Source organism: Grampus griseus (genome assembly GCF_964374135.1).
Source record: "Grampus griseus genome assembly, chromosome: 9".
Classification (NCBI taxonomy): Eukaryota; Metazoa; Chordata; class Mammalia; order Artiodactyla; family Delphinidae; genus Grampus; species Grampus griseus.
The window spans coordinates 4,819,810-4,891,898 of NC_139003.1; the positions used below are offsets into that span (position 1 = coordinate 4,819,810).

At 40.4% G+C, this 72,089-nt stretch overlaps 1 protein-coding gene and 1 pseudogene across 2 annotated transcripts; both read left to right on the plus strand.

The window, feature by feature from the left end:
- Positions 1-8,250: 8,250 nt before the first annotated feature.
- XRCC2 (X-ray repair cross complementing 2) lies at positions 8,251-29,929 on the plus strand. The gene is made up of 3 exons (XM_082662306.1): positions 8,251-8,304; positions 20,451-20,532; positions 28,927-29,929. Exons 1-3 carry the CDS (start codon positions 8,266-8,268, stop codon positions 29,646-29,648), a joined length of 843 nt encoding a protein of 280 aa, XP_082518432.1. The 5' UTR covers positions 8,251-8,265; the 3' UTR covers positions 29,649-29,929.
- A 33,743-nt stretch (positions 29,930-63,672) lies between these two features.
- Positions 63,673-64,437, plus strand: LOC309827061 (large ribosomal subunit protein uL30-like; annotated as a pseudogene). The gene has a single exon. The product of its transcript is annotated as a large ribosomal subunit protein uL30-like (transcript).
- Positions 64,438-72,089: the final 7,652 nt, after the last annotated feature.

Sequence of the window (72,089 nt, forward strand, 5' to 3'; positions counted from 1 at the left end):
GTATAATTAGATGGCTTTTAGCATATTTAAGAATTATGCATCCGTCACACAATCAATTTCTGAACATTTCCATTACCCCAGAAGGAAATCCTGTACCCATCAGCCATCGCCCCTCAACTCTCCCACACCCTCCAGCCCTTGGCAACCGCTAACCTACTTCCTGTCTCTACATTCACCTATTCTGGACATTTCTTATAAATGGAATCATGCAGTATGTCATCCTTTGTGACTGGCTTCTTTCACTTAACATCATGTTTTCAAGGTTCATACAGATGTAACATGAGTCAGTATTTTATTTCTTTTTATTGCCAACTAATATTCTATTGTATGACTATACCACATGTTAGGTATTCATTCATCAGCTGGTGGGTATTTGGGTGGTTTCCACTTTATGGCTCTTATGAAAAATGCTGCTATGAACAGGAGTGGACAAGTGTTTGTGTGAGTATGGGTTTTCATTTCTCTTGGGTATAAACCTAGGAGTGGAAGTGCTGGGCCAGATGGTAACTCTATGTTTGAGATTTTGACAAACGGCCAGACTTTTCCACAGGGGCTGAGCCATTTTACATTCTAACTAACAACATACAAAGGTTCTAACTTCTCCAGACCCTCACCAACGCTTGTTATTTTCCTTTTTAAAAATTCTAGCCATTCTGGTGGGTGTGAAGAGGCATCTCATTGTGGCTTTGGTTTCTCGTGGTCTTTTCATTGGGAAATGAAGATTGGCAATTGGCAAATTCTAGTATCTCAGGTTTTAGATGCCCAAATTCCTAAAACTCTTATTCTAATGGGGATGCTAACCTCAACCGTTTCACCTCCTAAGTAATTAAATTAAGTTTAGTGCAATTTTATTTCTGTAGGTCATTTTGATAACCTATTATCTGTCAGCATGATCCAGAGAATTCGGAAGCCCCATGCGTAGTCACAAGCTCGCTGAGTTGGTTCTCTGTTCTCCCGGACGTAGAATCTATTAGGCAGCGCTGTGTGAAGTCAAGAGCACTGGCTTTGGGTCAGACCCAAGGTCAAAATAATCTCTAACTCTTCTCAGCCATGTGAACTTCATTGTGTAATTTATTTCCTCTCTCCAGTCTCAGTTTCTTCATCTATAAAATGGGACATCACCACCTATCTAAGATCAATATGCTGTAACAGTCAGAGTCATGAGCTCTGGAACCGATCTGCCTGGATTTGTAATCCAGCTCCGCAACTTCTAAGCTCTGTGACCTTGGGCAAGTTGCTTAACCTCTCTGATCCTTTGTTCATTCACCTGACACCTACTCACAGAAGTGAGATAAAGACCAAATGATGAAACTATGTAAAGTGGATGGCATATAGTAAAGCACTCAACAAATGCTAGTTAGTGCTGTTATCTAATAGTAGTATTATTATGAAATTAAATAAGGCAAAAATGGGAAAGTTGGATGATGCCAAGTGTTGGGGATACGAGGAAAGAGTAACTTTTGTTGACCAACCTGGTAGAACTTAGTCAAGTTAAACATGTGTTTACTTTATGACCCAGCCATCCCATTCCAGTGTATATATTGCAGAATAATTCTCAGAAAAGATCCACGAAGGAACATATGTATGAGAATGTTCATCAAAGTGCCGTGGGGCGGGGGGGCAGGAGTTGGAGACACTTGTTACGGAGGACACGGATAAATAAAATGTGGTGGATACACGGTAGTTCACTATTCAGCAGTTAGAGAGCTACATATGCAACTAAGAACAGACACAGACCTTAAAATATGGTGTTGCACAAAAAAAGGGGAAAACCAAATATATTAGCTGGGGATTTAACCAGGAAAGCAGAAAACATTTTAAGCATTTTAAAACAGACAGGGAATTTAATATGGGGAATTGGTTACACAGGTGATGAAATATTTGAGAAACCACCAAGGGACAGGTGAGGCAGCCTAGGTGTTCACAACAGCAGGAAGTCATCACCACCATCCAAGGTTGGAGGGACAAGGGGATGAAATGATGTGACCTGAGTCCAGGGGCTGAGGTCATTGGGCAGAAGCTGGACCCGTGGCAGGGGGAGCTGGAGCTATGGGGAAACACAGCTGCTGCAGGAGATCCTAAAAAAGAGAGACAGAGGAGCATGCACCCTATTCTCCCTTCGCCCATCCTCAGAGCTCCTGCCGTGCCCCCCACTAGCTAACCTCGGCCAGAGGCTGACCAGGGAACCTGGCAATGCTGCTTGCAGATGTCAGTCCACCCCTACCTCCCCACGTCACACCACCCTGCACTGCCCTGTGATACCAAGCAGAGCACGGAAAGAACAAGAAATGGATTTGAGAGTCAAAGACACCAGCCAGGCACATGCCGCGGAGCGGCTGGGCCCGTGAGCCATGGCCGCTGAGCCTGTGCGTCCGGAGCCTGTGCTCCTCAATGGGAGAGGCCACAGCAGTGACAGGCCCGCGTACCGAAAAAAAAAAAAAAAAAAAGACACCAGCCAGCACATAGTTATTTATGTAAATTACAAATACATACACATTCAAAAAAAACTTCTTATTTCACAAAGAACCTACAAAATGAGAGACACATAGAAAACACACGAGAATAATTGTCCATGCAGGGATGAACCAGGGAGTACGAAATGGGGCTAAAAGGGAATAAACAAATAAATGAAACAAGAGCAGGGCTTTGCAGGAGCCGAAAGATACCTGCTCACAAACCGAAAAGTACCATTAACTAACACCAAGGAACATAAAAAAGAGGTTGAGCTGAAAATGACTATAGGGTAAGGGAATGTGATACCAGCTGTTGTTTAATTCCAATAGAAAAAGGGAATGAACATTTAGGTCATGAATTATTAGCACCTTAGCAGGTATGTCAATTCTCACCTTCTTGCTTCTTAACAAAGAATCACAGAATCTAGAGTTGTAAAAGGACTTAGACCCTTTGCATCTTCTGGAAGGAACTTAATGTGTTAGGAAGACCACAGGGTTTACAGTCAGGGAGACTTGGGTTCTTACTGGCTGGAGGACTGTGTGCTTGCTAAACCTCTTGGCACCTCAAAATCCTCACCTATAAAATCAGGGTGTAATAAATACCTTGCAGAGAAGGATTGGAAATGATACACATACCACAGTAAGCAGAGTGTCTGGGACACAGTTGACTTTCAATAAATGGGAGCTATCATCTAGTCCAGATCCCTCACTTCGCAGAGAAGGAATGGACACTACCATCTCATGGAAGTTGGAGGCATATCCAGGATCCTATAGGAAGAGCAGAGTTGATTACGGATTTTATTTTTTTTATTTATTTTTGGCTGTGCCGCTCAGCTTGTGGGACCTTAGTTCCCCCATCAGGGATGGAGCCCAGGCCACGGCAGTGAGAACATGGATTCCTAACCACTGGACCGCCGGGGAATTCCCTAAATAGATTTTAAATATGGATACTTAAAATCCATCATCCGGAATTCCCCGGTGGTCCAGTGGTTAGGACTTGGTGCTGTCACTGCCATGGTGCGGGTTCAATCCCTGGTCAGGGAGCTAGATCCCACAAGCTGAGTGGCACGGCCAAAAAAAAAATCTTTTAAAATGGATTTCATGGGTATATACCTAGGACTGGAATTGAAGGTATGATTTTAGGATAAATTCCTAGAAGTAAGATTGCTGTGTCAAAAAGTTAATAAATGTATAGTTTTGTTAGATACTGCCAAATTCCACCCCCCAAAAGACTGTACATGTTTGCATTTCTACCAGAAATTTATGAGAGTGCCTTGAACACTTTTTTCCATTTATTTATTTATTTCATTTATCATTTTTGGCTGTGTTGGGTCTTCGTTGCTGCGCGGGGGCTTTCTCTAGTTGCGGCGAGCAGGGGCTATTCTTCGATGCGGTGCGCGGGCTTCTCACTGTGGTGGCTTCTCTTGTTGCAGAGCACGGGCTCTAGGTGCGCGGGCTCAGTAGTTGCGGCACGCGGGCTCAGTAGTTGTGGCTCATGGGCTCTAGAGCGCAGGCTCAGTAGCTGTGGTGCACAGGCTTAGTTGCTCCGCGGCACGTGGGATCTCCCTGGCCCAGAGCTCGAACCCGTGTCCCCTGCATTGGCAGGCGGATTCTTAACCACTGCGCCACCAGGGAAGCCCCAAACACTTTTTTAAAAGAGAAAACATCCTGATTTATACAGTGAGCAACTTCAGTATTACCTATAAGAAATATTTCATACGTACATGATATTCCCTAGGTTTTTCAAAGAATAGATGGGTGAAAAATTTCTGTATCTTTTTTTAATTGAAGTATAGTTGATTTACAATGTTGTGTTGCTTTCTGCTGTAGAGCAAAGTGACTCAGTTATACATATATACATACTTTTTTATATTCTTTTCCATTATGGTTTATCGCAGGACATTGAATTTAGTTCCCTGTGCTATACAGTAGGCTCTTGTCCACCCAGAAAAATATATATCTTTGCATGAAGCTTTTTCATTCCACAAAACAGCTTGTCATCTTGATATTAACAGCCAATGATACTAGTTCCATATTCTTGCCTCTTAGAACTTGAAGGGGGGATTCATATTGCCAGGTCTAAATTGGTAGTTCTCAAATCCCAGAAGTTAGATTCAAAACTTTATCAAGAAAGTTTAACAAGGCATGAAACATCTTTAGGTCAGAATGAAAGACATATACATCGATATCGGCTGCACTTTCCCACCATTTTGAAACAGTCTTCCTGCCATTCTCAATGACGATTATATTCCCGCTTCTCGGAGCTTCTGCTCTGCTCACTCAAAACGGTTAATTTATCCTGTTACAGATTGTTTAGTGTGGGTTGTCAAGACCTATAAAGAGCTTGTGAGTTTACTCTTCCTGCAAGCTAACAAGTCAGCCTACCAGAGTTTCATGGATGCTGACAGACCACACAAAAGTCCAAGTCCGAGACGGAAGATTTTATGACTCACAGTAACAGCAGCAGGCAGAATACCAGCATTTTCTTGCACTGCTTCCCAGAGCCCTAGTAGCCACAGGGCAATGGGAGAAGGGTGAGGTCACACCCGCACATGGAATGGGCTGCATTACAGGAGAGGAAACTTCAGCTTAGGGAGCCCAAATCTTTTAGAACGGGCATAAACTTGACTCTGCTCTGGTCACTCTACAAATGACTTTGACATCCTGTAGAATTAAAAAAATAAACAGACTTCACTTGTCTAAGATAGGAAATCCAGGACCCCAGTACAAAAGGGGTAATAGCTCAAGTCATCACCATCATCAATACCATCCAAATTGGATTAAGATTTATGGACTTGGTTGGGGGAGCAAATAATATAATTTGGCATATTAAAAATATTTGTCTAGGGAAGTCCCTGGCGGTCCGGTGGTTAGGGCTCGGCACTTCCACGGCAGGGGTTCAATCCTTGATCAGGGAACTAAGATCTCCCAAGCCACGTGGTGCGACCAAAAAAAAAAAAAACTGTATTCAAAAAAATTCTCGGTCTATTTTTAGAGATTCATAATCCTGCGTGTATGGGTGGGAGTGGATGGGGAGAGGCAGAGGAAGCAAATTTTGGTTCAATCCCTGGTCAGGGAACAAAGATCCCACAAGCCTCACGGCACGGCCAAAAAACAAGAGTTTTTCCATATCATATTTCTGCGGCAATTTAGTGCCTAGAGAAGTTTTTGCACTCTTTATCATGTGCCACTCTGAACTACTGCCATACAGGTTCATCTCTTAATCTGGCCCTAATCACTACCATCACGGTGAACAGGAGCTATCTACTGAGTATTTATTATATCTTTGGTGCTCTGTTAAGCGCTGATCTAAGAAAGGTAGGGAGGTAGGAAGGGAATCGATATTTTGTGTCAGGTGCTGCGCTAGTACACAGTTTCCCTTAGTCATCACAGCTCTAACTAAGGCCCAGAAGGGCAAGTAACTTAAATGATGGTAATAAGTGACAGAACCGGGTTCAAAATTTTGACATCAAAATCCATGGTGAGTTCAGAAAATTCACCTTGGAATTCAAGAACATTGTAACTCAGGGAAGAGCTCTGTGCAATGAAAGAATAGTACTAATGTATGTTGAATATTAAATGTGATTATAGACAATTACAGGACAATTTCCCTAGTTAGAACGATTACTGCCATAGTCTAGGGTAGTAGTTAGGTCTCTCACCCACTGCTCCGTGTACGCAAGTGGACCAAGAATGGTTTTCTGAGGAAGGTTTAGCAGAGTGCATAGGTGGGTAACATTTGTTTAGGGATTTGACTCGGATGCTCACTTTAATTTTCACCAGAGGAATTTAAACTCAAATCTTACATTTCTACTACCTTGCTTTTTACTTCAGAGAAAAAGCATAAGTCCTCAGACTAGAACTTCCTCAACCTCTTTGAGCTCCCCATCCCAAACTGTATCTGGCATTTGCACCCCTTTTTTAAAAATTGAAGTATCGTTGATTTACAATGTTGTGTTAATTTCTGCCATATAGCAAAGCGATCAGTTATACACACATAGACATTCTTTTTTGTATTCTTTTCCCTTATGGTTTATCACAGGATATTGAATATAGCTCCCTGTGCTATACAGTAGGACCTTGTTGTCCATCCATTCTATATATAATAGTTTGCATCTGCTAACCCCAAACTCCCAACCCATCCCTCCCCCACCGCCCTCCCTCCTGGCAACCACAAGTCTGTCCTCTATATCTGTGAGTCTGTTTCTGTTTCATAAATAGGTTCATTTGTGTCATGTTTTAGATTCCACATATAAGTGATATCATGCGATATTTGTCTTTCTCTGTCTGACTTACTTCTCTTAGTGTGATAATCTCTAGGTCCATCCATGTTGCTGCAAATGGCGTTATTTCATTCTTTTTTATGGCTGAGTAGTATTCCATTGTGTGTGTGTGTGTGTGTACCACATCTTCTTGATCCACTCACCTGTTGATGGACATTTAGGTTGCTTCCGTGTCTTGGCTACTGTGAATAGTCTGCACTCATTCTTGACTCCTTGCCCCTGCTCACGTTGAAGAGATGCCCTCCCCCATCTAGAGCTGATATCTACACCCAGCACCCTCTTTCCTCTTCCAGTCCAGCTCCATCAAGTATCCTTTCTCAGATGGTGTCTTTAACCTTTAAGTCTCTACCAGCTCTTTCCTATCAGCATTTAAACTTGAACCAGGCTTTGCCTCCTTAAATGACTCTTCCTTTATCCTGTATATATTTTTCTGTGTAATATGTTATTTCCTTCCTTCACAGCCAAGCTTCTGTGAAGAACTGTCTGTATTCATGGTCTTTGCTTCCTATTTCCCATTAAAATGTCGACCCACCACAATCACTACAACAAAGTAAAATGGGCCAAAATTGGTGCCTCAGTTTTCTCATCTCTAAAATAAGGATAATAACAATACCCACCTCAGGACTGTGGAGATTAAATGGATTATTATATATAAAGACCTTAGGACAGTGCCTGGCACATAATACGCCCTGGAAGTGTTACCTATCATTACTAATATTATAATCGTTTCTTAATTACACAGCTGCAAGCGTAAGGATAAGAAAAAGAGAACCCTCACTGTTTTGCCCAACTAAACAACAGCTACAGCTATTGGAAAGCGAATTTTTTAAGGACACATTCCAGTAAATGGCTTAATAGGCTGTAAACTCCATTTATGCATGTCTCTTATTCTTTGTTCTGTTCCCAGAGCTCGGCACAAGGTCTGGCATAGAGCAAATACTCAACATCCATCTATCTTCTATCATCTGTCCATCTAATATTTATCTATCTTAATGGATAGGCACTGGATAACAAACAGTAATAGAATTATTCTACCTCCAAAAAGAACTGGATATATCTGCCGGCTCGCTTTATTCTAAAAATTCGTTTAAATTTAGTATACTTTTTTCGTTTATTCAGAATCAACCATAAACTACACCCACAGCCAGCCAGAGGCTTTTAACCCAAGAATGAACAAAAAGGCCCGTTTGCTCAGTAAGTGTTCTGTTAATACTTTAAAAAAAAATACATGCTGCTAGTTCTACCCAATAAAAACAAATGGAAATTTATGAGAGGGAAGAAAAGAAAATCCCCAGTTACCTCCCGGTCTCCTAGGAGACGTGGTCTGACGTCAGTGAGCGGGGCGGGGGGCGGTCGCACGCCCTGCTGCGCATGCCCGCCGGCTCCCCGGCCGAGGGCGGGCGCAATGCGCATGCTCGCGCCCGGGTCAGCGGGTTAGCGTCTCTGACTGGCTGCGGGGCCGAGGCCGCGCAGTAAATGGCGACGCTGGCGGGAAAGTTGAGTGGCTGTTGCGCCGAGCCTCCGGGGCGATGTGTAGTGACTTCCATAGGTCTGAGTCTGGGACGGAGGTGAGAGCTGCCGAGGTGGGAGCTAGGGAGACGAGAACAGGGCCATGGGCGGGCGAGGGAGCCCCGAGGGCGCGGGAGGCCGGGGCGCCCCGGGGAGGAGGAGGCGCGCGGGGCCCGGACGCCGGCGAGCCTAGAGCCCCGCCCCCCAAACCTGTGTCCCCGGAGCCGGCCCCCGAGACCGCTAGCATTACGGGCCAAACCTGTAATGCGTGAACCAGTCAGACATGGTACGGTGTGCAGGAGAGGCTAGGAAAAAGCAGGGGATCGCCAGGCGGAGTGCTCATAGACTTTTCTAGAACAGTGGTATCTGAGTAGGTGGCTCCACCTGTTGCCTCTGTTCTGTACATCTTTTGCTTAGGGCCTTCAGCCTCGCTATCGCAGCTTACATTTCCAGCCTGAGCATCCAGGGCCACACAAGCCATGTGGTGTCTGCAAAGATTTATTCAGGAATTCAGCCAGCAAGTATCAAGCACTTATTACGTGTTAACCGCTGATTAAAAAACGCAAGAAACAGCTTCTGCTTTTGCAGGACAAGTAAGGGAGGCTGCCTACAAATTACAGGACGGTTGGTAAATCGTGCCGTCCAGTCGAGGGGCGGGCAGCCTGGAAGACTAACTGGGAGGAGGAGGGGACAGCTGAGGTTTTTAGGGACCTTTGGATGGTCGGTGGCTTGGCAAGGAGGGGGTGGCATTCGGGGCAGGGAGTTGGAAGTATGTGGGTTCTGCCTTGAGCAAGGGCGTCACTGATTTAGGGGAACTGCAAGTGGTTCTCTGTAGACGGACAAAGCTAGTGGGGAAACTGTGTTGGGAAGTAAGCAGAGGCAGAGGCAGGTTATGGAGGATCTTTTATACAGAGGAGGGAGGGGAAGCGATACCTTCTTAAACGACCAACAGGCTCTTTCTGTGAAGGACTAGAGTAGATAGTCTATATTTAGGCTTTGTGGGCCATTCGGTCTCGGTCACAGCTCTTCAGCTCTGCTGTTCTAATGTGGAGGCAGCCAGAGGTGTGTAAACAAACGAGCATGGCTGTGTGCCAGTAAACCTTTTATTTTTTAAACTTCAGGATTTGGCCCACCGGCCATAGTTTGCCAACCCTTGGGCCTTCAGAGTAGAGGTGCTGCTCCCTGTAAGAACTGCTACAGTTACAACCTTACTGATTGAAATGATAATTTGAAACGCAGGTTAAACTCAGATGACTTTTGCAATCAGAACAAGCCTAACATCCAAAAAATGAGAGCCCAGTGCAGTCGACGCACTGAACAAAGAATTTAGCATCATATCGTTTGCCTGCCACGGCCGTCTGGAGATCCTAAGCAAGATTAGCTCACTCATATTACTGTGGAGTACAGTGGGGTGGAGGGGAGAAGATTAGGGAGCTGGGCAGTTGGTGCCGCTTCATTCTTTTTCCTCTTTGTCATCAAAACCAACTAAGCAGCCCTCTTTTCCCTTAAGTGCTGGGCTCTGTATGGCCATGGCTTAATTTCTTTGGATTCTATTGTCTTTCTTTGTACATCAGTCTACTAGATGGATCCTCCCTGGAGGCATTGTGTTGAGGAAGATATCTGAGGTCACAAATTATCCCAAGAAGCTGAAATAAACTACTTAATTTTTTTTTATTTTTAAAAAATATTTATTTATTTATCATTTTATATATTTATTTTGGCTGCGCCAGGTCTTAGTTGCGGCATGCGGGATCTTTAGTTGTGGCGTGTGGACTCAGTTGTGGCATGCATGCAGGATCTAGTTCCCTGACCAGGAATCGAACCCAGGCCCCCCTGCATTGGGAGCGTGGAGTCTTACCCACTGGACCACCAGGGTAGTCCTGAAATAAACTACTTTAAATTTTTAATTCACAAGAATAACCACCTTATAAAATAGCTAACCTTTCCCACATCTTGTGAGTAGTAGGGAAGAGACATTTCATACATGTCTTCCAAGAAAACAGTCGCAAAGAATTATTTTCCTTTAACAGATTCTAGGGATGCAATTTAGGGTAGGCCAGATAGCTGAGTGGAAAACTTATATAAGGAGCCCTTGGTTTAAAGACACACATTGGAATGCAATTTACAGTAGAATAATCTGTTCTTTACCTTACTTTTGCACAGTAACAATGGCATTTTTTACTTTTACATTCCTCTGACAGTATTAGAAAAGATTTTGGCAGTATTTTGGTATCATCCACCAAATGGCTTCGTTTGCGCATCCTTGTTAAGTAGTGGTGTCCTAAAGCGGTCCGCAGCCTTTTGGGCACCGAGGACCGGTTTCGTGGAAGACAGTTTGTCCATGGGTGGGGGTAGGGGTGTTGGTTCAGGTGGTAATGCAAGCGTTGGGAAGCAGCAGATGAAGCTTCGCTCCCCCGCCGCTCACCTGCTGCTAACAGGCCTCGGGCCCAAACCCCTCCGAGGCCCGGGGGTTGGGGACCCCTGGTGTACTTTACATTTTCTCAAAAATGCTGAAAATGCCTCGCGTTTAAAAGTAATCAATGGATAGATTCAAAGTGTCCAGTTTTGGTTGTCGTGCACAACATACTGTTTCCTCTCTTTAACCTTATTATGATAGTTTATATTAAAGTAGTACATGCTTATGACGGAAAATTCCAGTAGTGCTGAGATGAAAAGTAGGAGACTTCTCCATCCCAATTATCATTTCTCAGGGTGGATTTTTACACATTTTCCCATTTCTAATGGCATCATTTTGGGGGCTGAGATAGAGAACCCTGGACCATGGCTGTAGTCTTGGCTCAGCCGGGAGCAAGCTGGATGATTTTGGATGTTATTAAACCTTGGCTTCTACCTTTGTAAAAGGAGGGCGGTAGATGATGATTTCTCAGTTGTCTTTCAGCTGTACTCTTAGGAGGTGGGTCCCTATATTTCTATGTGTCCTTTCACCTAAGCACAGTATTCCCTGCACGGTAAACACTTGATAACTATTTATTAATAATAATGACTGGTTTTCTTTTTTTTAAATTTATTCTTTGGCCACACCGTGCGGCTTCTGGGATCTTAGTTCCCCGACCAGGGATTGACTCCACGCCCATGGCAGTGAAAGTGCAGAGTCCTGACCACTGGACCACCAGAGAATTCCCTGGTTTTCTTTTCTTAGAAAAGGTTCAGGGTGGCCTTTTTGCCAGAGGCAAATATTAAATAAGAAAATATTTAGCATTTAATAATATTCTGGTCTCGCATGGTAGACTTAGAACAACATCTGTCCCCGTCTCTCTTTGCTTCCCTTCTTACCCAGAATAGAATCAGTGCTCCATCATTACCGTTCCTCCATTATAAGTACTTTCAACTTCCCTGTCCCTTTCAATCCTAACCTACTTTCCTAACTGCGGTTAAACCCAGCTGTCTACTTTCACTGTCTACCCACTCAGCTGAATATTGCTAAAGAAAATCACAACCAGGCCGACTGATTTCATTTTAAATTTGTAACCATCAACTTCAAGTGGACTCCCAGTCCACTTGTGTTTTTCTAGAAAGTAATTCACTTTCTCCCTACAAAACACCTGTCATCAAATCCAACCTTACGCCTGAATTCCAGACACACGTGTTCTAGTATCTTCTTGACATACCCACATGAATGTCTCATAGGCATCCCAGACTTAACATGCTCATCATGATTGACTCCTGGATGCAGAGAAAACATGAAAAAAATTTTAATATGCCCTACACTGCAGTCTTGGTTTACCACCACACATGTACACCCAGCCCCAACCTGCTTCCTCCCAGGCCTTCCCTATCTTGTCAAACGGTGAATTTGTTCTACCTGTCGCTCAAGCCAAAAACTAAGTCATTCTTGAATCCTCTTTTCCTCTCATATCAGCCCACATCCATTCGCACATCCTGTTTTCTCTGCCTTCAATATATATCATGGATTTGACCATGTTTCACTGCTTTTTACTGCAGCCATTCCTATTCCTAGGAACTGTCACCTGCTTGATCACAGTAACCTTCTAACTCGGCTCTGCTCCACCCTGTTCACACTTATTCTAACATATTTTCCACATAGTATCCAGGGTGATCCATTCAAAATGTAAGCAGACTCTACTGTTCAAAGTTTTCCAGAGGCTCCTGTATCATTTATAGTAATATCCAGAATCCTGTTTCCTCCACTGATGCATGATTTGCAGATCGTATGATTTGCCCTTCATTCCCGCCTCGGATCTCTTCTCCTGCCTTTCTGATCTCCTCTTCCACTCTCCCTCACTCTTCTTCAGACACACTGTTGTCTTTGCTATTCCCTGAATGTGCCAAGTGTGCTTCAGCCTCAGGGCCTTTGCAGTGCCTTCAGAAATTGACACGGTTCGCCTCTTCACTTGCTTCATGTTTCTTAGAGGAGAAGCTTTTCCATCCAGTATAAGGAGGTCCTTCCTACTGTTAATCTTTATTCCTTTACTCTGTTTCTTTTTCTTCGTTACACTTACCACATCTGACATCTTATATTGTTTATATGTTGTCTTCCTCCCCACCTCCCACCCCTGCCAATGAAGGGTGGTGACTGCTCTCTGTTGGGATTACTCCTTTAAGTCTTAGTGTTTAGAACAATATTTAGCCCACAGTAGGTGCTCAATAATTGTTTAATGATAAATTTCATGCCTTCCCTTCTCTTCCTTCTCCTTTCTGCCTTGCCTCATGTGTCATTGAGAAAACAAACAAAAAAAATCACAGGAACTCCCTTATTTTTTCCTGTTGTCTGTTACTGATTTCTAGTTTGTTTCCATTATAGTCAAACATACTCTGTATGACTTCAGTTCTTTTATGATTGTTGAGGTTTGTTTTATGGCCCAGGGTGTGATCTAGCTTGATGAACGTTCCATGGGCACTTGAAAAAAAATGTACACTCAGCTATTGTTGGGTCAAATGTTCTGTGTATATGAATTAGATCCTGTTGGTTGTGTTGTTCAGATCTTCTAGTAAGTCTTTTGGTTTCTGAGAAGTGGGTGTTGAAGTCCCAGCTAGTGAGTTTGTCTGTTTCTCCTTTCAGCTGTATGAGTTTTGCTTCGTGTATTTTGGGATGTGTCTGATACGTACACATTTAGGATCACATGTCTTCCTAGTGGATTGATCCTTTTATCATTATGTAGTGTCCCTCTTTGTCTCTAGTAATTTTCTTTGCTCTGAAGTCTACTTTATCGGGTAGTAATATAGCAATTCCTGGTTTTTCATCAAGTCTGTATTGATAAAAAGGACATGTACTGATTTTCTCTGAATTCCTTCCTGTAAAGTAGAATATTTTTGCTTCTAAGAAAGGGCAGGTTCTCCACTTGTGATATGAATTCCATCCACCCCACTCCACTCCCTCAAGGACATCACTCCTGCAGGTATCCCCACTTTTTCTGTCTTCTGCATCTGCAGTCTTCTTTCTACCAATCACTTCTATCAGTATCCTAACATAAAGCAGTCCACACGAAACAAACCAGAAGACTCCCTACACACCAGCCCCTACCAGCCCCATTCCCTTCCTCCTCTGTAGAGCCCTCCTCCCTTGTGCTCTGGCCTGAGCCTACTTTTCTCTCGTTCACTCTTCAGCCCACTGTTGTCTGGCTTCTGTCTCCGTATCCCACCAAAAGTGCTCTTGTCAGGGTTACCGTCGAACTTCATGTTGCCAAATGCTCATTTCTGAGCGCCCCTCCGCCTACACGAGAAACAGCACAATATGCACTTCCTGCAGGCAAGCTGTCAGGGCCCAGGACGGGGCCAATCAATGTGTGTCTAGTTCCTGCTCTCAAATTAACCCATTAGGAAAACCTCTTCTTCCCTGGGGAAGAGAGAACAGGAGGATGGGAGCATACACCAGAGGTATTCTCCAGTAGAGGTCCTCACATACAAGGGAGGTGGGGGAGGGGTAAGTGTCCTTCCAGTGTTAAGCTTCTGCAGTTTTGAGTCTGTGCTTTATTGTCTCTTTCTGGGATCTTGCATATAGTTGATGATTCTGTCTAAATGACATTTTGAAGCATAGTCTGATATAACTTCCTAGTGAAATCTTAACTATGCATTTAATGAAATTACTAACTGGTAGGATGTCATAAATTTAAAATTTAGTCCTTATAAATTCTGCTAGAAGTGAATGTTTCTTAGGTACATGTAGTAATTTTTGCTTGACTTTTTATATATCTATTTTTCCTTCGTATAGGATGATTGCTTTTTTTTTTTTTTTTTTTTTTTTTTTTTTTTTGCCGTACGCGGGCCTCTCACTGTTGTGGCCTCTGCCGTTGCGGAGCACAGGCTCCGGACGCGCAGGCTCAGCGGCCATGGCTCAGGGGCCCAGCCGCTCCGCGGCATGTGGGATCTTCCTGGACCGGGGCACGAACCCGCGTCCCCTGCATCGGCAGGCGGACTCTCAATCACTGCGCCACCAGGGAAGCCCCGGGTGATTGCTTTTTAAAAAATATTAGTTGTAAAGGCAGCAGCTCTTTGGGGCCTATACTTAGAAACAATGGAATTTTTATGATTTAGTATTCGAGTAACAATTGTCTTTTCCATATAGTTTAGACGAAAGCTTTATTAAGAGCCAGGCCAGTACTCTGCCCTGAAGGGCGACTGAATTTTCTAAGTGGCAGAGGAGCCTAATTTCACAAGTGAAAAAGAATTAGTCCGTGAATTTAAGGGACTACCATGGTAAGGGCCCAATTTTGCACTGATCACATACATGTTAACATAGCTGCTGCTTTCCCTTGCCATCCTACACATTCCAACTCCTCTCTTACTTTCTGTATGTTATAGTTAACACAGATTTGCCTGGAGTGAATTTCCTCTGTATGTATGTAATAAAACTACTGAGAATTGTATTCAGTTTGTAGTGGAAATCCAGACCTGTTATAGGGCGGGGGTGGGAATATTTGGTTTAGAGTGTTTGCTTCTTTAGGTAGACTTTTATACTTAACTGGTTTGAAACCTTGCTGCTGGGGTCCATCTGTAAACAGATTTAATCACAAAAGGTCAGGGGAAATGAGCCTTTATCCAAATGACAATTACATACACATGTTTGCCTTAATGTCATTCATTTCTGGTTAATTTGATCTTTAAGCTCTCCTTCCTGCTCTAGTGTAAGCTTTTCCATAACCAAATGATGTTTTAAAACATCTGTATGGTACGTGTTCTACTTAACAGGCATTGAAGCTATATGATTGTCTATAAAACAGACTTCTGTTAATGAGTGTTAAGAACTTTGATGAAAGCTGTAAGAATACTCAAGGACTTTTGTTTAGTAGAAGTTTGCATAGATTGTCCAAACATGTGAAAATCTATGTAGTTGGAGGTTCTTTTTACTCTCCATCCTCCCCCAATTCTACCTACCTGTGACCTGTTTACCTTCAACTTAATAGGTAGCTACTAAGTTTCTGCCAAATGTAAAGCATTTTGGAATTGGTGGTGAGCCAGTTCCTTTCAAGCTCTTAGATCCAGATGAGGGAGACTGGTAGGTAATGTGTTCCTAAGTATAGGAGTGGCTTCATGGAAGGAGCTGGCCCTGAGGAATGTGTAGAATTTTCATTCTTTCAATAGTCTAGGCCTTAGAGCATTTAATTGAGAGAATAGGGAAAGGACATTGCTCTATCAATGTATATTTTGTACGTGCCTGAAAGAACTACATGCTAAATCTCTCTTTCAGAGTTAAAGTTGCCTCTCACACAGATTAGAATCGACTGTCCCTTTTTTGTGCCTTCACAGAGCCCCATGTTATTTCTATTGATATTATAGCACCTACCATACTTTATCGTACTTTTTAAACCTTTGACTCTCCCTCATTAAATTCTTTGAGGATAGGAACTGTGTCTGTTGTATCTATGTAAGTAAGGTGTTGTATCTATGCACCTTACTCAGTTCCTGGAATACACTTGACTTGCTTGAAATTTTTACCAAATAATATCTGTATAATTGACTATTACCCCTTTTGCAGACCGTATACTAGCTCCAGTATTGATGTTGCTGTTGAAAACATTTGGGGTTCCTTGTGGTGTTAGAGGGAGTGCTAAGAGAGATGGTCGAGAGAGACCAGATAATTGCCTAGACAGGACCTCAGATTGGTTTGATCTTCGGCAGAGTAGGTCCAAAAACTGTCATCCCTGTACTCAGATTTTTTCAGACTCAGTGATACTGATTCTGAGGCTGTGTAGCACAGGGGAAGAATTCCAGGCTTGGGGAGCCAGAGATCTCAGTTAAATCCCAACTCTGGCGTCTACTAGTTTTCTCATCTGAAAAATAGAATGATAACAAATAGAGTTAATGTGATAATTAAAGAGATAATGTATATAAATTATGTACCACAGCAAGTACAAATAGTAGCTATTATTAGTTAGCTATTGTTATGATAATAAAACCTGGCAGATACTGATTTACAAACCAAATGCCAAATCTATTAATTTACAATATTAGTGAACTGCCAAATAGAGTAAAATTGTTGTGTCCACTGTGTATTCTTTCCCAGTTAGGAAATTTGCGCTCAGAAAGGTTGCTTAGAGAATCAAGAGAAATAGTTGAATTATCTTAATAGCTACCATCACCCTGCTTTGTTTGCCTGATGCGTTAATCTTCCCTAAAAGGATTAAACTCTCATGTCAAACAGAACTTACTTTGGTTCCCTTTACCCTGGCTTCATTTACTCTTTGCCCTTCTGAAACTCTAGATTGATTCTACCTTGCTTCTTTCAGCTTATTCCTCAAATCTGGACAACATCGTTCATTTTAGTTTACATAATGGTCAGGTTAATGCCAAATTTTTAGGATATTTTCTGCTTAGGTTTGTAAGATATCTCATCCCATCAAGTGACTTCTATAAATTGTTAATATTATCTCTTTTTGTCAGAGTTAATCTATTTCCAAATTCTGGGAGGTACTTTCACTTCCTCTGTATTCGGTATACTCTGCTTTTGGCATTGTAAAACACTGTTTGGAAATTTCTCATTGATAGGTAGTTTTCATCCTTTGAAAATGAATTTGACTTTTTAGTAATAGTGGAAAGTCAGATGCAAATCGGCAAAGTCAGCCAGTTTGATAAGAGGAGTAATACCATTTTTATCTAAGAGTCCTGTCAATAAAATTCTAATCCTTTTCTGAATTCTGTCTTACAAGGAATTCTCCAGAGGAGGATTCTAAAATATCTTGAGCAGTGACAGTAAGGGTAAACGGTTGGAGTAACTTCTCACTTTAATCATTCTGATGAGGATGTTGGTCATTTGTATACATGCTTTTAAAAACATTTTATAGTCATTTCATGTGTTCCATCTTGTCCACGAAAGTTTCTCTGTCTTCTTCTTTTGGACCCTCAACCTTCTAACCCAGTGGTTCTCATACTTTTTGGCTTGAGGACTGAGTTACAGCATAATAAATGGTTCAGTATTCGTATGTCGTACAAAATGGTCACCACAGCCGTTCCGGTTAACGTCCATAACCAAAAGGTTGTTGTTTATGTGGGTTATATCTGTCAGTGAAATGGAGAAATTTAAAATACTTGAGTGATTTCACCAATGCTTTAAGTATTGGGATGCTGTCAAGCTCACGGTAGTGGATAAAAGTTTTCCAAAATTCAAATTTTATCATTGGCAACAAATACTGTCAGTTTCCTTAAAGTGACCAGCTGACTTTCTTTGTTTTCAGTAAAACGTCTGCCAAATAACAAAGTCTGTGTAATCCTAATTTGTCTGTCAGTCATTCTTTCAAATAAAAGGGTGTTTTATGAAAAAGTATGCAGCTCAGGTAATCACACAAGTGCTTTTCCTAGAGAAAAACCATTGTATTTCAGTTCGGAGCAAAAGTGCTTTCCTTGTCTGTGTGTGAACTTGGGGGAAGTCCCCAAGACTGCCTTCACTTCAGACACCAACTGCAGAGTTCCAGGTTCTCGTGACCTCACTCATTCTGACATTAATTGCATGTTTGGGGGTCCCCAAGACCACCTTCAGGTTTAGTGATTTGCTGGAAGGACTTACAGAATACGCTGAAAGCTTAGTCATGGTTATAGTTTACTACAGCAAAAGGATACAGATTAAAATCAGCCCAGGGAAGAGACATAATGGGGCAAAATCCAGAATTCCAAATATGGAGCTTCCAATTGTCCTGTCCTAGTGGAGTGTGGACAGTGCTGACTGTCCCCAGCAACAGTGGGGGACAGTATGCCAACCAGGGAAGCTCCCCTGAACTTTGGTGTCCAGAGTGTTTATGCGGCTTTGTCATGTAGACATGGTCAGCCCCCCAACCAGCTGGCCTCTGTGTCCAGCCACTGTGCAGAGGTTGAGCTGACCCAAAGCCCTCACCTTTAGGTGAAGATACTTGTGAGACTATCTGGTGTGGCTCAGGGCCCCCAGGTAAACAAAGACACTTTTATCAGCAGGATTTTCCAAGAGGCTTAGAGATTATCTCCCAGGAGCCAAGGGCAAAGGCCAGACCTCTCTTTGGTCAAGGTTAAATTCTTTCCTACTAATATGTTTCCCGCGTCATCACAGGGAATATTTTCAACAGTACTCAAAGGTTATGATTTAATATGGAGTCAATACTTATTTACTGCCACATCAAAAACATTCTTATGCAAAAATAGTTTCGCTTGCTTCTTTGTTCTTCTGTGAGTGGTGAAGAGTACCGTGTGCACTAATATGGTTTGATGCCACTGCCTTGATTGAGCTGGGTGCCAGCAGTGTTACCCACCTTTGCTGCTGCACCATCAGTGCAAGTGTCAGCATAGTGAGAAAAACAAATAATGTCTTAATATTTATGAAAATAATTGACCACAGGTTTGCCCTCAGAAGCTCTGTTCTAACTCAAAGCACTCGAGTGTAGTTAGCAGTCTTTAGCTTGTTTTGTGATAAAATCTCATCTCCTAGAGGACCTAACTGCAGGTTCTTTGAGGGTAGCTTAATTATCTTCATTTCTGTAGTCTCCATTTTACCTGCCATAGTGCTTTGTACATAGTAGACATTCAGTAAATATTTGCCAAATTAATATATAGAACCTTTTCATCACTGCAGGAACTCTTTCAAAAACTTTTGCTTCTGTTTAAAAGAAAAAAAAAAAACCCACAAAGGATGACTGCTTTTCTTCGTTTGTGATACGGGTTTTTGTTGTTTAGAAGGGTTGTCAAATCTGTACTGTTTCCTTAGAACCTTGAGAATCAACTTTGGTTATATTTCCCACGTTGACATTTCAGTCTGTCTTGGAATTTTGCTTCCTGTAGTTCTAGCTCCTTCTGTCTTGGTACAGGCACTTCTCCAGGTTAGTGTGATGAACTTGAGCCTTTTCTCCGCATCTGGCTTTGCTCTCAAATCCATCCCCTCGGTAGCCACCAAGATGATCTGTTTGAAATGCAGATAATAATAGCTTATGCTTACTCTGTGCCAGGCACTCTCGGAACACACTGAATCCTCAACAGTCTTGTGAGGGAAATAGTTTGTTTTGCTCACTTTACTGATGAGAAACCTCAGGCCCAAAGACCTAGCTGTCTACTCTTAACTGTTCTAGATTGCTTCTAAAACCCCTTGCTCTTATCTACAAGCCAAAGAGCAAACTCCTAAAGGTGACATCCAAGACCCTTTGTGATCTGACTTCTGTTCTTTTAGGACTTCATTATCTCCTTCCAGTTTCGTGCCACAAGCTCTAGCAATTCAAATCTGCTTATAGTTTACCCACACACTGTGCTGATGTCCCATCTGCCAGGTATGCCTGCTTGTGCCCTGTTCACGAATTGACAAATTCACTGGGAGCTTCTCAGGGAAGTTCTTCTCCACCTTTCTCTCTGTCCCCCCCGCCTTCCCTCCCCTACATAAGGAGCTGGCGATATAATGGGCAGACAGATTAAAAGCTGATACCTGATAACAAGTGTGGTGAGCAGAGTGAGAAAGATAATTATAATGAGTAAGGAAGGTAAATACTTTGCAATTAGCAGTTTGGTGCTGTGTCCCAAAGACCCTATCAGCTTCTTTGAGGGCAGGGACTCATTTTATACCAACTGTATATGGTACATTAACAAAAAATAAAGTATTTTCTGAATAAATGAACACAACTTTTCTCCTAAACTGTATTTTCTATTTCATAATTTCCTTCAGATCCTCAAAATGATGAAAAGCCTCTTACAGACTTTTGGAAAATTGAATAAATATCGATTTCTAGGATTTTATATTTTTAAACAATGAATTTTCCTTCTCTTTTTTTTTCCCTTTCGCAAGCTCCTTGCCCGACTGGAAGGTAGAAGTTCCTTGAAAGAAATAGAACCACATCTGTTTGCTGATGAAGATTCACCTGTGCATGGTAAAAACACAATCTCAAGCCAAAATATAGTGTCATAAATTAAGTTTTATAAAACAAGTTTTTCCCCCACGTATGTTCATATACATACACACACTTCTAGCAACAGCCTATATAGGTTACACTGTGAAATTAAAAACTGAGAAAGATGATGATGAGACACTTTTTTTTTTTTTTTTATGAGACACTTTTAAGCCTTCATTATCTGTGTCAGATGAGATGGGGTTTGGTTTATTTGCAGTTAAGTCTTCAGTATGAAAACCTCTTTTATCCCAGCACAGTATTTAATGGGAGTTTTGTTATTTATTTTTATTCTTTACAAGTTTGAGAATCACGGGAAAGTCCTTCGGTACTTGGTAGCTCTGTTAATATTTTTGCGATAGGGAGAATAATACCCACTTGTTTTACTGGCCCCTCTACACTAGGGAGAACTAGAAAGAAGGTAGTGTGCTTAGGTGGTTTTCTTCTTTTTTAATATAACAGCCTTAAAGAGATACAGTTCACCCATTTAAGTGTACAATTTGCACACTTAGGCATCTGTCGGCACAATCAATTCTAGAACATTTTCTTCACCCCAAAAAGAAACCGTTGCCTATTACTAGTCACTACCCATTTCCTTTCACATCCCTTAGCTCTAGGCAACCACTAATCTACTTTCTGCCTCTATAGATTTGCCTTTTCTGGACATTTCATGTAATTGGAATCATACAGTATGTGGTGTTTTGTCACTGACTCTTTCCACTTTGCTTAATATTTTCAAGATTTGTCATATTGTAGCATGCATCAGTAGTTCATTCCTTTTTATTGAATAATAATATTCTATTGTACCCATTCATCAGTTGGTGTGTACATTTGGGTTGTTTCTACTTTTTGGTTGTTATGACTAATGCTGCTATGATCATTTTGTGTACGAGTTTTTCTGTGGAGAAATGTTTTCAGTTTCCTTGGATAATACCTCTGAGAGGGACTGCTAGGTTGTATGGTAACTCTGTGTTTAACCTTTGGCAAAATTGCCAGACTGTTTTCCAAAGTAGCTGCTTGGGAATTGCCACATTTTACTTGCCACTATCAGTGAAGTGTATAATGGTTCCAGTGGTTCCAGTGAAGTGTATAATGGTTCCAATTTCCCCACTTCCTGCAAACATGTTACTGTCTGTCTTTTTGATTATAGCCTTCCTAGTGAGTATGAAGTGATACCTCATTGTGGTTTTGATTTACATTTCGCTGACGGTTAATGGTGTTAAGCATCTTTTACCACAATAAAAAAACAAAACGTCCTTCTTTGACTCTAATAACAATTTTTGCCTTAAAGTATACCTTGTCTGATAATAGGCTAGCCACTTCAGCTCTCTTTTGGTTACTGTTTGGTTACTATCAGCCTTGTGACATGAGATGTAAAGTGTGCCCATTGTAAACAACCTATAGTTGGATCGTGTTTTTTTATTCCATTTTGTCAATCTGCCTTTTGTCTGGACAGTTTAATCCATTTATTACTATTATTAGTTAAGATAGGGTTTATGACTGCCATTTTGCTATCTGTTTTATATGTGTCTTACGTCTTTCGTTTCTCTATTCATCCTTTACTGTCTTCTTTTGTGTTAAATAGATATTTTCTAGTGTAGCATTTTAATTCCTTGTCATTATTTTTACTTTTTTTTTCTTTGAGTTATTTACCTCGTGATTGCCCTGAGGATTACAATTACCATCTTAATTTATAACAATCTGGTTTGGATTAAATACCATCTTAATTTCAATATTTTATAAAAAACTTTGCTACCGTGTAGCTCCATTCCTGTCCCCTTCCTTTGTGCTTTTAAATTACATATTTATATACGGTATGCCTTAAACACACTTAAAATTTTGCTTAGTTAAAATCATTAAAATTACTTAATGCAGTTGTTTCTTAAATCAGATGAACAAATAATTAAAAATATAAAAATAATTTAATAATTATTTAATAATTTAATAATCTTAAATCAGATGAAAAAATAATTAAAAATATAAAACACTTATACTGTCTTTTATATTTACCTATGTAGTCCTATGTTCTTTATTAACTCATTTGGATTTGTTACTGTCTACTGCTGTCCTTTCATGCAGCCTGAAGGACTCCTTTTAGTATTTCCTATAGAGCATATCTGTTAGATAAAAAAAAATTCTAAACTATCAATAATAAATGACAAATTTTGATCAAACATGTTAGACAAAAGATTGAACTCTTTTTATTCTATCAGAAAGGATATTATTAAGTTGAACCTTACGAAACTGACATTAAAACATAGGTTCGAGGACTTCCTTGGTGGCGCAGTGGTTAAGAATCCTCCTGCCAATGCAGGGGACACGGGTTCAAACCCTGGTCCGGGAAGATCCCACATGCCATAGAGCAACTAAGCCCGTGTGCCACAACTACTGAGCCTGTGCTCTAGAGCCCGAGAGCCACAACTACTGAGCCCACGTGCCGCAACTACTGAAGCCTGTGCGCCTAGAGCCTGTGCTCCCCAACAAAGAGAAGCCACCGCAATGAGAAGCTTGCGCACCGCAATGAAGACCCAGTGCAGCCAAAAATAATAAAATGAAAACAAAAAAAAAATAGGTTTGAAGCACAGCTTATACATTTGAATATTACATTTATAGAAACTTTAAAAACACCATTATGTTCAGTCACTAACAAAAAAGTTTACTTAAAACTATGATAGCTCTTAGAGCTATAAAACTGGTTAGATGAATATTCATGGGAGCAACAGCATACATAAGACTGGGATTATAAGAGTAATTTATCAACAACAGCAGTTTATCAGAAACTGTTATAGGGAAGCTCAAGTTGAAGCTGTAAGCGATTTAGCTGTTACAGGGGTCTCTAATGCTGTTGTAAAACATATTTTTAATACTTTTTTGGGATAGTACTTATTCAGTACCATATACAGACTCATTACCTCTTCAGTACTATAATGATTGTACTCTACAAATTCAACATATTTGTTATACAATTAGTAGGTTGGTACCTAGATGGTGTATTTTTTTGGCTTTTCTTTCTTTTACTTATTTTGAAGGCTCTTTAAATTCGTAAACTTACTCCGACAATCTGTTACCCAAACCCCTTACTCATTCTATTTGTGAGAGTAACTATCAAGGCCAAACCATCCAGATTTTCTGATTTAGTTTAATTTGTCTAATGTCAAACTGTAGAGGTGATTTTTTGGGGGGTTTTTTGGGGGGATTGTTTCCTTTAACTACCAGTTGTAATATGCAGTAGTTTGCCTGGACTAGGGTGAGATTTTTTTAACAGCTCACAGAAACTTACGAGATAGTGATTCAGATGCAGTTAAAAGGACCGTGTCCCCTCTACAGAACATAATGTTTGAATATTATTATTATTATTATTACTTTTTTGGCTGCATTGGGTCTTCATTGCTGTTAAGCGGGCTTTCTCTAGTTGCAGCGAGTGGGATCTACTCTTTGTTGCAGTGCACTGGCTTCTTATTGCGGTGGCTTCTTTTGTTGCGGAGCACAGGCTCTTAAGTACGTGGGCTTCAGTAGTTGCGGTGCAAGGGCTCAGTAGTTGTGGCTCGAGGGCTCTAGAGCACAGGCTCAGTAGTTGTAGCTCACAGCCTTAGTTGCTCTGCAGCATGTGGGGTCTTCTGGGACCAGGAATCAAACCCGTGTCCCCTGCATTGGCAGGCAGATTCTTAACCACTGCGCCACCAGGGAGGTCCCTGAATATTATTTTTGATCTTATGATTAGATAGTAAATGTTTATAAAAATCAGTGAAATTGATTTCAGTTCATCATTAAACATATTTGCAGGGAATCTAGTTCAAGAAGTTAATGATAATATTCATGTGTAATTTCCAAGTTTGCAGATTTTACTTACCCAGTTGTTATAAATGACCTTTCCCCCCACTTTGCTAGTAATCTGTAAAAGGATAGGAGGGTTTCTATCTACCTAATAATCTCTTAGCCAGCCTTAAGCTTTGCCTCAGTTTAACTTGTGCTGAACCAAGGCTCTAAGGAGTCCATATTTACACCACACCAGCTAGTCCCTCGTTAACACATGGATTTAGAAAGCCTTGTTAAACCATGTAGGAAAGCCTTTCTCTTTTGTGTTACGATGAAAAATGTTCACGAGCACCACCCCTCTCTCCAAGAAAATACTTGGCAAACTTTTCATTTTTTCCCGTTCTAAGAATCCAGAAAATATCCAGAGATATCTCAGTTACCCTCTGACCAATATCAAGTATTTCTAGCTCTCTGTGGAGTCCCTCCTCTTTTACTTCAGAATATGTTACATTTCTCTTAGCTTAATTTATCTTCATTTGACTCTCCAGCCACATGGAACTGCTACTGAATTTTTTACTTTTTAAATGAGCCTAAACCATTGTGTTCTTTTCTAGTCCCTGATGTGTCCCTACCTTCCCCCACTCTGATTTCTCTCCTTGCTCTTACTCTAGAGGCAGTGACTGCTCCCTGTGCTGCCTTTTCAGCTTATTGACTTCTTTTTTTTTAAATAATAGACTTTAAAAAAATATTTATTTATTCGTTTTTGGCTGTGTTGGGTCTTAGTTTCAGGACGTGGGAGCTTTCATTGCAGCGTGCAGGCTCTTTGTTTTGGCGCGCAGGCTTCTCTCTAGTGGCACACGGGCTCCGTAGTTACAGCACACAGGCTCTAGAGGGCGCGGGCTTAGTTGCCCCGCGGCATGTGGGATCTTAGTTCCCCGACCAGGGCTCGAACCCGTGTCCCCTTCATTGGAAGGTGGATTCTTACCCACTGGACCGCCGGGGAAGTCCCTCAGCCTATCTGCTGAGTATCTGAGTCTTCAAAGTTTGGTTCATAAAATGTTTACATTAATGCGCTTTTGCAGGCTGCACATTTACCGCTATGCGGTTACTATCCAGGGCCAGTTTAGTGATGGGTTTCCTACCCTCCCCTGCCATGTCTTTATTTTTAGGACTTTTCTGCTGCATTTAGTATTATTTAGTACTATTTCTACTAAATTTCTGTTTTATCTGTCTTTATGCTGACTTCTCTAACTGTGGATCTATCCAAAGAATTGAGTTTTGGCCCTCTATCTTAGTTTTAGGTTCACTCCCACCCCCCAAAGAGTTTTCTCTTCTCTATTTCTGTGTAACTTATTCCTAGATTGCTATATCCAGCCTCTTATTACTGTTGTGAATCTTAAATCGTAGTGGCTGTAGGGTATATTTATTTGTGACACCTAGAGATACATCTTAACTTACCATTTTGAAAGCTAAATTTTTTTTTTTGAAAGCTAAATTCTTGTTAGGATATTTACATGATTATGTGAATTAAAAATCTCTGCTGGGCTTCCCTGGTGGCGCAGTGGTTGAGAGTCCGCCTGCTGATGCAGGGGACACGGGTTCATGCCCCGGTCCGGGAAGATCCCACATGCCGCGGAGCGGCTGGGCCCATGGGCCATGGCCGCTGAGCCTGCGTGTCCGGAGCCTGTGCTCCGCAATGGGAGAGGCCACAACAGTGAGAGGCCCACGTACCGCAAAAAAAAGAAAAAAAAAATCTCTGCTCCGCTTATGTGTTTTTTTGTACACAGCACTTCCAAGCCTGTCTCTGAGAACTTTTAAATCACTACCTTAGGTTTAACCCTTACCTTCTAAGTGAAGGAGGCTGAAGACTTGATAGAAATGAAGTGTCAGCACAGTCGGGCCCAGGGGCAGCTGGCCTTCACACCTGCCGACTCTGCTAACCAACGCCCACATCCCCACCTGTAACTCCCTACCACACCTGCTCCCTTTCAAAATGCCATGTTCCAAAATTGACTTTCTTCACCAAATGAGAACTTACGTTTTCATTATTTAGATTTCTTCTAAGAAATTCTTAAGAAGAAAGTAACCTGATGAAATGCATTCAAAAGATACCGTACTTTGTGCTGGGGATAGTGTATTCAAGTCCCCACCTTAAAGTAGTGAACAAGAAATAGAATCAGTCAAGCAAATCATCAAAAATGATATAGCATGTTAAGTGTGATGACAGAAGATGATACAGTTTGCTCTTCCCACCTCAGAGTGTTGTTACTAGGATCCAGCGAGATACGCAGCCGTCCCTTTTCATTTGGAAAGCGCTATAAAAAGGTTGGTTACTGCTTCTCAGCCTCTTAGGCTGCCTTTCCTGGGGAAAGGAGAGAAGGTGCTTGTGTGTGGCCTGCTTGTCGGTCTCCGCGTCGTGTTTCTGCGTGGTCCTCCGTGTCCTCCAAACCACTTTCAGGTTAATCTTGCTAAGCTGTGTTTTCAGCTTTCCTTCACTATCATTAATATTGGTTCGGTGTTAATGTTTCTTCATCTAGTGAGTATAGCTTATTCTCTTTCTATAATAGAGGGCGGTAAAAGATTTTTATTTGGGGGCAGGGAGGATTTCCACTTAGCTCATCAGTTATATAGTAGGAGAGAGTAAGTGGAACATCTGGATTGAATATAGTTTTAGTCACTGTGTTAACTTTTAATAAGGGCATCCATGAACAATTGTTAATATGAAAATAGTTTTACTCCTTGAGGCTGGAATCTTGGGGGCAGGGGTTTGGGGGAGTCTTTAATTAAAATTTTGAATTGCAGATTGTATATAAGATTATAGTGGAAATTGGCTGAAGTTTTATACTACCTTAAATATGGTATGGTGACAGATTGCTAGGTTTCTTACACATTATTTGTGAATGTTCCAACATACAATGGTTTGTTAGGAATAGCAGGAAATAAAGTAACTGGATTCTCAGATCGACTTGTAGTTTGTTTAGGGCCTAATAATCTGCATTTTTAACATAGTGTTTCCATTTATGTAGTTCAGCCATAAATTAAGTGGCAAACAGGGACTTCCCTGGTGGTCCAGTGGTAAAGAATCCGCCTTCCAATGCAGGGGACGCGGGTTTGATCCCTGGTCGGGGAACTAAGATCCCACATGCCGCAGGACAACTAAGCCCGCGTGCCACAGCTACAGAGCCCACATGCCCTAGAGCCTGTGCGGCACAACTAGAGAAGAGAAAACCCACACGCCACAACTAGAGAAAAGCCCATGCGCCACAACGAAGAGCCCGCATGCCACAACTAAGACCCCATGCAACCTAAAATAAATAAATAAATAATAAATAAATCTTTAAAAAACTAATTAAATGTCAAGCAAACAAGAATTGGAAGGCCACTGTTTAGAGTGGATTTTGAAAAGCTCTGGAGGCTGGACAGTTTCCCCAGGTGTTTTATTTTACCTGTGCTGTCCTCAATGAAAGAGAGTTATTGGAAACTATATAGAAAGAGATTTGGGGTCTTCAAAGTTTAGAGTAGTTGACTTTGATTTATAATGCTAGGAAAATAATTCACAGTGCAGATGTCATTTCAGCAAGACAGTATCAAGCGATACTCATATAGCAAAGGGTAACTGAAGGCAGTTTGGAAACGTGCAGGGGTGTTTTCACCTGAGGGATGCAGTTGGCCCTTAGGGCCTGAAAGCTGTGGGTCCTTACTGCCTTGTATGTGTGAAACTGTACCATCAAGAACTGTTCCACCCATAATGCCAGCAATTTTGAGAAGCCCTAGTTAGGGACTGTTTCACTTGCACGTAGCAGAAGTCCAGCCAAGTGGCTTATTTTTCTCGCACAGGTATGGAGGCAGGCTGGTGTGCGAGGTTCCTTATTGTCATCCACGTCCTGGGTGCCTCCTGTCTTCCTGCCCCACCCTCTTTAGGGTCTGCCCTCCTCAGTGTATACCTGTCATCTTCGCTGTCATCTCAGAGGAGGGAGCGGCAGAGCAGACAGAAGTGGTGCCTGTGTGAGGACAGCACAACTTGGAAACCCCAACAGACATCCACCTGTGTCTCATTGGCTACAGCTGTGCTGCCTGCTGGCCTCTCGTTGTAAGGAAAACTGAAAAGAATCGTTTTTAAGCTGGGCACATTGCTTTCCCCCCAAACTGGGGTTTTATACTTAAGGAAAAATGAGAAACTGGATATGGGATAACTAACTACCAGAAATGGTGTGTGCAGTAGTCAGTAGCTTTTAAAAGACCCTAGATCTGTGGCACTTCATTCTTAGTGCTGTAATGTCACCAATTTAAGTGTGAGTGTATGTGGACCCCTCACCAGGAGATTCCCTTAGGCCCATTTCAACCATGTCATTTTGTTTTTCAAATTTTCTTTGTGCTAATTAATAGCCAACACCTTTCTCAGAGGTGAAATTTAGTGATTTACTTTTTATTTCCTTATTTATTTGTATTTGCTTATACAAATCCGTTTTGGCAAATGGATTTAGATTTTCTTTCAAAAGGAAAAAATTTCAGTAAATGTCTTTTTAAACATTTTTGCACACTTTTCATTTTGTAGGCTGTCATTATTGTAGGCTATCAAATGCTGCTGCATTTTGACTGACATTTTTAAATTTTACACAGGTGATATTCTTGAATTTCATGGCCCAGAAGGAACAGGAAAAACAGAAATGCTTTATCATTTAACAGCACGGTGTATACTTCCGAAATCGGAAGGCGGACTGGAAGTAGAAGTCTTGTTTATTGACACAGATTACCACTTTGATATACTTCGGCTTGTTACAATTCTTGAGCACAGACTATCCGAAAGTTCTGAAGAAATAATCAAATACTGCCTTGGGAGGTTTTTTTTGGTGCACTGCAGCAGTAGCACCCAGTTACTCCTCACACTGTACTCGCTAGAAACCATGTTCTGTAGCCACCCCTCCCTCTGCCTTTTGATTTTAGATAGCCTGTCAGCTTTTTATTGGATAGACCGTGTCAATGGAGGAGAAAGTGTTCACTTACAGGAGTCCACTCTGAAGAAATGTTCCCAACTCTTAGAGAAGCTGGTAAATGAGTATCGGTTGGCTCTTTTTGCAACAACACAAAGTATAATGCAGAAAACCTCAAGCTCAGCAGAAGGGCCTTCTTGTGCCTTTAATCGCCAGAGTGATGTGGATGTAGACTATAGACCCTATCTGTGTAAGGCGTGGCAACAAGTGGTAAAGCACAGAATCTTTTTCTCCAAACAAGATGATTCCAAAACGAGCAACCAGTTTTCTTTAGTTTCACGTCATTTAAAAAGTAACAACTTAAAAAAGCATTTTTTTATTATTGGAGAAAGTGGTGTTGAGTTTTGTTGATATGTATCATAAGATAGTCTTTTTGTAGGATATTATGCAAATTTTAAAACGTCTTTAATAGGCCAAAAGGGTTTGATTCTAAAGTTCTTAAACTCTAAGGGAATTTAACATAACCGTGTTTCTATACAGAATGGATTTCTTAAACTAGTACAGTAGAACCTTAGACTCTTCTTCCCTAGGTTGTTGAAGATTATTCAAAGTGATAATAACAATTAAGCTATATTAAGTTGTTTTAAGACTAAGTAAATAAGATATACATTTCAGTCCAAATAAAGTGGAATATTCTAACTTTGTGTCACATTTCTGGAATTCAGTTAAATACTTGTTTAGGAAAGTTGAAATGCATTTCTGATTTTTCATATGTAACTCCTTTAAGAAGCTGTAAATTTGGAAAATGTTTCTGTAGAGCTGTTATTTCTGTAAAGAGGATGAAAACAAGGAGCCTACCCAATCTGCCTTTCACACCAAAGACGATGGAAAGTCAGAGCACTTTGATCTGTTTTACTGAATTCAAAGATGGAGCTGCATTATGCTTGAGCTTCTGTATAATTTTTAAAACACAGGGAAATAAGATACCCATTCAAGGAGTTCTGTGAATATTGAAATTTTCATCTTTCTCGTTAAGTGATAGATAAATGCTAAAACTATATAGTAACTGTATGTTACTTGTGTTTTCTTACCCATTTAGAATACTTCAGACATACTCTGAAATGAATTGAAATGTGTCCAGCTGAGAGCTGGACAAAGCTGTATATACTTTGGCCCAGTAATGACCAGAAAGGGGAGCATGCACCTCCAGGGGCACGCAAGGTAGTGTACTGTGGAAGAGGAAGAAAATTTTAGAACTTTGATTTATATATTTTAATCTAAGAAAAGATTAAATTATATCAATATTTGATATTCAGATTGACCCTGGCACTCACTCAACCTATATATCAGATTGCCTTATGTCACATGTATACTTGAGGTATCCTGTGGGAAAAGTGGAAAGAATTGACAGTGGTGTTCTCACAGGTATGTTCATTTGTATGTAACCTATTTAGTTAAAATTAACTGTACGTTCACTTATCTAACGAAGATTCTTTATAAGGGCTTAAAGGATCATCTTCATAATGCAGGCACAGCAGATGTAGCATCTGCTGTCCATACCTGGGGCTCCTGGAGCTTACCTGCAGTTCCCCAAACCCAAAGGCTTCTGAAGGTGTCTCTGGACGCCAGAGCCTGCTGCGTGGGGCCCAAACCCGGCAGTCCTTCAGCAGTGAGGGTCAGGCTTCAGTAGATGAATGCGCCTGCTTCCTCAGCCCTCGGTGAGGACAACGACGCATTTCTCAGGGTGGCCCTGGTCGGACTGATTCCCAGTCACGTACAGCAGTAATCTGTCCATTAACTCACTGTTTATTGCCTCCCATCCTTCCCTCTCACTTCCCCACTCTCATGGGGCTCCTGGGATTGTCTCCCTAATGAGCAAATCCTTGTCTAGGAACTACTTTTGTTGTGGGTTGAGGGGGAACCAAACTGTCGGCAGGCGTCAGACTAACAGCCCCTCTAGGCTCCGTATTTGCTCTTTAGCCACATTATGGAATTTAAAATGATGGCATTCTAATTGGCTGTCAAGTTAAATTACATTGGATCACATTACTGTCATTCATACCCACTTACCTGTGTGCCATCAATAGATGTTCTCTTGCCATTAATATACTTTTAAATATTTACATATTTTATCCATAGTTCATCCTTTTTCAGCTTATGTTTTTCTGTATGTTATTACATGCAATACATGTTACACATAAGTAATTTATAAATATTTGTATGTTGAGGGAATATGCTTATTTTTCCCCCATAAGAGTGTGTGATCAGTAAGAGTGACAATCTCTTGCTGTAATTAAGAGGACTTCTCCTTTTAGCTGTTGAGATGTGAAAATTCAGCTACCTTCCCTGTCAAGCGCTGGGTGTGTGTTACACGTGTTTATGAAAAACTTAGCGACTCTTAGCAGAATTCTGGCCTTGGCTATGATAGGAGTTTCCATTTCTCCTCTGTATAAATGAAGTGCTAATTTAATGGGCTGTTATTCACAGATTTATAACTTATTCTTCAGGAACATGATTAAAAAATAATGAACTTTTACATTAACTTAAATTATCAATTATGTATTAATGTGTCAGACCAAAGACTTAGTTATCTTAAAAAGATTTGTTATCTAACATGTTGGAAGGAATTAATCCTGGCTAATAAAAAAGTCTTTTAAACTAAAAGTTATACCAATGGGATTTCTTGAACACTGTAGAAAAATTAATACTTGTAAAAAGAACCAACCTTAAAGGGGTAGAAGCGGCACATCCTGAGCCACAGGTGGCGGATAATGGGGATGCTGGATGGGGCCAGAGGAATAACCGGAGTGAGGACTACGGATCCTAGGATAGTTATCCCATTTACTTGTTTAAAAGGGGGGATCATAAAATACATTTCTTATAGGTGCACTTCTCAGGGAGACCATTTAAAACATGCATATGAAAGATGTTTCAGATGTTCATCTGATAAATGCTACAGAAAGTCAAGACAGTGCTCACCTTATCACTTCCATTGTATAAAGTTGTCAGCTTTCAGCTCTCAAATGCTGGATTATTAATATCATTCCAGAAAACTTTGATGCAGACTACTCTTCTGTATGGATTATCTAAGAATGAGGATGAAACAGACATTTTCAGATGAACAGAAACTGAGAATTTACCACCAAAATTGCCTCACTAAAGGAACTTCTGAAAGATGGACTTCAAGGAGAAGAATATGATCCCAAAGCCTGAAATGTAAGAAGTAATAGTGAGTAGAGAGAATAGTAAGCACTTGGAGAAATCTAAAGAAATATTGATGGTGTAAAACCACATCCAATTTATGGGAGGAAGAAACGATATAAAGTAGCAATTCTAGGCATCCCATTGCCTATAAGCCTAGTACATAGAAGGTAGGTAATTGAAATTATATCAATCTAAATAGCTTGTATTATTCTGAAGGAGAGTAAAGATATGGACCAAGTTTAGACTTAAGTATTAACTTGACAATTTGAAGAGCTGCTTCCAAAAGAAACAAATTAATATATGCTCCAGTAGGATATGTTGAGGCAAAAGGGAAAAGAGAAAAACAAAAAATGAACCAACACAGAGAAAGTGGATAGGACAAATGAGCACTAAATAATGCGGTAGAGATAAATCCAGTTATAAATGTGTTGAACTCTTCTGTGAAAAATCTTGGGTAATTAGGCCAGAGTTTTAACAATCTGCTACATGCTTTTTAAGGAAGTACATCTGAAACCGAGACACAGAAATGCTGAGAGCCTAAAGATTAAAAAGACCGGAAAAGTATCAAAGGAAGCTCCTGGAGCGTATAAATAGACTTTAACTGTGGTAATATTTTCTGTCTTAACTGGTTAATGATGGAAGGTTTAGTTTACATGTCCTTTGTAAGATAACTTCAAAAATATAAAGCAACAATTTAGAGACTACAAGGAGAAATTGACAGTCACCATCATGGTAGACATTTTAATATACCTGGGAGACCAAGGAGTTAAAAAATCAGTTAAAGAGAGAGAATCTAAGCACAAGCTCAAACTTGATGTAATAAACGTATGTAGAACTCTGCAGACAAAATGAGAATGCATATCTTGAACACAAAAGGAAAATTTATGAAAACTGATCATGTGCTATGAGAAGACATCAAATTTCAGAGAGTCAGTGTCATGGAGATCATTTTTCTTCATTATAATGCACTTGTCAGAAGTCGACAACAAAAAGGATAACTAGAAAGTTTCCAAATTTAGAAAAAAGTTTAAATTTCTAAATAATCAATAGGTCACATAAGAAATCATATTCACAATTAGAAAATACTAACATACAAATTGTTAGAAAAAGAATAAACACAAAGGACACAGGAGAAAAACTGAGTAGAAATTACTGAAATAGAAGACACGAGAGAAGCAACAAAGTCAAATGACTGCCAAGAGCAAGGGCTCAGACAGTTTTCAGAGCGAACAGGAAGGCATGACTGTAAATAGAGCGGAGACTTTATATCAGTAACAACCGGTATCAGTAAATCTGAAAACTGAGGCAGTGGACACATCAAAACAATCTCAGAAAAAGTCCCTGAAAAATACTGTAATCATTACAAGACTTGAATCAGTAATTTGAACTCTCCCCACAGTCATTTAGGGGGACTTCCAGTAATAGCAGAATATGTCGCTACCAAAACAGATCCTCTCTGGAGGATGACAATATCATTCATAGGCCTCAAGTTATTTTTAAAAGTGAATTCTTAAATGCAGTGTCCAAAATACAATCTCAGGTATTACGACACACAAAAAGACAGGTCTCTATGGGTGAGAAACTGCAGAAAGAAATGACCACCCCCGCCCCCACAGACATGAATGTATATATCAACACATCCACAACTCATGCAGACTAAGAATACATGGGAGGAACGCCATGAGTCAGGAGTCGGGTAAATGGAGTGGGTGTTCTAAGGTCCTTACATTGTCTGGGAGAAGGAAAGGTATCAACATTAGACACTGATAAAGAGATTGCATCTTATGGTTTCTAGAATAACCACTCAAGAATAGAAAAAAAAGGTTATAATTTTTCACATTAAAGGAATGGACAAAAATCCTCCATTAAATGCGAACTAAGAGAAGGCTGGTATATGTACAGTAATACCAGACAAAAGATACTAAGGTAAGGATAGAAGGTATCTTTACTAGAGGTAAAGAAAAAGTGGAGTTGATAAAACTTTCAATTCACCAGGATAATACAGACATACAAGGGGAATAGAGACATTGAGAATTATGTTTGGAGATTTTAACACCCGAGTAATTGGTAAACAGTAAACAAAACAAAATCAGTAAGGATACTAAAAATAGAACAGGATGATCCACAGACACCACACCACTCATCAAGTACAGAATACATTATTTTTCAGCATGCTTATAACACTTTTTAGGGACCATATAGTGGGCCATAAAGCTGTGTCAACAAAATTCAAAGGATTGAATCACAGAGTAAGTTCTCCAGTGCTGATACAACTACACCAGAAATCAGTAATGAAAAGATCATAGAGAATCTGCATATATTTCAAAAGTAAGGATTAAACTTCAAAATAAAATAGATTGGAGATATCACAATAGAAAATATAAAATATTTAATTCACTAATGAAATTTATATCAAATATGAGGAGTATTGTTAAAACAATACTTAGGGGGAAATTTATAGCCTTAAACCCTTTTGTTAGATCAGATGAAAGGCTAAAAAAGGAGCTAAATAAGCATTTCCTTAAAGAAGAAAATGAATAGTAAATTAAATCCCCTTCCCCAAATAAAAGAAATGTAATAACAAAAGCAGAGATAAATAAAATGGGAAAAACGTAATAAGGGATCAATAAAGCCAATACAGAGGAGGCAAGAATATACAATGGGGAAAAGACAGCCTCTTCAATAAATGGTATTGGGAAAACTGGACAGCTATATGCTAAAGAATTCAAACTGGACTACTTTCTCTTCAGCATGCACAAAGGTAAATTCAAAATGGATTAAAGACTTAAATGTAAGACTCCTAAAACTTCTAGAAGAAAACAGACAGGATGCTCTTTCACAGTGGCCTTAGTAATATTTTTTTTGGTTATATCATCTCAGGCAAGGGAAACAAAAGCAAGAATAAACATATGGTGCTACATCAAATTAAAAAGCTTTTGCACAGTGAAGGAAACTGTCAACAAAACAGAAAGGCCACCTACTGAATGGAAGAAGATATTTGCAAATGATATATCTGATGAGGGGTTAATATCCAAAATATACAAAGATCTCATACAACATCAAAAAACCAACCCAATTAAAAAACGGACAGAGGATCTAAATAGACATTCATCCAAAGAAGACATACAGATGGCCAACAGGAAAAGATGCTCAACCTCACTAATTATCAGGGAAATCCAAATCAAAACCACAGTGAGATGCCACCTCACACCTGTCAAAATGGCTGTTATAAAAAGACATTGAATAACAAATGTTGGTGAGGGTGTGCAGAAAGGGGAACCCTAGTGCACTGCTGGTGGGAATGTAAATTGGTGCAGCCACTATGGAGAGCAGTATGGAGATTCCTCAAAAAATTAAAAATAGAGCTACCATATGATCCAGCATTTCCACTCCTGAAGAAAATGAAAACACTAATTAGAAAAGATAGATGCACCCCATGTTCATTGCTGCACTATTTACAGTAGCCATGATACGGAAGCAACCTTAAGTGCCATCAGTAGATGAATGGATAAAGAAGATGTGGAATGTACACACACACACACACACAGACACACACACACACACACACACAAAATGGAATATCACTCATAAAACAAATGAAATCTTGGATTTCCCTGGTGGCACAGTGGTTAAGAATCTGCCTCCCAATGCACGGGACACAGGTTTGAACCCTGGTCTGGGAAGATCCCACATGCCGCGGAGCAACTAAGCCCATGCGCCACAACTACTGAGCCTGCACTCTAGAGCCCGCGAGCCACAACTACTGAGCCCGTGTGCCACAACTACTGAAGCCCACGCACCTAGAGCTTGTGCTCCGCAACAAGAGAAGCCAGCGCAGTGAGAAGCCTGAGCACCGCAACGAATAGTAGCCCCCACTCGCTGCAACTAGAGAAAAGCCCACGCGCAGCAACAAAGACCCAATGCAGCCAAAATTAAATAACTTTATTTGAAAAAAAAACCTGAAATCTTGCCATTTGTAACAACATGAATGGACCTAGAGGTTATTATGTTAAGTAAAATAAGTGGGACAAAGACAAATACTGTATCATTTCACTCATATCTGGAATCTAAAAAAACAAATGAACAAACATAAAACAGAAACAGTCATAGATACAGGGAACAAACAGGTGGTCACCAGAGGGGAGAGGGTTAGGGGGATGAGAGAAATAGGTGAGGGAGGTTAAGAGGTACAAACTTCCAGTTGCAAAATAAATGAGTCACAGGTATGAAATGTGCAGTGTGGGGAATACAGTCAATAATTATGTAATATCTTTGGTGACGGGTGGTAACTAAACCTATCATGGTGATCATTTTGAAATGTATAGAAATATCAAATCACTATGTTGTGTAACAGGAACTAGCATAGTGTGGTAGGCCAATTATACTTCAAAAACAAACTCATAGAAAAAGAGGTCATACTTGTGGTTACTAGAGGTAGGGGGTGGGCATGGGGGGAACTGGATGAAGGCCGTCAAAGGTACAAACTTCCAGGTATAAGTACCAGGGGTGTAATATACAACATGACTAATTAACACTGCTGGATGTTGTGTAGGAAAGTTGTCAAGAGAGTGAATGGTGAGAGTTCTCATCACAAGGATAAAATATTTTTTCTGTGTCTTTAATTTTGTATCTATATGAGATGATGGATGTTCGCTACACTTACTGAGGTAATCATTTCATGGTGTATGTAAGTCAAATCATTATGTTGTACACCTTAAACTTAAACGGTGCTGTATGTCAAATATATCTCAAAACTGGAAGAAAAAAGACATATATATATGTGTGTGTGTGTGTGTATATATATATATATATATATATATATATAAAGAACACTAAAGACAGTCAACAAACAATTCAATTAAATGTAAATAGCATCATGACCAAGTTGGGTTTATCCCAGAACTCAAGGTGGGCCTAGCATTTGAAAATCGGTAAAGTTTGCCACATAAACTAGATTAAAGGGGGAAAAGTTAAGATACCAAACAATGCAGAAAAAGTGTTTGATAAAATTCAGTTATTTCATGATAAGTCACTGTAAGTTTCTCACAAAGAGATTAAAGTAAAAATTAATGTGAGTACATCAGTAGATACAGAGAAGCCTTTAATAAAATTCAACATCTTTTTACAATATTAAGTCTTCCTGTAGAATAGAAGAGAATTTCCTGGAACTGATAAAAGGTATCTACAAAAACCCCACAGTAAACATTACTAAATAGTGAAACAGTAGAAGCATTACCTTTAAAATGAAGAACAAGACAAAAATGTCTGCCATCACTTTCGACGTTGTACTGAAAGGGTCCACACAGTAAGGCACGGAAAATGAATAAAAGGCGTCAGGAAGAAACAAAGTTGTCGTTATTGTAAGATTGTACGGTTGTGTACATGGAAACCCAAAAGCCATCTGTAAATAGATATTAGAATTAAGAGTTTAGCAAATGTGTTAGTTAAAAGATCAACATTTAAATATTTCTAAATACCAGCAACAGGATTAGAAAAATGGAATTTTAAAAGTACACAATTTCAATCATAACTAAAAATAAAAGATACCTGGAAATCTCACAAAAATATGCAAGACCTTTTGGAGAAAATCACAAGGCTATATTGAAAGAAACTAAAGAAAACCTAAACAAATGGAGAGTGGTAGCATGTTCATAGACTGAGAGACTCAGTATTATAAAGACATCAATTCTGCCACTGATTAATTGATCCAGTGCAATTCCTGTCAAAATCCTAACAAAGTATTTTTGTTTTCTTTCATTTTGGAACTTAAATGATTCTTAAATTTAGCAGAGCAAGGAACCAAGGACAGCCAAGACCCTTGTATCAGTTCAGGTCTTCTAGGAGACAGATGCAAAAATGTGGCTAGAAGTGTGAGATGTAAAGGATAAAGAGAAGAAGCAGGAATAGGCAGGGAGAGCCTTCAGAGTGTGCTGCAGGTCTGACACCTGTGGGTGGAGGAAGGAAGGAAGGACTGGCAGGAAGAGCTTTAGACTGTCTGCACAGCCCAGAAAATCTTGGCCTGACCACAGGGAACGCCGGTGCGAAGACTGTAGAGGGTACTACATTGGGCCAGTCCTTAGGACTCCTGCCTTGCTCGGGCATTGGTTAGCTGCCTGGGAAGGACAGGCTCAATTGCTGCAGCAGATCCAGAAGATGCTTTAGGGGGAGGCTGTTAACTAACCCCACCCATTGCGGCAGATTCACTCTCAAAGGAAATCTGAGTGGTGCACTTCTTTTTTTTTTTTTTTAATTATTTATTATCATTTATCTTTGGCTGCATTAGGCCTTCGTTGCTGTGCATGGGCTTTCTCTAGTTACGGTGAGCGGGGGCTACTCTTTGTTGGGATGCGTGGGCTTCTCTTTTTGTGGAGCATGGGCTCTAGGCATGCAGGCTTCAGTAGTTGTGGTGCGCGGGCTCAGTAGTTGTGGCGCGCGGGCTTAGTTACTCTGCGGCATGTGGGATCTTCCCGGACCAGGGCTTGAACCCTTGTCCCCCTGCATTGGCAGGCAGATTCTTAACCACTGCGCCACCAGGGAAGCCCCGAGTGGTGCACTTCTAATGCTGCTCTGTGTTCTGAAAGAAGACTGAGGTAGGGAGCCTTACCCTATTATGTGGAAAGATATTATATAGCTAAAGTAATTAAGATTGTGTCTTATTGGTACAAGGATAAGCAAGTAGAACAGCATAGAGCAGCAGAACAAACCCACCCAAGTATGGAGCTTAATACATGTCAGAAGTAGCAAATCACTGTGGGAAGGATGGACTGTTCACATTGTAGCAAGGATGGATGACATGTGGAAAAAAATGAAACTGGACCTTTATATATATATATTTGAAAAATCCATTTCAATGGTTAAAGACATAAATGTAAAAGCAAAACATTAAAAACTACAGAAGACTATACATGAGAATATATTTGTGATCTTGGAGTAGGGAAGTACTTCTTCAAACAGACACAAAAAGCAATCAATAGCCATAATAGAAAAGAAAAATTTTGACAACATTAAAACTTTGAACTTTTATTCATCAAAAGATAGTGAAAAGCTTGGGCTTCCCTGGCGGCGCAGTGGTTGAGAGCCCGCCTGCTGATGCAGGGGACACGGGTTCGTGCCCCGGTCTGGGAAGATCCCATATGCCGCGGAGCGGCTGGGCCTGTGAGTCATGGCCACTGAGCCTGCGCTCCCGGGAGCCTGTGCTCCGCAACGGGAGAGGCCACAGCAGTGAGAGGCCCGCAAAAAAAAAAAAATAGTGAAAAGCTACAAACTGAAAGTATATTTGCAACCCATGTGAACAACATGTTTAATATCCAAACCAAATTAAATATATACACAGATGAATATACACATTGTAATTTTTTCTGTTCATTAGCTTTTCTAATTCATTATAATTGTGTATGCATATGGTGTACACACAAATCAATAAGGAAGAATTAATGCATAGGGAAATGGGCAAAACATTTAGAGGCATTTCACAGAAGGAGAAACAGGGATAGTCAAGAAACATGAAATGAGGTTCAATCTCATTGGTAATTGGAAATACAGGTTAAGATCTTAAGATGTCATTTCATACACACCTGGTTGACAGAAACTGGAAGGCTGGCAGTACTAAGTGCTGAAGAAGGTAGGCAACAAAGGGAAGCCCAGTTCAGTGCTGGTGGGAATGCAAGCCAGCTGTGTGTGGAACAGCACGTAACACACATACCCCTTTCGTCTGGCATATACCCTTGAGAAGTTCTTGCTCCTATGCAGCAGGAGAGATGTATGAATATACTAGCATTGTACCAGCAAAAGCCGGAATCAACTAAAACATCCACTCACCATAGAATGGATAAACAAATGGTAGTTTATCCCTACTATTAAGCCCTGAACAGCATTAAAAATGAATGCACTACTGCAAGATGCATAAACATTAGATAAATCTTAGAAACATAATGTTGAATTTTCTTAAAAGATTGCAGAAGGACTTCCTAGCAGTCCGGTGGTTAAGACTCCGCGCTCCCAATGCAGGGGACACAGGTTCCATCCCTGGCTGGGGAACTAAGATCCCACATGCCACACATGGCACGGACAATTAAAAAAAAAAATTGCAGAAGAATACTTTCAGTATAACACCTTTTTGATAGCTTTATTAAGATATAAATCACATACCATAAACTTCACCCATTTAAACTATACCCTTGTGGGTTTTAGTTTATTTAGAGTTGTACAACTATTTTAATTTTAGAAAATTTTCATCATCCCCAAAAGAAACTCCATATCCACTATCAGTCATTCTCCCCAGCCCCTGGCAACCACTAATCTACTTTCTGACTCTATAGATTTGCCTATTCTGGACATTTCCTATAAATGAAATCACACAATAGGTGGCCTTTTGTGAGGCATCTGTCACTTAGGATAATGTTTTCAAGATTCTTCCCTGTTGCAGCAAGTGTCGGTACTTCATTCCTTTTTATTGCCATGTAATATTCTATTATGGAAATATAGGTTGCTTCCAATTTGGGACTATTATGAATAGTGCTGCCGTGAACACTCATACATTTTTAATGTGGAGATTCTTTAAAAAATAAGGTTCAGAGAGGGAATTTCCTGGCGGCCCAGTGGATGGGATGCCAGCGCTTCCACTGCGGAGGGGTGCACATGTTCCATCCCTGGTTGGGGAGCTAAGATCCCACATGCTGCGTGGGCACAGCCAAAAAATAAAAAATAAACCAAGTATTTAAAAAAATAAAGGGTTCAAAGACAAGCGAAACTATTGTATGCTAAAGTTAGAAGAAGAAGGGGACAGCAGAATGAGATTTGGGGAAGTTCTAATCAGTTCACTAAGGTTCATTTTTAATGCGTCTCATAACATTATCATAGGTTACCGTAATTATCACATTTACGCACGAACACATAGGAGTAGGGCGCTCTGGCCTCAACCTTTTGTAAAAGTTCAATGGTTGGGTGTGGGGGAGGCGCTAGCCTCTAAAACCCCCAGTAGGTCTTGATTTCTGGGGGAGACCTGGGTTCTTTTCATTTCTCATATAAATTCCTCCATGGCGCTCCCACTTTCCAAATGTGTTCATTTCTTGAGTATTTTTTGAGTTCTGCTGGGTAAATCAGCCTGCTTCTGGGCTCTGCTGAGCCGTCCACGTCCTGTCTTACCGGGTCCACAGACCCATCCCCATCCACCAGCTTTCTAGCTTAAAAAATTGTGTTGCTATTGTCTCTTCCCCCCCTTTGTCTTTTTGAGTTTTTACTTTTTCCCCTTTTCTGTCATTGCAGTTTGGTTTCAGGAGGAATTAGAAGTAAATGGGTATGTTCGACTACTGTGGTGACCCAGAAATTTTATAATGTACGTTGAGTCAGGTTTTTTTACTATTACTTGCCCCTAAGGGCATCCTGATCTGACATGTTATCAACAGTATTTTCACATAGAAGTATTCTACAACATGATATTTAGTATTCCCTCTTATAGATATATAATTATTTAATCATTCTTGAATATGTGAGTGGTTTCCAATTTCCTGAATATTTAAAAAAATAGAATATAGAAATAGATTTGCTGCAACGTTTTCACGAAGTCAAATATCTCAAGGTTTTTTCCAATTCATACTCCTGCTCTCAGTGGAGAATATCAGTATCTTCACACCAATAACAGAGTATTTACTTTATTTACACCTTATATTTATTTTCTAATTATATTCATTCTAAAAAACTCAAAAATAATATCGAGAAATAGAGTAGTCATAATCCCACCACCCAGAGATCTCTACTATTAATATTTGGAGTATATCATTCTAGACTTTTCTCTATACATGTATACACATTGTTTGTGAGATAGTGTTTGGCTTTTTGTTTCGATTTGTTCTGGGTTTTTCCTTACTGTACATGCTGTTTTATACTTTGTTTACTTGACAATGTGCTATGGACACCTTTCCACGTCAGTATTGATCTAATCATTGTCAAAGCTCTGTATACCGTAGTTTGCTTAACCTACCCTATTGATGGATGTTTAGATTGTCTACATTTTTTTCTAAATCCTTATAGCTTTGTAGTAGTCCAATTTTTTCCTTTAGATAAATAAAGAGATATTGCTTGGTTAACAGATGGTTACTTTTTTGAGTTCTCAGTACGTTACTGTGTACTGCTGAAGGCTGTAGAAAAAGCAGAGCCAGGAGGGCTCTGACAGTATCGTTTGATCTTCTACATAATTCAGTTCCTGGACTTTTAACTGTGTGAACTAATGAATTTACATTTTGCCTGCTCTGGCAAAATGTGTAATCTGTAATTTCAAACTCCTGCTAAGCTAAAGAGAGAGGCACTTGACCCCGCCTATATTCGTATTTACATAACATAAAGTTCAGATTTCAACCATGACGGGAACTGCGAAATGCTATAATTCGTGTGAGTGCTATTCAAAACACAAATTATTTAATAACAGATTATTCAAAATTGAGGAAGTTTGCATCTTTTATATAGTATGTCTAAATTAAGAATATGGGTTAATATTTAGAGTATTTTTAGTCTGATGTATTATATTACATTGCATATGAAGCCTTAAATTGACATGAATTAACCTATATATCTTTAAATATTTGCAAAATTATATTTTATATGAGCCTGTAATAAATGACCATATTACAATTCAGAAGCTGAAAAGTGTAGTGAGAGTTGCCATGGGAACCTTAATGTGATATCCCCTTGCTTTCATTTAAATTTCATTTTTAATATTGCATTAACATTTTTGCATTTAATGGATATTTGAATTAATATTGAAGTGCTCTCTCTAATATAAATAAAATATAAGAAATGAAAATGTGATTTTTCTTCCAATGAACAAATGAACATATAATCCGAGATCTCGTAGAAATAACAGCACTTGAGTTTTAAATTATTGGATTTCATTCCTTTATTTTGAAATTTCTTAAAGGATCCCTTTTAAAAGATTAAGAAATATTTATGGATAGTCACATAACTCATGTCTTTAACATTTCAAATATGTTTCAGAATTTCCTGAAGGCTATTTGTGGGCAGTTTACTTCACTGTGCCTTAATTTATTCTGTATTTTTCAGATTAGATGACCTCTGAGGCCTATCCGACCTCTGTAAGTCCATATTAGTGTACTGATCATTTATAGGTTGATACAGTTACTTAAAACAGAATACCATATTACCAAATACAGATTCGTCTATTTAAGTTTATTATATAAAAAATCTAACTTATGCTAGAGATACAAGGTATTTTTTTATTACAAAGGATTCTTGACTATACTAAGTATTCACACAGATTATATGTGAATAGTGTGGTTAAAATTGAAATAAATATATAAAATGTATGGACAACAGAATCTGTGGTGCAAAGGGGCTCTTAGGTATCAGGAGTCTTAGGTTCTCTCATGAATTACAGTCACCTAGGTCTTGACTATATGCAAATCATTTAATCTCTTGTGTATAAAACAAAAAGAGTAGGGAATTCCCTGGTGGTCTAGTGGTTAGGACTTGGTGCTTTCACTGCAGTGGCCCAAGTTCAATCCCTGATGGGGGATCTAAGATCCCGCAAGCCACGGGCTGTGGCCAAAAAAGCAAACAAACAAACAGAGTAAATTGGGATTACTGGGCTTCTTTTCTACTCACATACTCCCTAAATGAAATTTGGAAAATTAAGTATTGCCTTACACCTTTTGAATTGACCTTCAGAACTTTAATTCATAAGTTTAGATAGTGGCAAAAAGTTTGATTTCTGACATATTAACACTTTAAAATAAAATATTTATTAAATATATCCAATGAAATCTACATATCATAGCAATTTTATACCTACCACCCTTTTTTAAAATACAAAAGTACAGCTTGTATTAATGCTGTGTGATTCCACTTCTGTGGGTTTTGTAGAGTGATCAAATACATAGAAAGTAGAAGGGTGGTTGTCAGGGGCTGGGGGGAGGGGGAGATGGGGAATTGTTTAATGGTTATAGAGTTTCAGTTTTGCAAGATAAAGAGTTCTGGAGATTGTGTGAATGTGCTTAACACTACTGCACTGTACACTTAATGACAGTTAAGATGGTAAATTTATGTTATGTGTATTTTAGCACCTTTATTTAAAATAAATTTATTTATTTATCTTATTTTTGGCTGCATAGGGTCTTTGTTGCTGCACACAGGCTTTCTCTAGTTGCGGTGAGCGGGGCTACTCTTCGTTGCGGTGCACGGGCTTCTCATTGCGGTGGCTTCTCTTGTCGCAGAGCATGGGCTCTAGGCACGCAGGCTTCAGTAGTTGCAGCAGGCGGGCTCAGTAGTTGTGGCTCGCAGGTTGTAGAGCGCAGGCTCAGTGGTTGTGTCGCGCGGGCTTAGTTGCTCCGCAGCATGTGGGATCTTCCCAGACCAGGGCTCACACCGGTGTCCCCTGCATTGGCAGGCGGATTCTCAACCACTGGTCCACCAGGGAAGCCCTACCGCCGGTTTTTAAATTAAAAATAGATTTAAAAGTAAAGCTTCTATTTAATAGTCAAAATTTTTACATCATTACTAGTTTCCTGAATTCCTTCCCCCTACAGAAGTTTGATCTAACATATTTTTTATATTTAAAAGTCCATTACTGACTGTTGACCTGATCACATGTGTCTGCAACAAAAATATGTATATAAATTTAAATTAGAAGCAATTTTCTCCTGTGATCTTAAGGTTCCAAGTATTAAATAACTGAATAATTACTACAGCTCTTAGTAGAATACAGTTGGTTGAAACAACCTATGTATTTCAAATATTGATAAATAATGGGTAACACAAAGTAAATGTGCTGGAAATGTGTTTCTTCATAAGCTGTGTAAGTTGAATCTGCATTTTATAAGTACATAGTAGTTCTGAATAAATGAACAGAATTAGTTGATGGGTAGCATCAGGAAGGAGACTTGCCCCAACTTAAAAAATAAGTATGGATTTTAAAATCCAGTTATCTAAAAGTTAGTGAAATTAGAACAGTAATATGAAAGTTTAACTTAGCTTGAATATATGTTTCTTTCATTGGCAGTTCATCTGTCAGAAGTAACCATGGAAATATTCATCCCTCTTCTTTGAAATAGACAACTGAGACAAGCACATGGCCGAAGTTCCTTCCCCTTGTCGAGAACTCAGAAAATGCAGAGAAAGTGCATTTTGTAACAGATTGGGATTTCCCAAGATGATGTTTATAAATCTTGACTATTTGAATTATTGGATGGATAGATAGGTAGGTAGGTAGGTAGGTAGGCAGGTAGGTAGGTAGTAGGTAGAGGACATAAATCCTTGCCATTTTATTGCCTGGATGAAGTGAGCATCCTCTGCCTTCAGTATTTTGTGTACATGCCTCTTTGCTCACAGGGTATTCTCCTTCAGAAGTGATGCTTTCTTCTAAATAATCAGAGATGTTAGTTAGGTCATTAGAAGAATTGTGTTTTCTCCACTGACGCACTCTGTAAGCTATCCCACCATTAATGAATAAGAGAGGGGAAAGCATGAAAACCTGCTGTGGGTTTATGGTTCTTTGATTAAAGGAATCCTCACAGACACCAGTATTTCAGACTGATCCCCCACCACCACCCGCTGACTTGCCTTTTTTTTGGGGGGGAGGTGCCTCAGCAGTGTACCGTAGTAAGATTTGGTATGGGTGATAGGTATGCCTTTCTTGTGTAAAATGAGTAGGTACACTTTATTCTATAAAATGAGAGTATCTTGTGATGTTTCCATGCCACCGATAACTGTAAATGAGCAATTGAAGCATCCATGACCCAACGTGGACAAGACAACGAAGGGTTCAAACTATGTCCAGCAGGCAACTCAGAACAGCCAAAACGCTTGGCTGAAAGGGAGAGCAATCTGGAATAGGTGGCAGGAAATGACACCAATACTAGTTACAAATTTGGGGCCAGCTGCAGCGGCAGAGTGGGTCTTGGTGTGCTTCAAGGAGATGAGTGGCTATTACCATTAAGATGACTCTTTCCTTTCTTCTGGAGAGGAAGTGAGGGCATCGTGCTCTCGTATGAGATCTGGATATCATAAGAGGACATGAGTAGGTCCAAGTGGTGCAAGGGGTTGACTATATCTCACGCTGTGGTGTGCCAACCAAAATCTGCACAGCCATGCCTATTTCACCCCACTACCCCCTACCCCCTTACACACACACACACACACACACACACACACACACACACACAGCAACACTAGCAGTGGCTCGTAGTTCTCTGTGGTTGTGGACCCAGTAACAGCTGCCTCCACCATAGCCCTGCAAATCAAGGAGCTCCGTCCACCAACTTGACAATGAAGACCATCTGCCGTGCCTGCCCACTGGCCTCCCCAGTAACTGCCTGGAGAGGCCAGGTAGCACAACCTGGAAATTGAGGGGCCTTAATGTCCTCTGAGGCTGACTGACAAATGAGAGTTCGCGAAAGGAAGGGAACTGTTATATGAGTTATTTTCCCTTCATCCCCCTGAATGGACTGTTCCTAGACACAGCACTTTATATCACTGAAGACACCCTGTGAGACCAAGCTGACTGTTAGGGTTCCGTGGCAAGCTTGCCGTGTGCCCGTGGATATGCTCTTCTGACTCCCCTTCCCCTCACTAATAAATTATTAGTATGTACGCTTTGCCTCATGTTCTTTTTCTGGGGAACACAGGCTAAGACAGTGCTGTACAAACATTCTTCTGTATATCTATGATTAATTCTTTTTTTTTTTTTTTTGCGGTACGCGGACCTCTCACTGCTGCGGCCTCTCCCGTTGTGGAGCACAGGCTCCGGACGCGCAGGCTCAGCGGCCATGGCTCACAGGCCAGCCGCTCCGCGGCATGTGGGATCTTCCCGGACCGGGGCACGAACCCGTGTCCCCTGCATCGGCAGGCGGACTCTCAACCACTGCGCTACCAGGGAAGCCCTATGATTAATTCTTTACACTAAATTCCTAGAAGTGTTGACGCTATTTAAAATAAGGCCATGGGAATTCCCTGGAGGTCCAGTGGTTAGGACTCAGCGCTTTCACTGCTGAGGGCGCGGGTTCGATCCCTGGTCGGGGAACTAAGATCCCATGCCAAAAATAAAATAAGGCCATTTTTTTCAGCTTGTAAATAATTGTATGTTTGCTATTCTGATTTTAAAGTAATATATGTTATCACAGACATTTTACAGAATAAGAAAATTAAAAGTTATATTAACTTTATTGGTGTATATACTCTCTCAGATTTTCTTAAGCATTATAATAGTTAAGAAACATTATTTCACTAGTTGATTCCAGAGTTTCTTATAAGGAAAAAAAAATGTATCAGCTTAGAATTAGATCATTGTTAAATGTGGGAGATGAGACCTAAAGGCATAATCTGGAAACAAACAGGAAAACAAAGATCCTTTTTTTCTTGTGTTTTAAAAATCAAAACTGGGACCATATTGACTGACAAACTTTTATAACATGCTTGTTTTTCTCACTTAATATTTTGTAATTTTTTTCCACATCATTAAATTTTATGTGATTACGGTTTTTAATGCCACATGATATAACATGGATCCATAATTTATTAACCAATTCTCAACTGTTGGCTATTTCTTTCTTTGCTTTTTCCTTTTAAAAATTGTTATGGGGCTTCCCTGGTGGCGCACTGGTTGAGAGTCCGCCTGCCGATGCAGGGGACACAGGTTCGTGCCCCGGTCCGGGAAGATCCCACATGCCGCGGAGTGGCTGGGCCCGTGAGCCATGGCCACTGAGCCTGCGCGTCTGGAGCCTGTGCTCCGCAACGGGAGAGGCCACAACAGTGAGAGAGGCCAGAGTACCGCAAAAAAAAAAAAAAAGTTATGTGTTTTGGTGACATTCATATGGATATAATCTTTGTACTACTGGGTAATTATTTTCATAGAATAAATCCTTTATCTAAAGGAAAGGTTATACCAGTTTAAATTCTTAATAACTGTACACGAGGGCACTAGATTCTTTACACACTTACCAACCACAAGTACTATCTCTCGCTTTAATGTTTGTCATGCTGCTCTCTGCAAAAGTGTATCTGATTTACTTTGCATTTCTTTGGTTATTAGCAAGATCAAATACAATTTTGGATGTTCATGGCCATTACGGTTTCTTTTATGAATTGTCCACAATACGGGTCTGTCTTTTGTGATGTTTTCATCTCGATTTATCACTTGTCTTTGTTTACAGTATCACGTGTATTTTTCTACATAATTGGAGTCATTTTGAGAAAAAATATAGCAACACTTCATTTATTCACAGTCATTCCTTTTAGAGAATTTTCCAGTCAAATGAATATTAAATCTTTCAAGTCCCAACCTAAATGTCCCTTTCTCCACAAAGTCTTCCATGACTTCCTCTAATTTAGGTCTGAGTCACTCTTTCTTTCCTGTGTTTCGATATGTGCACTAACACTTCATTCAGACTTTCTTGTATTAAATATGTTTGCAAAGATATCTCGCTGTCGTAAGCTTTTAGAAAGCAGGAACGATATCTTATTCCTTTTAGTACAACTCAGGGCCCAATAAGGTATCCTGCACATGATATATATTCAATACTGGGGGTTGAATTGATTTGTTAACTCTATAAATACCAACCCTTTTACATTTTAAAACATTTTTCATAGAAGTCGTTTTGAATTCTATATTTGCACATTTTCTTCAGCAGAGCTTATTAAAAAACAATTTAGGGTTTTTGATAACTGACCCTTATATGAAGATGATTTACAGGACTTTACTCTATAAGGCACTGATGCCTCCAGAGGTCTATAGTGCTACAGCCTATAACTAAGTGCCCCTAGGTGCTTTTGGATTATGTATTCCTCTCTAAAGGCACCTCTCTGCTGAATTATGACTGTGTCCAGTATTCTCCAGACAAGCAAGACTGTTAGAATTAAATCTAAAATTGGACTTAAATACCCTTTAAATTTATATCTAGGTTGGTTCCCAGCTAGGTTCCAGATCACGGAGGTTGCCATTGTATGTGAACTCTGTGGTCATTAATATTCACCGGAACATTTTTTTTGTGCCCTACTTCTCTGAGTCTTGTCATTACATAAATCAAATCATGTTACCTCAAACTGTACAGAATGAATACCTGCCCTAACAATGTTCTTTTATAATTCGTACAATGTCATATGCATTATAAAGATCTGCGTACTATTCTAGCATGACATTGGACCTTTGCCATTGCCTTTTGAGAGCCTCTTCTGAGTGTCAGAACAATTATTCAAAACTCGAAATGTGTTGACACAAGCGATGAGATTACTGGGTGTTCTTCCAATGCCCTTCCGGGCTTGCACCTTTGACTGTTTAATTTATATATTTTATTTATATTTGGCTGCGTTGGGTCTTCGTTGCGCGCGGGTTTTCTTCTAGTTGCGGCGAGCGGGGCCTGCTCTTCGTTGTAGTGCGCAGGCTTCTCATTGCAGTGGCTTCTCTTGTTGCGGAGCATGGGCTCTAGGCGCGCGGGCTTCCAGTAGTTGTGGCTCGCGGGCTCTAGAGCGCAGGCTCAGTAGCTGTGGCGCATGGGCTTAGTTGCTCCGGGGCATGTGGGATCTTCCTGGGCCGGGGCTCGAACCCGTGTTCCCTGCATTGGTAGGCGGATTCTTAATCACTGTGCCACCAGGGAAGACCCCTTTGACTGTTGACTAGGTTATTTGACATCTCTGTAGGAGCAGAGGTTAACTTGTAGATTTTTGTCTGGTTAGAGATACAAATAATTTCTGTCCACTGGGAAAGATAATCCTAGAGGTTGTAGGTTGTGGCCCTGTGGGACATTAACTAGTTTTGTATCTAACCTAGTAATCTTATCATAACATTCCTTTTTAAATTTATTAATACTTAGCTGCTCCAATTCTCATTAGAACCCAGTCTTTTACCGTTTCCCTCATTAACTAATGAGTTGAAAAGAATCATTCACCACGTGTTTATTTTATATGTGAGAGATCGTGTTTTTAGCCTTTTGAAAATTATTCTTTGGCATAATGTTAAGACCCTCACTTTTACTTTAGCTTCCAAGTAGTTTGGGTTGTTTGGTAAACAAAAAAATATACTATTACTGACAGAAACCAGTTAGCTGGTATCCAATCCCAGCCAGCCTTTTTTTTTCCTTCTTCTTTCACTGTTGAGTGCTTTTTCTGCTGTAACCTAGGAAAGATGGACTAGAGAGCTGCACCAGGACCGTTCTTTTTGTTAATCCATCTGCCAACAACATTTATTAAGCCCCCTGTGTGAAGAGCATGGCCCTGTAGGACACAGTGAACATGCAGTCAAAGGGGGGATGTTACTGCATAGTTTCATGTTACTGTTTTCAACTAGAATCCTGCTCGGCCAAAGCATGAGGGAAGAAAATCCACCAGGATGGTGAGATGAGGCTAATACATTAACATTTTGCCAGATAAACAAAGTTCCATGTAGCATTAGCTAAGTTATCATTCAAAAATGGTCATTTTGTTGTTGGGTTTTTTTTGTTTGTTTGTTTTTTGCGGTACGCGGGTCTCTCACTGTTGTGGCCTCTCCCGTTGCGGAGCACAGGCTCCGGACGCGCAGGCTCAGCGGCCATGGCTCACGGGCCCAGCCGCTCCGCGGCATGTGGGATCCTCCCGGACCGGGGCACGAACCCGTGTTCCCTGCATCGGCAGGCGGACCCTCAACCACTGCGCCACCAGGGAAGCCCTGTTGTTGGTTTTTTTTAACTGAATGGATAGTAACATAGTAAGACTAACACGTTTGGACCTTAGACTCAGACCTCTGATATGAGAGAGTCGCAAGAAAATGTTTCTTTTAAGAAAAGCACTATGAGAACTATGGCTGACGGAGAATGTTTTCCTCCAGACAAATATCAATTCTATCATTTTATTCAGCTTAGATTGAGCTTCAATGCCCAGCTCAAATCCTGTGTGCTCTGTGACGCTTCAGAGATCATCCAGGATAGAGTTAACTTCTGCACACTTGTTTGTATCCCCCATTTGAGACTTATATACTGTCTTGACCATTATTTTTATGTGCATCTAGTTTTTCTCTCAGTCTAGACTATAAATTCCTGGGGAACACGTTTTGTTTCCTATACTTTTATGTCTTTCACAATGTTGGTTATATAGAGCCACTCAATAATCAGTAGCTGTTGGTTGGTTCATAGGAGAGTAGATTACTCTTGGCCAATGTTGGTAGAAAAAGTGCTATAGCCTGACTTTTTTTTTTTAAGATAACCAAATTCATTGGCAAATGATACATTTATTTCTCTGAATGATCTTGAAGTAATGCATGCAGTCTGCCATACAGCATTTTTTAACGATCCACAGCCATTACTGCTGTTTTCTTTATACTGCACTATGCTTAAAATTGGAGCCGTATTTATTTAGCAGAGAGCTTATGAAACTACTCTTGAATTTGCAATGTAGTATTTAAATTTGACTCATCTAATGAAGAGCAGGATGTGCACAGGGAGAACAAATCTAATTCCATATAATAACATGCATTTTACATTTGATTGAATGAAACATTTATTAAAGCCACATGCCTTGTTTCTCATGGCAGCTGGTTAGAATCTTAAAAGTCTAATACATTAGAGAATTAGAGTAGACCCTAACAGGATATGTGGATTATTTCCTATTTTAAGGATAGCCTGTCTCCCAGTCATGAAAATTAAGGTTTTGTAAAGAGTATATATCCTCCATAACACATATCTTAGTACTTTGCTCATAGGAGTTTATTAAAAATTCCTTAACTGAGTCATTAGGGTAAGCTGTGAGCTAACACATGGACAGCATAAGGGACCACTTTATCCTTTGTGATCGTGAACCCTCTTCCAAGTCCAAGTACATTTTAGGGTGACTCTAATAAAAGTCCTAAATAAGGCAAGAATATTATGGCATAAAAGGATAAAACTCTTGGTGTTTTTCAACCAGTGATTCTCAAACTTTATATACAAATTGCCAGAGGATTTTGTTAAAATGCAGATTTTGATTCTGTGTGTCTGGGGTGAGGCCTGAGATTCTTTATGTCTAATAAGTTCCCAGGTGGTGCTACTGGTGTTAGTCTGGGATTGCACTGTGATAATCATTGCCTTAGAGAATCTGGGACTTTCAGACCCCTCAGTGCTGCTGCCCTAGAATCTACCCTCTTCCTGAAACTCTTTTATCTTTTTCTCTTCTTCATGTTCTAGCCCATAGGGCCATTATAACTTCCCCCTACCAGTGATCCCTGTTATTTCACCAACACGAAATAGGACTCAGCCCCCTTCCTTGTTTTTAAAAAAATTAATTTATTTATTTAGTTTTGGCTGCGTTGGGTCTTTATTGTGGTGCACGGGCTTCTCGTTGCGGTGGCTTCTCTTGTTGCAGAGCACGGACTCCAGGTGCGTGGGCTTCAGTAGTTGTGGCACACGGGCTTAGTTGCTCCGCGGCATGTGGGGTCTTCCCGGACCAGGGCTCGAATCCATGTCCCCTGCATTGGCAGGCGGATTCTTAACCACTGCGCCACCGGGGAAGCCCAGCCCCCTTCCTTTTCAATAATGAGCTATTTGTGATGGAAAAAATGGAGCAAGATTAGGAAGTGAAGTATGAGATGCTCCCCAGACATGAATTCACTGCATTTGAGATTATTCAGAAAAAACAGTTGGCTCTTTTACATCATAGACAAGGATTTACCTATAACCCAGAGTAGAATTTAATTGCAGTTACTGGGATGAAACATCAAGCTGAAATTTTGTCCAACAATATGGCTTTTTTCATATGGAAAATTGGAATCCTTGTAGGATAGTAACCAGAGGACTATTTATCTGCTGGTTTTCATTTGGAAAATAACTCCGACCATACTACAATAACATACAAATGGAAAGCCTCCTTGATGCCCTTTAAAATTCTGGCTCCAAATATAAATCTCAAATATGTTTTAATGTGAGATAGTGAAGAAAAACCAAAAGAGTGAAGGAACAGCACTAAACAGTCTTCAGCTAAATAAATACTTTCTTGCATGGATACAGGTTTAATTTTAAGCCTCCCTATGAGCTACCCGGTTACCTAAGACCTAGAAAACTTTGTGAGTAGTTTCCACTGTGATCCTTCTTTTGTTTTTACTAAGGAAAGAAATTGAAAGCTAAGAGTGCTCTTGCACTGACATAAGGAAACACCTGAATAAGAACTGGGACTCTCCTCTAGAAAACTCCCCTCACCTGGCCTCGTACTTCTTTGGTTTCCACTGGTACTCTAGAACTACTTGGGGGCATATTGCCATATTGAACAGAGTACCCAGAAGATATTAGTTAGTAAAATGAAATCCTTCTACTTTGCCATTTCCAAACACAGGACTTGAACCTGGCACAAAATAGGCTTGATATGCATTTGCCACAGGTGGAGACACATCATACAAGTTCAAGATCTTTCTACTTGCAGGCCTGTACAGGCAGGACTGAGCATGACTGTGCCTGTGGCACTGGTACATGCTGCACTTCCTCCTCTAACCTCTTCCTCTCACCTCCTCCTGCTCGTGCAGCCACTCACATCCTTTCCCCCTTCAGATAGCCATCGTCCAAGCTAAAAGTAACCTAGTTGCGGCGAGCGGGGGCTGCTCTTCGTTGCGGTGCGCGGGCTTCTCATTGCGGTGGCTTCTCTTGTTGCGGAGCACAGGCTCTAGGCGTGCAGGCTTCCGTAGTTGCGGCACGTGGGCTCAGTAGTTGTGGCTCACGGGCTCTAGAGCACAGGCTCAGTAGTTGCGGCGCACGGGCTTAGTTGCTCCGCGGCATGTGGGATCTTCCCGGACCAGGGATGGAAACCGCGTCCCCTGCATTGGCAGGCGGATTCTTAACCACTGCGCCACCAGGGAAGTCCTAACAATACCCTCTTTTAATAGTTGGCAGTCTTAGGTTCAGAAATTAAGTTATTTATCCAAGAACAGCAACTAATAAATTGAGTTAAAATCAAATATAAATTCATTTAAATCTAAGCCCTACCAGAAGAACTTGGCAGTCCACTTCTGATGGGATACAAACCCCAGGGCTAGACATTAGCACTTTTGCCCAACGTGGTGCCTGTGTTAGCTCTCTGCAAGATGCTGGTCTGAGTTCTGTTAACTGAGACAGTTTTCAGGAGCACATACCCAAAGAGGTTACATTCACATTTCTGCTGGTGTCAGTGCAAGGTGGACACTGCTCTCGTGGGTGGCATCTCTCAGACTCACCTCACACCGTTTCTCAAGTAAGGGAGAGGCACATTTCATTTCCCCAGAGGTTTTTGAAGGAATTGATAAATTGAGTTTGTTGGAGAGCCGAGTTTCCCAAGTTCCAGCTTTGAATATTATGTTCACTCTCTCTCCTATTCTGGCCTCTGCAGTTTGAGCAAATGTATTTTTGAAAGGTATTAATCTAATTATCTGTCCATGTATATTGATCTATTTATCCATCTGTTTACTTCCTATACCCCTGTACTGAAAATAATAGTCTCATACACAGAATTATTTGGGTCACACTTAGGTTTTTGCATTTAACTTAGACCAATTTTAAAAGAGACATTTTTTAAAAGCGGCCATGATGTTTAGACTTTCAGAAATTTCCTCATTTAAAGAAACATTGGTGGGACTTCCCTGGTGGTGCAGTGGTTAGGAATCTGCCTGCCAGTGCAGGGGACACGGGTTCGGTCCCTGGTCCAGGAAGATCCCACATGCCGCAGAGCAACTAAGCCCGTGCACCACAACTACTGAGCCTGCACTCTAGAGCCCGCGGGCCACAACTACTGAGCCCGTGTGCCACAACTAGAGAAAGACTGCGCGCAGCAACGAAGACCCAACACAGCCAAAAATAAATAAATAAAATAAATAAATTTATTAAAAAAAAAGACTCCATGCTCCCAATGCAGGGGAGCTGGGTTCGATCCCTGGTCAGGGAACTAGATCCCACCTGCATGCTGCCACTAAGAGTTTATATGCCACAACTAAGGAGCCCATGTGCCACAACTAAGGAGCCCTGGAGCCACAACTAAGACCTGGTGCAACCAAATAAACAAATAAATAAATAAATATTTTTTAAAAAATGAAACATTGGTTAATTAATTTTAGGGACTTCTCTCGTGGTCCAGTGGTTACGAATCTGACTTCCAATGCAGGGGACGCGGGTTCAATCCCTGGTCAGGGAACTGAGATCCCACAGGCTGCGGGGCAACTAAGCCTGCATGGTGCAACTACTGAGCCCGCAACTAAGCCCATGCGCTGCAACTAGAGAGAAGCCCACTCGCCACAACTAAGATCCTGCCTGCCGCAACTAAGATCTGATGCAGCCAAATAAATATATAAATATTTTTAATTAAAAAAATTAATTTTAAAAAGAGAAGAGTAAAGGGAGATTTGATGCCTGGTCTCAAATGTTTGAAGAACTGTTTAACACAGGAAGGATTAGACAGTTTGTTTGCTTTCAAAACTGTTATCAATTGCTGACATATTTCAGGTCAAAATGACCTTTTAACATAAGCTGTCCAGCGTCAAACCATTTGCCTGTGTAGGAAATCATAAATTGTCACCAAGCAGAGATGAAAGAACTATGAATCAAGGATATTTAGGTATGTCTTCATTGATTGAAAGGTTGACCTTACTGACATTAGAGGTCCCTTCTAAATCTTAAGGTACAATTTGAGAAAATGAAAACACTAACTTTAAAAGATACATGCACCCCTATGTTTATAACAGCACTATTTACAATAGTCAAAGATATGGAAACAACCTAAATGTCCATAGACAGATGAATGGATAAAGAAGATGTGGTACATAAATACAATGGAATATTACTCAGCCATAAAAAAGAATGAATAATGCCATATGCAGCAACATGGATGGACCTAGAGATTATCATACTAAGTGAAGTAAGCCAGACAGAGAAGACAGATATCATGATATCACTTATATGTGGAATCTTAAAAAAAAAATGATACAAATGAACTTATTTACAGAACAGAAACAGACTCACAGACTTAGAAAACAAACTTATGATTACCAAAGGAGAAAGGTGGGGAAGAGGGATAAATTAGGAGTTTGGGATTAACATATACGCACTACTATATATAAAATAGATAATCAACAAGGACTTACTGTATAGCACAGGAAACTGTATTCAATATAGTGTAATAACCTAAATGAGTAAAGAACCTGAAAAAGAATAGATGTATGTATATATATATAACTGAATCACTTTGCTGCACACCTGAAACTAACACAACATTGTAAATCAACTATACTCCAATATAAAATAAGAATTAAAAAAAGAGAGGAATAAAGGAGGGAAGGAGAAGGGAAGAAAATAGTGATTTAATTGCCAAACACTTGGTGAACAACTGGTTTAAAAGAATAAAAGTTATGTCATTACATTAAAATACCTCTTTATATGAAAAATATTCAGCTATATATAGAGAGATGAAAAGGTCAAAAAATTTAAATACCAAGTAAGAAACATAACAAACACCATTGTGTTGTAAAAAAAATAATAATAATAAAAGATTCAATTTTATCCCAAATAGAACATGAGATTTAAAAATAAATCTAGGGGAGGGGCTTCCCTGGTGGCACAGTGGTTGAGAGTCTGCCTGCCGATGCAGGGGACACGGGTTCGTGCCCCAGTCTGGGAAGATCCCACATGCCGCGGAGTGGCTGGGCCCGTGAGCCATGGCCGCTGAGCCTGCGCGTCCGGAGCCTGTGCTCTGCAACAGGAGAGGCCACAACAGTGAGAGGCCTGCGTACCGCAAAAAATAAAAAATAAATAAATCTAAGGGAGTTTCCTGGTGATCCAGTGATTAGAACTCAGTGCTTTCACTGCCAGGGCCCATGTTCAAACCCTGGTCAAGGAACTAAGATCCCCACAAGCCTTGCAGCATGGCCAAAAAATAAATAAATAAAAGATTTAAAAAAATAAAAATAAATCTAATCCATGGAGATGATTTCTGGAATAATGATATGAGGAGCCTTTCTTAGTGAAACCACTCTAACAGGTAAAAATTACTTTTAAGAAACCAACTATTTTAAAGTCTCCGGAAATGTGTTAAGGGCATACAGCAAATGAAGAAACATTGATCCAAGAAAATCTAAATCTTTCTAAGAGAGCAGGGAGAGTCTTTAGCACTTGAGGTACCACCTACTTCCTTCCCCCTCCTCCCTGGCCCAGCTCAGTGTGATGAAGCTCTACTCTGGGCAGATCCAGAAAAAAGCATAAGGCTTTCTCTCCCACCTCCCAGCTATCAGCTACGGTATCTTTCTGTGAAGGACAAGGCACCAGCATTTCTCATTTTCTCCCAAATACATGTCGAAGAAGCTTAATTCTTGGCAAAAGTGGCTGAGAGATCTGGGTCTTTCTTCTCTACCTAGTACCCACTCATAGGGTGGAAACTCTACCCCCAGGCACAATACACCAAGAACACTGGGACTCCAACAGTCCTCACCCCAGCTTAAATAAAGTGCAGATGATTTATGCCAGGAGAGAAAAGCCAGGAAGACCAGAGACTACTGCCCCACCCAGTACCCTGCTTATAGATCATGCCTGTCACTCCAAGAGAAGCTGGCACTGTCACTCTGAGAAAAGCTCCAGAGTAGTGGTACAGAGGCAAGGTATAAGAATAGAGAGCTCCAGGGAGTTCCCTGGCGGTCCAGTGCTTAGGACTCCATGCTTTCGCTGCCAAGGGTGCAGGTCAATCCCTGGTCAGGGAGCTAGTTCCTACAAGCCACATGGCATGGCCAAAAGTTAAAAAAAAAAAAAAGAATGGAGAGCTCCAAAGCGATCTGACCTTATTTGGAATAGAATGTGAGGAAGTTCAAGCCTAAGAGTGCTCCCCAAAACAAAGGAAAGTTTGGTGGTAAGCACTGAAGAGGAGGCTGGCAGATTCAGTAGAGCAAAAAGTTAAATTATAAACCAGCTGCAAGTTTACCAAAAAGAACCAAAGAATGAGACTGCTAAGAAGAGCCTACTGGGATAAGAGCGAAACCCAAAGACTGGCCTTAAAGACTACTTCTGCAGTGACCTGAATTTAGTTGAATCGGAATGTGGCAAAATGTATGCTCCAGGGCATTGCTAAAGACAGTAGAGCAATTTGCCTGCAATTATTGAAGACTAACAGCTGGGTGTGATACCAAAAGTGACAGACAACTTAAAAAAGATCAGGAAAAGAGGTGACTATGTATGCCTAAGGCTGTACCCCCTGATGAGCAACTTCAGAGGGTGCACATAGCCAAGGAAAATAGATTTTAGTAAAATAGCCCTGCCAAGTTATTGAGAAAAATAAGCAAAACACAACAGTCCTTTTGGGGTGAGGGAGGGGGGATTAACACTGGAGTTACTACAGTATATTATCTAAAATGTCAAATTTTTAAAAAATTACCAGTTATGCAAAGAAACAGGAAAGTGTGACCATACACATGGAAAAAAAAAATCAGGCAACAGAAATTGCCTGTGAGAGGGGCCAAATATTGGATTTAGCAGGCAAAAATCAAATCAACTATTTGAAGAAAAGTATGATCACACTGTCTAATCAAATGGAGAATATCAATAAGGAAATAGAAATCATAAAAAAAAATCCCAAACACTTCTACCAAACATTTAAATAATTAATACCATTCCTCACACTCTTCCAAAAAACAGAAGAGGGGGGAACACTTCCATACTCATTTTATGAGGCCAGCTTTACCCTCATATACAAAAACTAGGCAAGGACACTGCAGGAAAAGGAAATTACAGGCAAATATTCATGATGAACATAGATGAAAAATCCTCAACAAAAATTAGAAAACTGAATTCAACAATGCATTAAAAGGATCATACACCATGATCCAGTGGGATTTATTCCAGGGGTGCAAGGATGGTTCAACATCCTCAAGTAAATCAATGTGATACACCACATTAATAAAATGGAGGATAGGGACTTCCCTGGCAGTCCAGCGGTTGAGACTTTGCCTTCCAATGCAGGGGGTGTGGGTTCGATCCCTGGTCAAGGAGCTACGATCCCACATGTCTCGTGGCCAAAAACCAAAACATAAAGCAAAAGCAATATTGTAACAAATTGAATAAAGAGTTTAAAAATGGTCCACATCAAAACAAATCTTTAAAAATAAATAAATAAATAAAATGAAGGATAAAAATCATATGATCATCTCAACAGATGCAGAAAAAGCATTTGGCAAAATTCAAAATCCAATTCATGATAAAAACTCTCAACAAGGATTTCCATGGTGGCACAGTGGTTAAGAATCCACCTGCCAATGCAGGGGACACGGGTTCAAGCCCTGGTCCGGAAAGGTCCCACATGCTGCAGAGCAACTAAGCCTGTGTGCCACAACTACTGAGCCTGCGCTCTAGAGCCCGCGCACCACAACTACTGAAGCCCATGCGCCTAAAGCCTGTGCTCCACAACAAAAGAAGCCACTGCAATGAGAAGCCTGCACACCGCAACGAAGAGTAGCCCCCGCTCGCCGCAGCTAGAGAAAGCCCATGCGCAGCAAAGAAGACCCAATGCAGCCAAAAATAAATAAATTAATTAATTAAAAAAAAAAACTCTCAACAAAGTGGGTATAGAGGGACCATTACTCAGTGTAATAAAGAACATATATGACAAGCCCACAGCTAACATCAAATTGAATGGTGAAAAGCTTTCAGGAACAAGAAGATACCCACTCTTGGCACTTTTATTTGACATAGTGCTAGAAGTCCTAGCCAGAGCAACTGGTCAAGAAAAGGAAATAAAAAGCAATCCGTATCAGAAAGGAAGAAGTAAAACTGTCACTATTTGCAAATGACATGATATTATATATAGAAAACCCTAAAGATTCCACTAAAAAAACCTGTTAGAACTAGTAAATTCAGTAAAGTTGCAGGATACAAAATCAAGATACAAAAATCTTCTATACACTGACAACAAACTATCAGAAAGAGAAAGTAAGAAAATAATCCCATTTAAAATTGCATCAGGGCTTCCCTGGTGGCACAGTGGTTGAGAATCTGCCTGTCAATGCAGGGGATACGGGTTTGAGCCCTGGTCTGGGAAGATCCCACTTGCCGCAGAGCAGCTAGGCCCGTGAGCCACAACTACTGAGCCTGCGCGTCTGGAGCCTGTGCTCCACAGCAAGAGAGGCTGCGATAGTGAGAGTCCCGCACACCGCAATGAAGAGTGGCCCCCGCTTGCCACAACTAGAGAAAGCCCTCGCACAGAAACAAAGACCCAACACAGCCAAAAATAAATAAATTAATTAATTAATTAAAAAAAATAAAATAAAATTGCAGCAAAAAGAATAAAATATATAGGCATAAATTTAACCAAGGAGGTGAAAGACCTGTACACCAAAAACATACTACACAAAGCAATCTACAGATTCAATGCAATCCCAATTTAAATTCCAATGGCATTTTTCACAGAAATAGAACAATCCTTAAAATTGTATGGAACCACAAAAGACCCCAAATAGCCCCAAATAGAAAGAAGAACAACACTGGAGGCATCATGCTCTCTGATTTGAAACTGTATTACAAATCTATAGTAATCAAAACAGTATGGTTAGCATAAAAACAGACACATAGAACAAGGGAACAGAATAGAGAGCCCAGAAATAAGCCCACACATGTATGGTCAATCAACTTACAACAAAGAAGTCAAGAATGTACAATGGGTAAGGGACAGTCGCTTCAATAAATGGTGTTGGGAAAACTGACCAGCTACATGCAAAAGAATGAAACTGGACCAGTATCTTATACCATATACAAAAATTACCATACACAAAAATTAACTCAAAATAGATTAAGGATCTGAATGTAAGACCTGAGACCATAGAATTCCTAGAAGAAAGCATAAGCAGTCAGCTCCTTGACATCAGTCTTGGTGATGATTTTTTTAATCTGACACCAAAAGCAAAGGCAATAAAAGCAAAAATAAACAAGTGGGACTACCTCAAACTAAAGAGCTTCTGCACAGGAAAGGAAACCTTCAACAAAATGAAAAGGCAGGCTGCTGAATGGGAGAAAATATTTGCAAGTCATATATCTGATAAGGTGTTAATATCCAAAATGTATAAAGAATTCATACAACTCAATAGCAAAAAACAAACAAAAGCTCCAAACAATCTGATTAAAAAATGGACAGAAGGCCTAAGTAGACATTTTTCCAAAGATGGCCATACAGGTGGCCAACAGGTACATGAAAAGGTGCTCAACATCCAACATCACTAATCATCAGGGAAATGCAAATCAAAACTAAAATAAAATATCACCTCACACCTGTTAGAATGGCTATCATCAAAAAGACAAGAAATAACAGGTACTGGGGGAATCCTTATACACTGTTGGTGGGAACGTAAATTGGTGCAGCCACTATGGAAAACAGTATGGAAGTTCCTCAAAAAACTGAAACTAGAACTACCATATGACCCAGCAATTCCACTTTTAGTATTTATCGAAAGAAACTGAAAACACTAACTCAAAAAGATACATGCACCCTCATGTTCATTGCAACGTTATTTTTAATAGCCAAGATATGGAAACATCTAAGTTCCCACTGATGGATGAATGGATAAAGAACATGTGATGTAAATATTATTCAGTCATTAAAAAATAATGAAATCTTGCTATTTGTGACAACACGGATGGAGTCTGAGGGCATTAAGCTAAATGAAGTAAGTCAAACAGAGAAAGACAAATGTTTTATGATCTCACTTATATGTGGAATCTAAACAAAACACACACACACAAACAAGCTCAAAGAAACAGAGAACCGATGGGTGGTTGCCAGAAATGGCAATGGGGGCCGGACAGAATAGGTAATGGGGGTTGAAAGGCATAGACCCAGGTACCAAATAAATAAGTCACAGGAGGCAATGTGCTGTGTGGGGACTGTAGTTGATAATACTGCATTAGAGATTGGAAAATCGCTAAGAGAGTAAAGCTCAAATTCTCATCACAGAAAAATTTTTTTTAGCTGTTTATGTTGACAGATATTAACTAGACTTACTGTGGTGATCATCTCACAGTATATACAAATATCAAACCGTTATGTTGTATACCTGAAACTAATGTCATATGTCACTTATACCGCAATAAAAACAAAAGTATAACTATCCAAACATGACAGAAATTTACTTATCATTCATTTAAGTCCAAAATTGGCATTGTTTAAAGGAAAAAGAAGAAAAACTGAGAAGCTTCGAGGTAATGAAAAATAAACCAATCAAAAGGGAGACCAGAGGGACTTCCCCAGCGGTCCAATGGTTAGGACTCTGCGCTTCCACTGCCAAGGGCCCAGGTTCGATCCCTGGTTGGGGAACTAAGATCCCACAAACTGTGCGGTGCGGCCAAAAAAAAAAAGAAAAGGCCTTCCAACTGCAGTTTGTACAACGAACAGCCCTGTCACGACTCCTTGACTTCCTGAGGCCCAGCTGTTCCATGTTTCCTTGGTTCTGAGGCACACGTAACCTTACCCAAAAAATCTTCCTAACCACATGAGGCCTACCCAAATACCTACAGAAATACAACATAATAGCTTATTCAGTCTCCGCCCAAGAAACCATTACCCTGTGTAAAAACATTGCCTGTCAACAGTTTACTTTGATGCAGAGCAAAGAACGGGACACTGGTTTGATTCTTCACAAATCTTAGCTTGGCCACCAAGCAATATTACCTTCCAACTCCACCATCCTGAGAAATTTCGTACTTTCCCACCATGTCAAACCTTTGGAATTAATACTGCAAATCAACAAACGAATTTTTAGAATTAGACATATAGAATGATGAGATATAATTGAGAAGCCAGTACTTCACCTTTTTGGTCAAATGAATTCTGACAGGGTGCCAAGATAATTCAATGGAGAAAGAATAGTCTTTCAACATATGGTGCTAGGACAACTGGACTGCCACCAGCAAGAGAATGAAAGTAGACTCCTTCCTCACACCATATACAGAAATTAACTTTAAGGATCATAAACCTAATTGTAAGAGTTAAAGCCGTAAGACGCAAAAGAAAACAAACCTGCAACTACCTTCATGACCTTGGATTAGGCAATAATTTTTAGGTACGACACCAAAAGCACAAGTAACAAAAGAAAAACATAAATTGGACTTCATCAAAATTAAGACTTTTTATGCTTTAACAGACACCATCAAGAAAACGTAAGGACAACCCACCAAATGGGAGAAATATTTGCAAATCCTGTATCTGAAGGACTTGTATCCAGACTGTATAAAAAATTCTTATAACTCAATAATTTAAAAAACATGAATAACCCAATTTAAAAATGGGCAGCTCTTTCCCAGCTGGAACCATGGCGGGTGCAGAAGAGAAGAAAAAGAAGGTTCCTGCTGTGCCAGAAACCCTTAAGAAAGAGCAAAAGAATTTTGCAGAGCTTAAGATCAAGTGCCTGAGAAAGAAGTTTGCCCAAAAGATGCTTCGAAAGGCAAGGAGGAAGCTTATCTATGAAGAAGCTAATCACTATTACAAGGAATACAGGCGGATGTACAGAACAGAAATCCGAATGGCTAGGATGGCAAGAAAAGCCGGCAACTTCTATGTACCTGCAGAACCCAAGTTGGCATTTGTCATCAGGATCAGAGGTGTCAATGGTGTGAGCCCAAACGTTCGAAAAGTGTTGCAGCTTCTTAGCCTCCATCAGATCTTCAGTGGCACCTTTGTGAAGCTCAATGGCATCTTTATGAATTCTCAGAATGTTAATGAACATGCTGAGAATTGTGGAGCTGTACATCGCGGGGGGGCACCCAAACCTGAAGTCAGTAAGTGAGCTGACCTACAAGCGTGGTTATGGCAAACTCAACAGAAGCGAAGTGCCCTGATAGGTGATGCCTTGGTGGCTCCGTCTCTCGGCAAGTGTGGTACCATCTGCAGGAAGGATCTGATTCATGAGATCTATACCATTGGAAAACATTTCAAAGAAGCAGACAACTTGCTGTGGTCCTTTAAATTGTCTTCTCCACGAAGCAGAATGAAGAAAAAGACCGCCCATTTGGTAGAAGGTGGAGATGCTGGCAACAGGGAAGACCAGATCAACAGGCTTATTAGAAGGATGAACTAAAGTATCTGCCAGGATTATTTTTGTAATCTGGTCAGTTAATAAACAGTGACTGCTTTCAAATTGGAAAATAAAAATAAATTAAAATGGGCAAAGGATCTGAATAGACCTTTCTCCAAAAAATGGCTAATAACCTCATGAAAACGTGCTCAGTGTCATTATCCGTCAGGGAAACGCCAGTCAAACCGCAGTGAGATGGCACTTCACATCCTGTCAAAAAGTAGATAATCACAGGGGCTTCCCTGGTGGCGCAGTGGTTGAGAGTCCGCCTGCCGACGCAGGGGACGCGGGTTCGTGCCCCGGTCCGGGAGGATCCCACATGCTGCGGAGTGGCTGGGCCCCTGAGCCATGGCCGCTGAGCCTGCGCGTCCGGAGCCTGTGCTCCGCAGTGGGAGAGGCCACACGGTGAGAGGCCCGTGTACCGCAAAAAAAAAAAAAAAAAAGTAGATAATCACAACTGTAGTGGAGAAAATGGAACCCACATACATTGCAGGTGGCAATGTAGAATGTTGCGTCTGCTGTGGGAAACACTCTGGCAGTTCTTCAAAAGGTTAAATGTAGAGTTACCATAGGATGCAGCAATTCTAATCCTAAGAATATACCTGAGAGAAATAAAAACATACGTCCACACAAAAACCCGTACACAGATGTTTATGGCAGCATTATTCATAATAGCCAAAAAATGGAAACAACCCAAATGTCCATCAGCTGATGAATGGATAAATAAAATGTGGTATATCCACGTAATGTAATATTATTTGACAATGAAAAGGAATGAACTTTTCCTATATAGCACTGATACATACTGTAAACTGGAGGAACCTTGAGAACATTATGTTAAGTGAAAAGAGCCAGTCACAAAAGGCCACATATTGTATAATTTCACTTACATGAAATATCCAGAATGGGCAAATCTAGAAAGATAGGAAAGAGACTAGTGATTGACCGGGGAATTTCCTGGCGGTCCAGTGGTCAGGACTCTGCGCTTTCACTGCCAGGGCCCGGGTTTCATCCCTGGTTGGGGAACTAAGATCCCGCAAACCACGCGGTGTGGCCAAACAACAACAACAAAAATGATTAGTGATTGACCAGGGGTGGGAGGTGGGGGGAAAATGGAAAGTGACTACTAGTGGGTGTGAAATTTCCTTTTTGGGTTGATGAAAATGAAAGATTGATTGTGATGACGGTTGCACAACCCTGTGAATACACTAAAGCCCATTGAATTGTATACTTTAAATGAGTGAATGATATTTCTATAAAGCTGTTAAAAAAGAAAATAAAGGTATACCGGGTGAGAATGTTTAAACAGTGGAAAGATATTACTTAATTTTTAAACGGTATCCCGCTTTACTCAAATGTGAAGGATGAGTGTTTTGCCAGGATTTCCGTTTTTTGGTGTTGAAGTTGCCTTTACTAGGATGGAGTCAGATCCTCTTTGTGTTCATCTGAGAGCACTCAGGGCTTGGTCCCAAGTTCTCTGCTTTGTTACTTTAGTGTGATTCTTTTTTTTTTTTTTTTAACATCTTTATTGCAGTATAATTGCTTTACAATGGTGTGTTAGTTTCTGTTTTATAACAAAGTGAATCAGTTATACATATACATATGTTCCCATATCTCTTCCCTCTTGTGTCTCCCTCCCTCCCACCCTCCCTATCCCACCCCTCTAGGTGGTCACAAAGCACCGAGCTGATCTCCCTGTGCTATGCAGCTGCTTCCCACTAGCTATCTATTTTACGTTTGGTAGTGTATATATGTCCATGCCTCTCTCTCACTTTGTCACAGCTTACCCTTCCCCCTCCCCATATCCTCAAGTCCATTCTCTAGTAGGTCTGTGTCTTTATTCCCGTCTTACCCCTAGGTTCTTCATGACCTTTTTTTTTTTTTCTTAGGAGAACAGTATGGAGGTTCCTTAAAAAACTAAAAATAGAACTACCATACGACCCAGCAATCCCATTACTGGGCATATACCCTGAGAAAACCATAATTCAAAAAGATTCATGTACCAAAATGTTCATTGCAGCTCTATTTACAATAGCCAGGACATGGAAGCAACCTAAGTGTCCATCATTGGATGAATGGATAAAGAAGATGTGGCACATATATACAATGGAATATTACTCAGCCATAAAAAGAAACAAAATTGAGATATTTGTAATGAGGTGGATGGACCTAGAGTCTGTCATACAGAGTGAAGTAAGTCAGAAAGACAAAAAAAATACCGTACGCTAACACATATATATGGAATCTAGTGCAATTCTTCTAATCCTTTGTTTCCCATTAATTCCTGAGTCTACTGCTATGACTTAACCTCATACACTGGGTTGGATGTTTTTAAGTCTAGAGTCCTATTCACTGTGAGACGAAACCATGGCTTTAAGGAAGATTTTGGGATTCTTAGAATGACAAGAGTTCAAATAAGGACAATGGAATCAAAGCAGAGTAACAAGTAGCCAGCAAGTCCTGCTCTACTAGGTGAAGTACTCCTAAGAAGGGGGCAATTTAAATACCAGCTGGATTTCAGAGTTGTCCACTTCAAACTGAGATTTCCAGAGCTCCTGAAGCACGAGGACTTCCCTTAAAGTTAGGTAGAAATAGAATGTGAAAGTTTAAGATCAAGACCTTTTAGGATCTAGATTTTTATTTGAGTTCTTCCTTGTTAATTGCACAAAACTTCAACATAATCAAATATATCGAGTTTGAATGATGTTCTAGTTACTAAAATGGGATTTTTAGTTACTAAAGAGTAAAACTGTCCTGCAATTTTGAGGTAGCAAAGTCTGTAACACCTGATACATCTGTTGATGTCTTTGTCAACACCTTCTCATACCCAGATTTCCAGGTAGATCAACAATTTCTGGATTACAGAAATTTACATAATTGAAAAGAAAAGACAAAGTAGAGGGGAGAAATCAAAAGCGTCCAGCTGAGATAAAAGATAAATAGGGAATGGAAAACAAAGGAAATAAAGAATAAAGAGACAAGTTTAGGGAAAAAATAGCAGAAGAATGCAAAGGATAAGCAGTGGAGTAGAAACTGAGAGAATCAGATTCTAGGACCAGCTCTGCTATTAGTAAATTGTGTTGTCTTGGGCAAATCACTCTCCTTCCCTTCTTCCAGCTTTACTGGCCCATATAATTAGATACTTGTCTTCCTTTGGGTCAAATGACTAAGTATGAGTTCTAAGCATAAAACAATGAGATTTGTTTTCCTTTGCAGTTTATAAAACCAGTCTCCTTACTCTATAATTGGGCTATTTTATGAAAACACTCTGAAAAAAAAATAATACTTAAAAAAAAGTAAATTTGCCAGTCACTGACAGGTTCTATTCTCGTGATGGCTTCCTGAGCCCAGTCACTGAAATTTATCTTTCACTTTCAGGTTCCTGCATGACCTCATGCCGATTCAGCAACACATAGCAATGGTAAGAATTCCTTCCTGCCAGTCTCCTAAACGAGAAGAGTTTTGATAACCAGTAACCTTAGAGACATAACTGTAATGTATAATCCAGGTCATTTCCCCTGGGCTCTTTCTGTGCCCTTCTGCAGCACTTCATCTTTAAAAAAAAAAAAAAAAAGGCCCTTTAGGAACTTTTTTTTAAAATAAATTTATTTATTTATTTATTTTTATTTTTGGCTGCATTGGGTGTTTGTTGCTGTGCGCAGGCTTTTCTCTGGTTGTGGTGAGCAGGGGCTACTCTTCCTTGCGGTGCGTGGGCTTCTCATTGGGTGGCTTCTCTTGTTGCAGAGCACAGGCTGTAGGCACGCGGGCTTCAGTAGTTGTGGCAGTCAGGCTCAGTAGTTGTGGCTCGCAGGCTCAGTAGCTGTGGCGCACAGACTTAGTTGCTCCGCGGCATGTGGAATCTTCCCAGACCAGGGCTTGAACCTGTGTCCCTTGCATTGGCAGGTGGATTCTTAACCACTGCGCCACCAGGGAAGCCCCCCCTCTAGGAACTTTAAAGATTTCTTTATAATGTGGTTATGGCATTTGAAATCATCTCAAATGTAAATTGAACAGCAATACAGTACTACTTTGGGAAAATCTGAATCTTAGACTATTTTAACAGAAATGCAGTTAATTATTACTTTCATATATGCACGGAGACTTCAACGAGTTGTTGATGTCTGACTTTCTTTAATAAATGGATCACTTGTAATGAACCTGATTTTAAAGCAAATGAATACTCAAGTGCTTTAAAAAGTTGTTCTAGGTTATATTTGAGGTAAATAACAAGTTAAGAGCACATAGTGGGACTTCCCTATGAAAAGAAGACTGTCTTTTGGGGTCAAAAGCGAACCATGAGAGTGTCTCACAGTGTAGTTTCCCAGTAGCGCTGGCAGGGTGGGGTGCATTTGGAGCGTTCAGTAAGTCCCAGTGTATACGCCTGCATCTCCTCGTACGTGTGTACTCACCAGAAGGCAGTCTCTCCCTGCCGGGCCTTTCCCTAATGGATTTCCATTTCTATCCATCGGGGACTTAGATGCCGCCTAGCAATTAGTCCTAATCAGGCAGCAGGAGTTTCCTAAGGGGACTGCCAGCTAGCCTAATTGCTGGCAGCTGTGGGGCTGCTCAGCGCGCAGCTGCGGGGCACGGGCTGTTAACCCCCAGTGTCCCGGGCTCCACAAAGATGCTGGACCTAGCAGAATTCCTGCTGTGTGTGGCATGTGTTGGGACCAATGGCTTATCTTTATTTTGGAAAACTGTGCTGAGAAGCTTGGAGTACTTTATCTCCAAAGATACTTTAGGATAAGGAGTGAACTATACAACCCTGCTCTATAGCAGAAATTCATAGAGGAACTGAAACAGGATTAAAAAAAAAAAGCTCTATCATGGAAATTCTCAAAAATTCACGGAAGTGGAATAGTATAATAAGCCCATACATCCATCAAACAATTCTCTACATACTGCCATTCTTTTTAATCTATTCCCCACCTCCGTTTGTTTTGGGTTTTTTTTTCTTTTTTACCGGAGTATTTTAAAGCAACTCTCAGACTTCATTTCACTTATAAGTGCTTTAGTGTATGATTCTAATATAAATATATATATTTAAGTGTAATCACAAAACTATTACTATCCTCAACAAAATAGCTCATAATTCCTTAATATCACCCAGTATCTAGGCAGGCTCCTATTTCCACAGCGCGTCAAAACTGCGTTTGGGTTTGTGTGAATCAAGGATCTAGTCGAGGTAGTTGTGACTGAGGCGACCATTTGCTGGAGAGAGTTTCATGCTCTACGTTTGGCAGATTGTACCCTCAAGGTGTTCTTTTATGTGTTCCCCCTATTTTCTGTAAATCCACAGGAAAATCTAGAAGCTTCATGAGAATTAGGTTTGGGTTTTTTTCCAAGAATATTTTATAAGTGGTGCTGTGAACTTTCTTTTGCTTCTTACTCAGGAGGCACAAATGTCTAACTGTCCAGTTTCAGTGATGTTAAAATTGATCAGTGAGTTCAAATGTTGTCAATCTGATGCATCCGTTACAAAGTTCCCCCATTAACTTTACCTGATAGTTTTAGCAGACATTTATAATCATTGCCTCGAATGATTGTTTCATAAGGGGTTACTAAGTGGTAGCATTCTAATGTTTTCATTCCTTTGGCATGTATTAGCCATGATCCTTGTAGAAAAGAATTTCCCCCTCGTGTTTGTAAAGGCAAGATAAATACTTGATTCCCTTCCTTTTTTTTTTTTTTTTAATATTTATTTATTCGGCTGTGCCGGGTCTTAGTCGCAGAATGCGGGATCTCCATTGTCGTGAGTGGGATCTTTAGTTGTGGCATGCGGGCTCTTAGTTGCAGCACTCGGAATCTAGTTCCCTGATCAGGAATCGAACCGAGGCTCCCTGCATTGCGAGCGTGGAGTCTTAACTGCTGGACCACCAGGGAAGTCCCTGACTCCTTTCCTTTATATCACATTGATTCCCGAAGCCACCTCATAATGTAACTACGAAAAAAAATTTTTGAGTATTATTATGAACTCATGGATTTTTATATGTATGATGTGTTTCAATCCAATGTAGTCCTAGCTTTTTTAATGTTAAAATTATCCCAGATTTAGTCAGTGGTGCTTTTCAAATTTATTCTGTAACCTTCTGACTTGTCTTTATTAGTCTTTGAAATTTTTCTGCCCTATGCCTGGAATAACAGTTTTCCAAGGAGCCCTGGTTTCTCTTAGTAAACTGGGCATGATGGGTGTTCCTTGCTAATGGATTCTCGTTGCTTGTAGTCCAACGCACTATGTTTAACACAACAGAATGAACCTGTATTAAATTCAGGTTTGTATTAGTCTCCTGCAGATGTTTATACATCTGTACTCATCTTAAACTTCCTCCTTCCTGTCCCCAAGGAACACGTGTCTAAAATAAGCTTTTGGTATCTCTAGTTCCAGGACAAACTGTCAATCCCCTCCTCACTCGGCTCCTTCTTCATCTAACCCCCCTATCAGTGAATCAGAGATGGCCACCATTGCTTCCCTGTCCCCTATCTTCTCTCCCAAACTAGACTGAAAGCTTTCTGAAAGCAAGAATGTTTTCTACTCATTTTGGAATCTTCCATAATGCTGAGCACAGAGTAGGTTTTCAGTAAACTTTTGCACTGAACTGTGAATTGTCACAGGTCCCAATCTGTGCCGCTAATTCCGTGGCAACATTCTTTTCTCTGCTCTACATCAGTCTCTCATCCAGGGACTTTTTTTTTTTTTTCCTCCAACACGAAAGAAGCATCATTCCACAGCCATTTTATAAAGATGGAATAAAATAAAACTCTGTAATTGATTCTGTTCCAAAGAAGCCATGCATTAAGGAAGAAAAACCGTGCCTTGAGGAGCTGTCGGCTTCATTACCTGCTCCGCAGCAAGCCACTTGGGAGGGCCGTCAGACTTTGCGGGAAGGTGCCAGTTAATGACCTCCACCCGCCCTGAAGCACACTCCAGCCCCACACCTCCACGGTGCTGACAGAAGCCACTGGGGGAAATCTTTGCTCAGTTCCTTGATATTTCAGAAACGGCATACCATTAACGATTTCTCATGTTTTCTAACTCCATATTTAAGGAAGATTATTTCATGGAGCCAAATAAGATGACCCCAAGATAAACCATCTGTATACCCAGATAGTCACTGGACACTAACTGTGGATGTGCTGTGTGGGTCTTAGCAGTGGGGTGACCTCAGGAAGAGCAGGTAAAAATAGTACCCACTCCTCCACCCCAGAGAGGCTTGGACCCCCTAGATAGGAGCTCCAGAATTAACCCCCATTGCTATTTCTTCATTGAGTTTCTAATCACATGCTTCATCCATTGTACTGTGAATTTTTTTTCTAGCTTAATTAGTAGGTGGAGTCTTTATGTAATGTGGATATTGTATGCTAAGGACAGACAACCCAATTAGCTTAAGAAAAGAGGGAATTCATGGAGTCTCACAGTTGGGAGTCCAGGAGTAGCTCTAAACTGTGGCACAAGTGCATCCAGGGACCCAAGCAATTACGTCGAAACTTGTCAGCATTTACCTTTCACTTCTTATTTCTGTTTGTCTTGGTTTGCTCCTTCTGGAGTTAGGTTTTCCTTATGTAGCCAAAAACATTGATGGCAACAGGAAACTTCAAAACCCACAGCTGAGGTATGTTTTTCTGTAGCTCCAAAGCTTAAAAGACTCTAATTAGCC

Excerpts from the sequence above, each read along its gene's own strand:
- XRCC2 (XM_082662306.1), top strand. The coding sequence starts at position 8,266 with ATGTGTAGTGACTTCCATAGGTCTGAGTCTGGGACGGAG. Across the intron at positions 8,305-20,450 it reads GGTCTGAGTCTGGGACGGAG|CTCCTTGCCCGACTGGAAGG; the intron begins GTGAGAGCTGCC and ends CCCTTTCGCAAG. Across the intron at positions 20,533-28,926 it reads TGAAGATTCACCTGTGCATG|GTGATATTCTTGAATTTCAT; the intron begins GTAAAAACACAA and ends AATTTTACACAG.